Source organism: Amblyomma americanum, chromosome 4 (assembly GCF_052857255.1).
Source record: "Amblyomma americanum isolate KBUSLIRL-KWMA chromosome 4, ASM5285725v1, whole genome shotgun sequence".
NCBI lineage: Eukaryota > Metazoa > Arthropoda > Arachnida > Ixodida > Ixodidae > Amblyomma > Amblyomma americanum.
The window spans coordinates 89794654-89866742 of record NC_135500.1 but is presented as its reverse complement, the minus strand read 5'-3'; the positions used below and the strand labels follow the sequence as shown (position 1 = coordinate 89866742).

The following is a 72089-nucleotide window of genomic DNA, read 5'->3' as shown; positions in this document are numbered from 1 at the left end:
AGCAGGCATACTTGAAAAACTAAATTTTGAACCACTGCCTCACTTTAATGCATGATACACCTTCAGCCATTTTCTCATCCCCGAAAAGAAGGCTGAGGTCTTTCTTTGATTGTTTGGGAGCCTCAGGATCCTTGCCCAGCCAAGGATAGCCACTGAGGCTACCTGACCTACTTTAAGGCTTCTACAGTTAGCCTTTTCCAAATTTCTTCCCCTATGTTATCACTAGGCAGTACAATATTTTAGGCCATCTACGCCATAGATAATAATATCTCGATTGTAAACATTCTGCACGAAACTTATATTCTATACCGTGAGCCTGGCGCATGATGGCCTTAGCTGCCTATGTGCCATAAAACTCAACACAACGTTCAGACTGGCTTTTTAAAATCCTGCGTTTAGGTCATAACTATAGGGAATCACATGGAACCGCCTGTATACCATGAGTATTCCGCAAAAACATATTCTTTAAGAATAACTGAAAACACTGAAATGGCTCCATTCTGCCATCTTCTGCTTTCTGCCATCTGCTAATGGCAGTTGCTTAGGGCTTAGCGAGGCCGGACCGTAACAGGTGCTGGCACCACATCGCTGGAACTGCTTTATAAAAATTTATTTCTCGCCAACAAAAAAAAATATTTTTCGTTTTTTTAATATACGAAACTAAATGGTTTGACCATTTGGCTGTTTTCTTTTTGTCTAGCACTGTTGCTCACATAGCGTTTCCTAGTCCTCAGTATGGCCATTTTTGTAGAAATCTATATACTTTTGTATTAAATTACAGAACAACGCAAGGTTCGAGTTTAATGCAAACAGTGCTAGATCAAGGTTTCAAGCAAAACCCCAAAAAAGTTTGCTTATATTTAGACTTCAAGTTTAGTTTTAAAAATATGGAAATCTTCAAATTTTTCTCCTGTTAAGCACTTCCATTTTAAACCAAAATGGCATCATACACAGTTTATTTTTTGAGGCATGATAGGGCATTTCAATACCAGAGTACATGCGGAGATAAACTTTGCTGACAAGGACCGGTTCCTAACAATAATTTTTGCAAAATGCCCATATTAATGTTATTTCTTACACTTTGGAGCATGATATATGAAGAAAATTTTTTTTATACGAAAGAAGGTCTCTACACTTCTGTTGGGACTGGTCTTCCATGAATTTTCTCAGCGGAATCTAAAATGCCAAGAATTTGGTTCATCTCCTTTCGCATGGAATGACTCTGCTGTCCCCAAATTTAATTCTTGAAATTGACTGGGAAGTACTGTAAAAAAAATTGTTTCGTGAACCTAGGTGCCTGTGAATTGTGACGAAACATTCAAGAAACAGGCAATTTTCTTTGTTAAGGTGTTCTGCCTAGATACTTGCCTAACGGAGCATTCTTCTGCATCAAGTGCCTTTCTTTTTGACTGGTTCTCACATTTCCTTGTCAAGTGTGAGTGAAATTTGAAAATGGGCAAGGCGCCACCTCTTTTTGACACAGAGTGGCACATGGCCAGAAATGTAGTTTGAAGCAGTGGTCATTTTCTTTGCAATCACTAAGCGCCAGCAGACTGGTTGGAAATATGCAGAAACCACTCTTGCTTGACCGTTCAGCAGCCGACCAAGATGCAGGAGTACCTTTACTGCGAGACTGTTTATTGCCATGGGTGCGCTCCAGAAATGCCAGCTTGTAGCACTCTGTATGTAGCCACTATCTGCAAGTTACCACATCTGTTCTTCCAAGGCCGAGATAAAGGTAACCCCCCTGTCATCATTGGTATCCAAACAGTCTCCTTATACATCGCTCCCACTATAGTGGCAGCCACAACATTAGAAGATGCATGCAAAGTTAGTGGGCTTCCTCATAACAGGAATATTGAAAGGACTCTGAAAATGGACACTGAAGCTTGTTTGGCTGGCTGCTGTTTACTTCAGAAAGTTTTGCATAATACCTTTTCTGTGTGCTCAACTTACTGCTCTGCCATTCCTGCATTTTTTTTTCTTCTCATAGCAGGGATGAGGGGCGTTCCTCAGGAAGGCCATGCATATCATGCAAAACCAGGTGGTGTTTTTTGGATACTGCATGGTTATGCAGGCATGCCTCGTTAATATGGTACTTTGATCCCGCATCAAAACTGTCCATAAAAGTTGGGAAGAAAAATAAAACAAAGACGCATTTATTCAGATATATACACAGGGATTACATTATGCTTTTCCAAGTTGTAATCTTAGAAACTTGAACATTTCCCCGGTTGCAAAAATTGCACTGCGGTGCGAAGTGCCTCATAGACCGTGAAAGACATGATGCCAGGATTCGCACTGGGTGTCCGATTCTGTGTTTGCTGTTGTATCCACAGTGGCCCTGTAGACAACTTGCTTGTTCACCAGTTATTCACCACTTCCTGGGTCTACTGCATCAGCTGCAGGCATTCCTGCAGACTCAAGAGGAGGATGTCATTGATGCGCACTTTCATTTTCCTGTCACCTCCCTGTGAGGAATGTGATTTCTTGTCTGCTCTGTGACAACGATGGTGAGCCAATGTATATGTGGGCTTTGTTGGATATGCAGAATCTTTCCAGGTGTCTGTGTGCGTTTTCACCTTTTGTACTGGAGCTATAGGTTCTCCGGTTCACCTATCTGTTTGCATATGGTTCTGTACTCATGATAGCCCCATTAGCAGGTTCCCTAACTAAATTCCAATTCTTATGCAGGATGTATGCACAATGACAGACACTGCACTGCTGAGTTGAGCCGTTCCCGAATCTGGCAGTATCGATGCTAGAGTCTGCGCGTCAAAGCTGAGGTCAAGCATTGGACCTGTTCAACTCCCAAAGTTTAATTTCGATTTCATTACTCACTGGTCGGACCAAATTAAATTGTTCTTGCTGCTTATACTCGTAAATTTCGAGCTTTGAACTGCTGTTAAGCTCAGTTCTGCGCTTAACCGCAGTCATATCTCAAGTCCAAAAGACCAAATACCGCTTAATTTTCATCGCAACTTTTTCTTGTGCGCTTTTTTTTCCCGAGTGGTCATCACACTGCAAGTGAACAGCTTTGTTTCCATTATTTTTTTTTAGTGGCTTTGGTCTCTTGCAGGTGCAGGTTGGTGCAACAAAGGTTGAGGAAGCTTCCATTCTTTTCTTTAAAATGCTGAAATGCTTATGGAGGTGGTCATCTGAACATTTTTTTATTTTCACATCCTGCAGCCTCAGGTGAAACTGTGGCATGAGGAGGTGAAAAAATACGTACCCCAGTGTGCCCTTCTAAACACCTGTCCAGTGATAGCAGGATCTAATACACTGTATATTGTGCAGTGGAATTTTTTCCTTACACATTTCTTTGTACACTTTTTTTCCAGAAGTTGTTGCCCTCGTCATCCAAGAAAGTGATGCGGCTAGTGCTTTGCACAAGAAAGCCACTGACATATTGGTTCGCTGCCTGATTTTGTTCAAGCTATGCAACAGCTGAGGTGCTCTGCAGACTATATCAATGAAGCCTTCACCAACATTGGCCAAAACGTAGTTAAGGTACTGTGCTTCTGCTAAGTGTGGATTCTTTGAGGCCCCGATGCCAACATGGTGTGAAAATGACATTCAAAAGATGTCTTCACAAGTTTACGGTGGACTGAATTGTATGGAAGCAGTCCTTTAATATAGGCACTGTCTCCTCATCTCCTCATTGCTCTTCAGAGCAACCAAACTACCATATATATATAGCCAAGAGAAAATCGAACAGCGATTCAATGTCAAAGTGGTTGCTTTCTGTGCCAAACGAGCCGCAATCATTATGCCAGGTAACTAGGCCAACCATTTTTTGCACGAATAGAATGTGGAAAAAAACAATATAACATCACATTTGTTCAGTGCACAGGATTCCTTGTACATTGGATCCCGCTGTATTAGGTACGGTTTCTTTAACGACAGACTGGGGCACATTTAAATTATTGTTTTCACGAGCACAGCAAAAATGTAAAAGTCAGAGAATGGTGGTTTCCCCAACCTTAATTGCAGAGTATGCAGGTGTCAGCATATCTTTGACATATTGTAACAGGAAGAAACATTTCTGATAACCCGAGAAATTGTCTGAGCAGAAATAATGCATAGTCTGAAAAGAGAAAAATGCACGTCTACTACTGCCGACATTTTACTGCAGAAACCTGCAGTCATGATGATGATTCTTATGCATTCACAGTTCCAGCACTCTTTACTGCATAAGTCTGTGTAAGAGTGCGAACAGTAAATGGCAAGCAGCAGCAGCAGTGCATCATCCTTTCCTCTGTATTCATTGTCTGTGTACTTTACCAAAAATAAAAATTACGATTACTTACGCTGCGAGCCCAGGCCCGATCTCATCAAACAAACCATTTCCTACAATGTGCTTCGCACCAAGGCACTGCGAGATTTATGTTTGAAACATAAGTTAAGGAGCTGCACAACAGAGTCCACACAACTTTCTGCGCAGTGCGGATGTCAGACGAGTGATGTATTCCTTCCAGTCCTCATAAATTGGTAGTCAAACCACACCCTCGGTCACATGCAGCGTCACACTGATATGGATGTTAGTTTTCTGTACACTAACATAAGAGGTGTTCTATCTGAATACATGGCTCTTTCTTCACTAATCGATTCAAGCAGTTTGTCTATCATCACGCTTACTGAGACCTGGTTAAATGACATGATTTCTGACAATGACATTTTCCTCTGCGACTCCGAATTTAACATATTTCATTGTGACCACGTCCGCCGTAGGGGTGGTGGTGTACTTCTTGCCATTAAAGAAAGAGGTTACTGGTGTGCTTATTGAGGTTGTATCTTACCTGGAGTCAGTGTGGGTTCGTATGAAATGTGGTCCTACGGATGTTATTATTGGTGTTTACAGCCCTCCTGACATGAGCACTTTTTTTTCAATTGAATTCTGTGGAATGTTAAGCGAAGTTACTGTTAGATTTCCTAATTCAGGCTTACTATTACTAGGTGATCTTAACTTTGCAGCAATTAGTTGGTCTTCATTAACAGCTACAGCTAATGATCCTGAAGCTCAGGCTTGCGTGCTTTTTTTTTCTCCAACAACATATTTCTGAACCCACGCATTGTTCTGCCAATGTTCGTGATCTTATCCTAACCAGTAAACGTTTGCTCCAATATTACCCTCTTAGAAGGCCTTTCTGATCATACTATAATCACGGGGATGCTTAATTTCAAACACCACAAGAAAGCAACTCGGAAAAAACAAATCAGCTGCTACAACTGAGCAAACTTTGCCGAAATTAATGCTGAGTTGATTGTTTTTGCTGAGCACTTTCTCCTAAATTTTTTCAACACGTTCAGTGCAGGCCAACTGGAACCTGTTCAGTAAAAAACATGCTGCTCTTATTGACAGATTCATGCACTAATAATGCGCTTTGGTTTAATCGGCACCTACATCGCCTAAACAGTGACAAAAAACTCTTTTACAGACAGGCTGACTGCTGGAAACGCTGCAAAGGCTGGAAATGCTACAAAGCATGCGATAAGGATTAGCAGTTGATGTCTAAAAAATGGTGTCATTACATGGCATCAATTTTTTGTGGAAGAAGCATTCGAGTGCTTTTTATTATTTACACATACTGCTGTCTTCTGTTAAAGGCATAACAGCGGTGGGCTACACAGCATTTGATTACAACAATGCCAAAAACATGGTTAGGCAGTTCTTTTTGAAATTATTTAGCAATGCATGCAGAGAACCGTCCAAGTTGTTCCGTAATTTAACGTTCCGTGGACCTTGATATGCCGGCCTTGATATGACGTAGATGTGCAAGCTTGAGCCATTTTTGCAAGCCACCCAAGACAAACACATTAGGTAAAAAATTGTGAAGCATAGTAGTGATGTCATTGTTAAACAGTGTGAGAAGACGGGACACATGAAAGGAAGACAAGCTACACAACCACTGAAGCAAATGGATCATTACCAACTTGCCCAAACAGAAGCTTTAATTTAGTGGTGATATGTTCACTTTGTTTCAAGAACTGGTGAGCGGTTTCAGCAGCATTGCACCGTACCAGTATTTTTAGTTTTCATTTACCCACTGCAGTACGTTTTTTTCACATTCACACTGCCCTGATACAACAACTACCAGCCCTTCTGACATGTATGATCCTGAAAAACTGAACGAAATTTGGGTGCGCAGAAAAACCCATATACATGCGCCATAACCCATAACATTTCCAAGGTAATCATGAGGGAACATGCACGCTCCATTCACTGGCGTAATGCCAAGCAACTGGTGCACAAGGCAGCAGTGCACCAATGAAGTTTTTTTACACAGCCACATTCTGCAAACCTTTAAGGCTGACAAAACAGAAGATAGCAGTGCAGCACAAGGTCATGACTGTGACTCAAGATTTCTGGATGATAGGATTTAACAAAAGTGGCCATGGAAAACTCTGTATCAAACATGCACATAACTAACATACAACAGAGAACCGTACACTGGTATGGTTTATTAGGGTTCAACGTACCTAAGCAACTCAGGCTATGAGGGACGCCGTAGTGAAGGGAACTTCGACCACCTGGGGTTCTTTAACGTGCACTGACTTCGCACAGTACATGGGCCTCTAGAATTTCGCCTTCATAGAAATTCCGCAGCTGCGGCCGGGATCGAACCCGCGTCTTTTGGGTCAGCTGCCGAGCGCCATTACTGAGCCACCGCGGCGGGTCGTACATTGGTGAGTTGTTTGTATTCCATGGCGACAGCAGCACCACAAGACAATGGCACAGGAACAGCACAGCCCCTTAGTTCTTGTGTCAATATCTTTTGGTGCTTCTATCACAGACTGAATATTCTATATTCAGTACTTATCATGATAACTTGGTATCTTGCAAATACTTTAAAAAGTAAATATTTACAATGAACTTAAACACTATTACCCATTCTTTAACTACTCATAACATGCTTCAAGTTTGTTTGCGCATACTGATTACTCATACAAGACATGTTAACCAGTTGTAGCATTTGTCATTATGAGCAGGCAGTGGTGGTGAAAAACACTTACAGTAAAAAAAAAATACAGAGAGAGAAGAGGCTACCAAATACGGATGCTTTGCTAAACCATGTTGATGACCTCTGTTAACACTAGTTATGTCAAACTGAACTGGTTGCCGCTCATTTAAGGTGCTGAATCGAGCATTGCTGGTCAGAAACGTGCTTATGGAGTGTCTTTATACTGTTATGAAGGCATCAACTGTACAGCAATTGTAAACGTCACTGTCATTTTGGCTCAGGAGGGCTAATATTTTAGTGTGAAAGTACTACTACATGAGGTCTAACTGGCTCACAGAATTAGTGTGAACCTTGACCTTGAGGATGACCTTGGCTAACAAATAATAAAATATTGCCGTGACTGGGATTCAAACCCACGGCAGCACAAGCAGATCAATTTCGCTGGCCTGTGCACGAGAACACTATGCTGCTGCCGCAGACGACCACGGCTCGCGTTGTTGCCATGAGACATGGCACATACCCACGACAGGAGATTAGCCAGGGTTCAGTGGGGAGACCCCATAGAATAAAGTAAACTGGCGTCAAGCTAATGATTGTGCCTTGGGTGAAATTTCAGAGTAATTTAAAAGAGAAGGAAGAAACAGAATACCGGGAGAGAATATCTGAGAATTAAATAATTAAACATACGAAAATACCCAAACGCTCTTTTGAATGCGGAAATTTTTGAAACAATCAGCAAAGGAATCTGCCGGTAGTTACATAATTGTGGAGGTATTCGCAAACTTGATGCAATGCAAAACCCCTTGCGCTCACGCCGAAAGAGTTGAGAAGGGGAACCGACAAAGTGAGACCCAACTTTGTAATGGGAATTTCTAGGTGCGCTCTCCTCTGGTGTGCAAACCTCCAGCAAGAGAGTAGGAAATGCTGCAATGTCTCGACTTCACCACAAGCCGCACAAAGGTTTCTGGGACTGAACCCGCATCTACATAAGTAAAGATTTAAACGGGGAACCCTGCACCGCATGAGTGTCATCGCTACCTCCCACTGCCGGGTTTTACACGCATGAGCCTTCCATGGGTACATGAGATGTTGGCAGCCAACGGTAGAGAGTAAGGGATCGTTGCACGTGGCGGTTATAAACTGAAAGCACTGAAATCGAGTCATACCAAAAAGAACAAGATTAGGGACGCTACAGGCAACAGGTGCATTTAGAGCTTATTTTGTCAAAAAGTCTGCTGCTTCATTTTGTAAAATACCACAGTGGCCTGGTATCCAAACGAAGCGCACTTCTTTCACCCATCCAGGAATAAAAAAAACTTTAGTGGGCGTCTCAAAAAAACATTTCATGTGGACTCCAGCACCAACAGAACAGACAGAGAATCGGAGAGGAATATCACCTGAGAAACAGTTGGGGGAATTCAAAGTGAGCAGCCCAAGAGCCATAAACTCTGCTATAAATATGGTTGTGTAATCCGGGACTCTAAACGAAAAGCTCCACAAGAGAGGCTCACGAAAATATGTGTAGCCATATCAGGAGCCAACTCAAATGCCCGCAAAAAAGTCCTGACAGTTAAAAGGTGAAAACAGGAGTTAAGGTCGGGAATACGAGCCTCCAGGTACAGAACTGCGGTGGAAACTGATTGAGGGAGACCTAGGCAGAGGCGCAGTGCGCGCCTTTCTAACAGCAGCAACGGATGAAACTTATATTTAGGGGAGCCAGAAAAATTATGCAGCCAAATTCCAAAATGGGTCTGACATAGGCAAGGCTTTGTAGTGAAGTACAAGCATGTCCCGGTGCATGCCAAATTTCCTATTACTCATCCATAGTAGCCTACCTAGTGCACACTCACCTTTCTGAACGTTAGTCTTGATGTGGGGCCGCCAATCCATACTGGCATCATAAATGACGCCTAGATACCTCAACGTTTCTACCTGAGGTATGCTGTCCGAGCAACAGTGTAGCGATATATATATATAGAGGCATGTTGGTTTTAAAAACCATCACGCTGCTTTTATGCACATTTAATACAAAATTTAACGTATCCAGCCAAATCGCGAGCGCACTGAGGTAATCCTGGAGAGAACGATATAGGGCATGAATGTCTGCTGCCGAAGCAAAGAAGGCTATGTCGTCTGCATAAACATATACTGTAACATCAGGGTGTACTGGAATGTCACACATCAGCAGACTGAATAGAAGTGGCAGAAGTACAGAACCTTGTGGCATGCCTCTGGTTTGGGCATAGGTGTCTGAGGTGAAGGAACCGTCAGAGCAAAAGAACTGCCATCCTGTTAAAAATTCGTGGATCCATGCATGAATGTAGTACGGCGGGTGTAATAATGCCAATTTAGAGAAAAGGGTCGAATATTCAACACTGTTGTACGCTTTAGCAATGTCGAGCGTCGCTAATGCTGATACTTCTTTCTTGCGCATAGCAAGGCGGACTCTGCTCTCTAAATCGGCATGGGCAGACCAAACGGAGCATCCGCGGCGAAAGCCAATCTGGGCAGAGCTCAATGCGGTCACTACTGGAACATGCGTGGATAGGCGGCTGTGCACAATTCTGTCTATGAGCTTTACCAAATTGGATTTTAGAGCTATCGGCCAAATGTTATCAATATGGCAGCCTTTTTTTTGTACCTTTTAAGAGCAATACTATTTTCGCCACCTTCCAGGAGTGCGGCAACCATGAAGTTTCCATTGATGTATTGACCAGATGGGGGGGGTCCCGAGTGAAGTCTTGCGCTAAGATTTTGAACATACCGACCGTAACACCATCCCAACCCGGAGCTGAGGATTGCATTAAATAAACTGCAGTTGTTAACTCTGATTTGCCAACCGCAACATAGTCTGAGCCGGGGTAGGGGGCGAACAAAGGGACTCTATGCTGCTCCTTTAAACGTGAAGCACGCCCTTGAGCAATTCGCTCTAACTCATCTTTCGCCTCATGTGGAGAGAGCACCACTGAGCTGCTTAAATGCATGGCTGAGGAGTTCACATTCTGTTCCATAAAACGATACAAAGCTTTCATATTTTTTGGATTTGACAAATAGGTGTTCACATTTTGATTGTAGTCATCCTTTGCCTTTGCTATGGTTCGTTAAAACGAGGCCGAGAAAAATTTGTAGTTGATCCAATTTGCCTGGCTCTGATTATGCGAAAGGGTCCTCCACACTGCTTTCCTGCAACGGAAAGCTGTCTCACACACGTCATTCCACCATGGGGATGGTGATTTCTTGCAAATAGCAGAACGCACAGTGAACTGGGATCTCTCCGTAGCCTTCAAAATTGAAGAAAAATCTCGCTGAGCCCTGTCGGTCACACAATAACAAGGATCAGATGTAAGGGAGGCGCACAAAGATTATTTGTAGCCTGCAACTAATTTTCGGGCAGAACCATTATCTTGGAGGGGCTCACCAATATGGTGAAAGTAATTGGCAGGTGGTCACTAGATGTGCCACAGTCAATTGTGGACCATGCCCCTATACCTACTCCTCTTGCTGCCAAGGACAAATCGAGAACTGAGCGTAAGTGTCTGAGGATGAAGGTTATGGCCCGAGAATTGCAGCAGCGCACATTTTCTGATATCCATGCCCATATCCACGACATCCATATATATATATCCATATATATATCCATATCCATATATATATATATATATATATATATATATATATATATATATATATATATATATATATATATATATATATATATATATATATATATATATATATATCCATATATATATATATATATATATATATATATATATATATATATATATATATATCCATATATATATATATATATATATATCCATATATCCATATATATATATATATATCCATATCCATATATATATATCCACGACGCTGCCACAATGTCTCGTCGCTCATCATCTGTATTTCTACAGGTTTTGCTGCTGCCACTCCTGGGACAGCTGTTGTCGCTGCCCGCAGTACAGCTAGCTGATACCCGTGACGAAGAACCGTGCGTGCGCAAATTCCGTGGCCTGGATGAACCACCAATCTGCTGCGACTTATCTTCGAGTCTGCTGCTCCGACCGCCGCCGTTTCTGGACACGTTCACTTTGCTCGTCGGGCAACGTGGGACGATGCTACCTACTCCGCCCCTTGAAAAGCGCGCACGCTTGGACGACGCTCTGGGCCACGACACTGCCACAATGTCTCGTCGCTCATCATCTGTATTTCTACAGGTTTTGCTGCTGCCACTCCTGGGACAGCTGTTGTCGCTGCCCGCAGTACAGCTAGCTGATACCCGTGACGAAGAACCGTGCGTGCGCAAATTCCGTGGCCTGGATGAACCACCAATCTGCTGCGACTTATCTTCGAGTCTGCTGCTCCGACCGCCGCCGTTTCTGGACACGTTCACTTTGCTCGTCGGGCAACGTGGGACGATGCTACCTACTCCGCCCCTTGAAAAGCGCGCACGCTTGGACGACGCTCTGGGCCACGACGCTGCCACAATGTCTCGTCGCTCATCATCTGTATTTCTACAGGTTAGTTATCTCCAAACTCGGTGTTACCGATGCAATGATGTTTGCCTTTTGGCAGTGTCGTGGCCGCCCAGCCCTTTCAAGCGTGCTTGCTCTGCTATTGTTTGTGTTCTGCGCTTGTTGCTTCTCAGTGGGGACGTAGAAGTAAACCCAGGGCCCATGACAAAGGCGCAGGAAGAGAAATTAGACACCGTGGCAGAAACCGTATTACGACTTGAAGCGAGCAACGCCACTCTTATTGAAGCGGTAACAAAAGTGCTAAACATTCATGCGACACTGAAAACAGACCTTGAAAATCTAACCAAACGTGTTCAAGAACTTGAAACAAAACTTGAATTGGCTTCATCTGTTAGTACTTCTGCAAATCACGAAAGTGGGTTATCTAACATCGTCAATAAAATTGATGACTTAGAAAACCGGTCGCGCCGTTCAAATGTTCTGTTTTATGGTATCGCCGATAGTGACTCGTCTGAAAGTTGGGAGACGTCAGAGCAACTTGTCAACGACTTCGGCCTCGATAAGCTTGGAGTCACTGTTACTTCCGTTGCTAGGGCGCATCGTGTGGGCCGTTTCTCGACCGAGAAGGCACGGCCAATTATAGCGAAGTTTATCAACGATAAAGAAATTGAAGCCATTCTAAGTAACGGCCGCAAGCTAAAGGAAACAAATTTTAGCATCGGACGTGATTATTCGCTTGCTGTCCGTAACAAACGTCGACAGCTGCTGCAGTTCTCGAAAACGATTAAAAAAGATGGTGACCGCGTGCGTTTGGCTTTCGATAAATTGCATATCAATAAGGACACGTATCTGTGGGATGTCGCCAGTGGCCGAGCGGTGCCAGTTAGTCTTTCCACGACCGACTGACCGGTTCCAACGGCCACCTCATCTTTTCCAGCGTCTTCATGCTCGTTGAACACTCGTCTTAATTCAGAGAATAGCAGTAGTTTCCTTTTCACTAATATCCGAAGTGTACTTTCAAAATCTGTTGCCCTTTCTTTCCTCGTCGATTCAACGTGCGCTTCACTTCTGATATTAACTGAAACTTGGTTGGACAATACTATTCCGGATGCTAACATTCTTCTGAGTGAATCCGAATTTTGCTTTTTTCGTTGTGATAGAAAAAATAGAAAAGGGGGTGGCGTCCTTATTGCTACAAAGAAACAAATATCTGCTGTCCCGATCACTGTCACTACTTTTCTTGAATGTGTTTGGATACGATGCAAAATTGGTATTGCTGATGTTGTTATTGCTGCCTTCTACCGACCGCCAGATATGACTGCCACATTTTCAGGTGAATTTCATAGAATATTGAGTGACTTATACGTGCGTTTTCCTAACTCCATTTTCCTTGTATTTGGTGATTTTAACTTCCCAAACATTGATTGGCCTAATCTTACGGTTAACCCCAGTGACCAGGAAGCCCACATGTTCCTTCATACTTGCTTAGATTTTTCGCTTGTTCAACTTATCACTGATCCTACCCGCCGCTCCGCCACAACGGCAAATATTCTTGATCTCGTCCTAACTAATAACCCTGAGGTTTGTTTCGATATCTTGCATTTACAAGGCCTATCCGATCATGAAATCATCACCGGGTACATCACTCGTCCATTTGGTAGAAAGAAAACATCCACTAAGCGAATTCATTGCTACAACCGCGCTAATTTCGATGGGATTAACTCTGCACTGCAATCATTTTCAGAGGACTTCCTAGCTCACTGTTCATCTCGCTCTGTCGAAACAAATTGGAAATCACTTAAAGACACATTAACTAATCTTGTTGACAAGTTTGTGCCGGTCATCACCATCAGATATCATAAAAATGCACCATGGTTCACAAATCGCCTTCGTCGTCTTAATAATAAGAAAAAACGCTTGTACCGCCAAGCAGTCAAAACAGGTCTTCCATCATCATGGACAAAGTACAGGCATTGCGATCATGAATATCAGTCACTGCTTAATACAACTCGTCATCATTTCTTCAGTCACGACCTGTCCACCATGTTAACCAAAAACTGTCATAGATTTTGGCGCGTCATCAATCCGAGTTCCCACCCCGAAATCGTACTAACTAATCCTGACGGTGATCCTGTAACTGAAACTGAGTGTGCACAGCTTCTTAACGACGCATTCGTCTCAGTGTTCACCCATGAAGATACCACTTCCTCGCCCATGTTACAGTCATCTTCCGTCACTTCCATGCCAGAAATTATCATTAACGAATCAGGAATTCTAGCCCTTTTGAATAACCTCAAAGTTACTACTAGCTCTGATCACCTTGGATTTAATAACAAAATACTAAAGAATGCCTCTCTAAACCTCTATCAAGTATTGACATCACTTTTTTCACAATCATTATCATCTGGTACAATTCCTGACGACTGGCGTACAGCGAAAGTAATACCCATTTTCAAATCCGGAGACCGCACCATTCCACTTAACTATCGCCCTATCTCATTAACCAGCAACATCTGTAAACTCCTGGAACACATAATTCATACTCAAGTAATTAATTATCTAGAGGAGCACGATATCATTTTCAAATACCAGCACGGTTTTCGCAGGGGTTATTCATGCGACACACAACTCACTGGATTTACTAACGACATATTTTCCGCAGTAGACGCTGGCTTACAGGTTGACGCAGTATTTTTAGACTATTCTAAAGCTTTTGATCGCGTTCCCCATCACAGGCTCCTAACCAAATTGACAAACTTAAATCTCCATCCCAGCGTTATTTCATGGATAAAACAATTCCTCGATAACAGAAAACAATTCACCTCTGTCAACGGCTTTAACTCGTCTTCTGTCCCCGTAACATCTGGAGTCCCCCAGGGAAGTGTACTTGGCCCTCTGCTCTTTTTAATTTTTATTAACGATCTACCCAAGTGTGTATCGTCTCAAATTAGGTTATTCGCGGATGATTGTGTAATATATCGTAATATTACTAATGAAACCGACCGCCAATCACTTCAAACTGATCTTGACGCTGTAACGGCTTGGTGTTCTTCCTGGCTAATGTCTCTAAATGCATCTAAAACAAAGTTAATGTCGTTTACTAACCGTTCCACTCGAATTGCTACAACATACTTCCTCAATAACGATAAAGTTGAACTTACAACAACTTACAAGTACCTAGGAGTTCACTTTCAGTCTGACCTAACTTGGCATTACCATATTAACACAATCTTAGCATCAGCAAATCGCGCACTCGGCCTTCTTAGGCGTAATCTCAAACACGCGCCTTCACACTTAAAAAAACTTGCTTACATCACGCTAATCCGACCGAAAGTTGAGTATGCGTCTGCCATATGGGACCCTCATCAAGCTTACATCATAAACAACCTTGAATCCCTGCAAAACCGTGCTGTTCGCTTCATCTTTTCAGATTATTCACGCTTCACCAGTGTCACAGCATTAAAACAACGTGCCGAGTTGGAACCGCTATCATGTCGACGCCATTTCGCTCGCCTAACCTTGCTTCACAAACTGTATCACCATCCCACCCTCCACGACGACTTCTTTTTGCCACACCCTGCAGTCTTTCCTCGCCGCGACCACGTTAACAAAATAAAACGCGTCACATGCCGTTCATTGCTCTACTCGAAATCATTCATTCCTCGCACTATAATAGATTGGAATAACTTGCCATCACACATAGCTACTGAGGTTAACCCACAATCGTTTCAGCATTCGTTAAAACAAACCATGGACTAACAGATTTGGTATTTTTGTTGTATTATGTGCATTTACTGAGTATTTTCTTCTGCGTTGTTTGTTGTTGTTATTTGTGTACATTACTAGTTTTTAATTAATTATTACGTGTATTTTGTTTCTAATGCCTGTGCCATATTTTTATGCTTGTATCGCCCCCCCCCCCCCCCTATGTAATACCCTCGCACGAGGGCCCTTAGGGGTATTGTAAATAAATAAATAAATAAATAAATAACACATGTCCATGTGAATCAGTATAGGAACCCCAGACGACGTGATGTGAGTTGAAGTCCCCAGCAATGATTACCCTGCTAGAGCTATCAAGTAAGCTGTCTAGGTGGTCTGTTCTGCATATTCTATTTGGAAAATAGACGTTTGCGACTGTGACAGTAGAGCAGTGCGGCAAAGTGAGATTTATAGCTAGAAGCTCACAATCGGAATCCATTACTTTTTAGTTATTAATGCCCGGTGACACAATTTTGACGAAATCAGGGTCACGAACCCTCCCCCCTCCCCTGCCATTAATGCGGTCCACAGGGAAAATACAAAACCTGTTTAAAGAAAATGACTTAAGAGGGAAGAGCCAAGTTCCTTGCAAGAGCAGAATATCTGGGCTATAAAAATATAGAAGAATTTTTAAATCGGGAAGAGAAGATGCAACAGAGTGGCAAATCCATTGGAGAACCTTTACACCTGCCATGATGCCTATTGAAAATAGAGGCTGAAACAGCCTTTTGTAACATATCTGACCTGGAAAACACTCTAGAAGGCCCTTTTTTTCTCTTGAGATGGGGAATGGAGGACTTAGAAGGAGCGGTTGAAGCACGACGCTTCTGTGTAGGACACGCCATTTCTACATCATTAGTGCAAACAGTGTTGCAAGAAAGACTTACAGGGGCGCTGTCGAGAAGCGGCACGTGAGACGGTACCTTGGGTGATGACGTGGCAATAAAACTTTGAGCACAGTGTTGCTGTGATGTTGATGCTGGTGGAATTACAAGCTGAGGTTGAGGAATAGCCTGATTTGCAACAATATCAGACAAGGCCTGCGTGAAGCTGCTAAACATGCGCTCAACCACAACTGAGAGGGCTTTTTCAACGGTTGACACTATTGAGGCAGACAATGTGGCCTCGAGGTCAGGAGTAGAGGAATCCACAATGCTGGCATACGAATGTTTTTTGCGGTTAAGGAGTGCATAAGCGTCTGCCCGTGAGCAGCGATTCTGCTCAATTAATTCCAGTAAACTTTGCTCCTGTGACCGACTTTCACAAATGGCATCATCGCCGCTGTGACTGTTACTGCATAGACAACAGCTTGGTTGTTCAGCGGTGCAGCTGTCGGAAGAGCGACCTTCGCCACACACCCGGCATCTGGTCACCTACTTACAGGCTCTACCACTATGTCCAACTCTCCAACAGTTGGTACATTGCAGGAGTCGAGGATGCAGCGGGTCCACGCGGCAGACAATAGGCCAAATTTTCAACTCCGAGGGGCATGTGCGACCATCAAAAGTTGTTATGACTGACTCCGCTGCAACACAGACTACAGCCGTCTCGCGAGAGCAGCGCAATACAGAAATAATTTCCGCCCCGGCTTCCTGGAACTCCTCCAAAATTTCTTGAATTGAAGATGACGGGTCCACTCCACGTACAATGCCCTTAGTGCACGCAAGCTGCTCAGGAATGAAGGCTTTAACTGGCGGAGAAGTGAAGGTATTACACCGGAGCAGATCCGACACACACTCAATGTTTACCGACTTACAAACCGTGGCAGAAAACCCATGAACAGGGAACGGCCTCACCAAAAGAAAAGAAATGCCCGGCACCACCAGGAAATGAAGCAGGCAGGCGGTGACGAAGCAGCAGCAGCCACCAAGCAGCGGTTTTTCAGCCTTTTAGGCCTTTGCGCCGGCACTTGGCGTTTAACACAGCAACGTTCCCCAAACTGCGTTAAGCTGCAACACACGCTCCCGCTGTGCATTGCATGTCGTCGTCTTCCATTAACTAAAACTACTCTAGAACTAATCTTGTCACCATAAGTGCCGACGACCTAGCAAAGCAATACCATGAGACAAACAGGCTAAACACATGCTTTCGCACATATACTCGGTTTAACTACGTTGAAACCCTACCATTTTTCCCCCCTGGTGCGGTACCCATTTACTATACAGGGGCACAGTGGCTGAGCTCAAGCACTGCGCTCAGTATTTCTAAGAAAATTAACTGTGTGAACTCACTTAATTGAAGAGGTCAGGCCTGAAGCGATCAATTTCGTGTCGCGTCACACGGAGGTACTATCGGCAGGCAAAATTTACGAGATGGGAGTGTACGGGAAGAAGATGTTTTTGGGGAAAAGAAATGGCGCAGTATCTGTCTCGCATCTTGGCGGACAACTGAACTGTGCCGTAAGGGAAGGGATAAAGGAGGGACTAAAGAGAATAAGGGAAGAAAGAGGTGCCGTAGTGGGGGGCTCCGGAATAATTTCGACCACCTGGGGATGTTCAACGTGCACTCACATCACGAAGAGCAAAACCGCAAAACAGGACGGGACCAAGGCAGGCGACAACACAGGGCGGTACTTTCGCCGCACTGAATGTTTTAGTCATGGTTGCCATTGAACTGTTTCTACATGCTTCATCTTCTTTTTATGATTTATGATTGCTTTCCAGATTACACGCGCGACTGATCCTTATAAGCTCTGCTGTGTTTCAATAAACGTTCAGTTGTCAGTACCGCCCTGTGTTGTCGCCTGCCTCGGTCCCGTCCTGTTTTGCGGTTTTGCTCTTCATGATGTCATACCAACTGGCCTACACCACAGTCCTTCTAACTCACATCGCACAGCACACGGGCGCCTTTGCGTTTCGCCTCCATCGGTAACGCGGCCGCCGCGATCGGGTTCGAACCCGGGAGCTCCGGCACAGTAGCCGAGCGCCACGTAAGCCAATCGCTCGAAGTGTCTGAACGAGGCGACTTGCATTCGCCACACGCTGGTAGCATTTTTAAAACACTAGTTCGCGAGGAAGCTCTACAATAACATTTCTTCCAAGAGAACACGCACCCCAATAACTTTTGCTGCTGGTGGTACATGCATTTACGCGGTATGAACTCAACTCTGCCCGACAGGATTACGCAGCAGAGAAAGCCTCCGAAAAGAAAAGTGACTATAAGGTACCTCAACTGCTGTTTTCCGAAAAATTAGTACAGTACTAACGAAGGCCGTGTAGGCAGCTGCGCAGCACGGAGAGCTCGCCTGAACTGGCTCCAACGTGTCATACTTCAACACCGCAGCCTAACTTTTTGCTTGCGCTTAAAAATGCACTTAGTGTGACAACAAACACTTAGTGTTACAACAAACAGCACCAATCCAGCCACAGATACAAACGACCCGCGGCACGCAGAAGGATGATGCTGATGTCGATGGGCAGGCCATCCCAGCAGATGGCGCTGCAGCGCCGCCTACGAAATGAACTTTTTCTGCAACTGTTACGAAATCCGCTGGAAGCATGACTCAGAATTAGTAAGAAAGGACACCACATTAGCACCATAAAAATAATTAAAGCTGACAGCAAAAATAACGAAAGTACAGATTTTAGACAAAACTGCCGATCGTAAAATCAAAACCCAAACTCGGCAAAGAATGCACTCAGCAGACGACTTTACCATTTTTTTTTGTCATCGAAGCGCGTTGACCTACAACTGCACCAACTTGAATCTCAATTTTGAAGCGTGAAAATGTTATTTCTCGAATCAAATGCTCTCTCATAACCGAAACAAGATTGGTTTCGTTTCCTTAACGTGCACTGCCATCAGACAGTGCACGGGCCCCTAGCATTAACGCCTCCATCGAAATGCGACAGCCGCCGCGGGATCGAACCTGTGCCTTTCGGGTCAGAAGCCGAGCACAATAACCACAGCAGCGCTGAGCGAAGGTGCTGGCATTCATGGAGGTGCATGGAAGATATTAATTGTGCAGTCTCAACCCTTTCTCGAGGCGTCATATTGCGTTTCACAAGGACGGGTAAATAATGCAGGATGAGATAAGCTGCGTTTACAAGAATGCAGCAGTGCCGCACCGTATATTTCACGGACGCGACACGCCACTATTCACATCCAGTATGTACTATCCGGGACGAGAGTTCTTGGAAAAACGTTTATTGTAGCTCCACCTCCCTCACGGAGCAAGACTATACAGGAGGTGAAACTCCCGTCAGCGCGAGCGAGCGCAGGCGCAGGCGACCAGATAGTCACAATTTTATGCGCCGACGGGGGCGCATGCAGTGGCGGTGCCTTGCGGCGCCTCGTAGAAGCAGCAGGAAAAAAAAATGCAGCGCCCAGACACGCGGCTCCGGCGCGCTCTCCGGTGGCGCGAGCTCAGAGCAGACAAGCAGACGAAACGGGTGTTTGCTTCAGCGGGCACGCCGTGACGTTGTATTTCAGTAGTTTCTTTCCAGGCCGCCAGGCGCCGCCAGCAGGATAGTGGCGCCGCGGGATGTGACCTTTTCTGGTTGCCGCAGACGGCGGAGTTTCCACTCCTTATAGTCTTCCTCCGTGACCTCGCTATTCAGTCGCCAGATACTGTATGACGTATACTATAGGCTTAAATGCTCATTCCTCTCAAAAGCAGCTACAATGAACAGTGAACTACCAATGGCGCAACACAGCCTCCGAGATTACCGAAAGCTAACGCGAAATGGGTGATTCCGGAAGCCATTGTTGAAGAGTGTAACGGACGGACGGATGAACGGACACAGCATGAGCCGTTAAAGGCTTTCTCCTTAATAACAAGCTTATAAAACATCTCCCTCTGTCCTCGTTCACCCCTCGCTCGCAGTCGATATTTGCCCTCTCCTTCCTCCGTCTGCTCTCTTTCACATGCCCTTTCTCTTCTCCCTCATTTCCCGTCCTGTCCCGCCAAAAGTGCATTGTTTCACGGCGCGCCACGTAAACGCCATTCGACAGCCAGAGCTCGTCCCGAGTCCGTGTCTTGTTCTCTTAAGCTGTGTGCCTCGCGTTGCGACCTGTCAAGTTTGCGTAAGTCACGCCTGCCTTGTGGGCATCACATCTACAAATGTCGGCTCCTACTGCACTGGAGTGCGTGGAAGACGTCCAAGCCTCCACCCCTGATGTGAAGGTGCTTCGCTGCAACCTCTCAGATGACGCAGCAGCGGAGAAATGGGTGCAACAGTACAGCGCCGATACTAACACATCGTGGATCGTCGACAAGGTGACAACAAAATGCACCAAGTGATGTTAGCATAGCATGCCACACACGACAAAATGTAGCGTTCATTACACGAGAAGGAGGGGGGGGGGGGGGGGGGGGGGGGCTCGATCTCGGCCATCTCGGATTTATTAAAAAATACCATGCCAGTTAGCGGCAGGCAACTCTTGCGCGATAGGCACGAAACAAGATAATGGGGAAAAATTTCTAAAGAAAAAACTCCGATGGCCTTTACGTTGCTTGCCATGGTGTCTACAATGATATCTAGCTCAATGTTCTTCTGATTTTCCCGCCAGAACTCCGGTGGGAACTGGTACCATTCTCCTTATAGGCTATGTATGAGCTATCCCGTCTAGGAGATTAATAAAAGCAGAAGAAAAAAACACATCTCGCCGGTGATCCAAACCTACGACCTCCCGATTCCGTGTCCGGTGCTCTACCAACTGAGCCACGGCGAAGGCTGTTCAATCTTTGTTTTTGGGGGCATTTATATGTAGTGTAACCGAACCTTGGATGGTGAATGGAAAGTAGGAGCGTCACCTTTGAAACGGGGCAGTGGTAGCCCCCCCATGCTGTTTTTTTCCTTTATTTTTGTTTAACTCTGCTGTAAGTTGTAAATAAAATTCGCTCATTTTCTTTAAAATACGTCTTTCTACACTTTAAAACTTATGTCACCTCTCTGTTTTTGTGCCACCAATCCTCCAATCACTCTGCTAAATTCCACCGCAGATTTATTTACATGACTATAGTTATCTCTAAACGCTAAGGCCTCAGGAAGAGTGACTGCCTGCATCAACATGGGGATGGATACCATCACATTTTAGATTGAGGTGTTCTATTGTTTCTACAGATTTACCACACGCAGCACACGTGTCGTCTAGCTTCTTCGTTAAATTTATTTTTGTAGCGGTGCGTTCTGGGACACCCTGACCTTGCTTCAAAGAGGAGGGCACTGCCTCTTGAGTTATCATAAAAGGCTTCCTTCCTGATTTGCCTTTTCCAGCATCGATATAGTTCTACACTACGCTTCTTTTCCACTGAATCTATCCAATTTTTACCTTCGACGTTTTTAACCTGTCAATTAGTGCTCTTTCTTTCTCCTTCCTCATCTCTGGCAATCTTACTGGCCAGCTTTCTAGTTCGTTTCCGACACTGTGTGTCAACGCTCTTTCTGTACAGGTATTTAAATACCTTAGCTGCCCACCTGTTATCGTCCAATTTGCTCAGGCGTTCTTTGTATAGTACTTTACTCTGAGCTTCCCGTGCTTCAAACGTTGCCTAGCCCATATCCCCCTGTACTGCCTCGTTTGTGGTTTTCCTGTGGGCACCTAGTGCTGATCTTCCAATAGTTCTCTGATTTAGTTCTAATCGCGACTGAACTTCAGCCCTTAAGCATAAAACTGCATTCCCGAAAGTAAGCCCCGGCACCATTATTCCTTTCCAAATACCTCTGAGGACTTCATACCTGTTGTACCCCCACAATGCCCTATATTTCATTATTCCGGCATCTCTTCGCCCTTTTGCTATGAGAGACTGTTCGTGCTTTTCCATGTACATATGTCCTTTGTTTGCCCATACTCCAAGATATTTGTATTCGGCCACTCAGAATATTTCATGGCCTTGTATTGTAAGCTCCTGATCAGTTGTACCGTTAAAAACCATCACACCTGATTTAGTTGCGCTAAAACTGTAACCTAGACTGTCTCCTTCGTCTCCACAGCAATTCACCACAGTTTGCAAATCTTCCTGGCTATCTGCTAACAGTACAATACCATCTGCATACATTAAACCTGGTAGTCGCTGCTCAACAACCTTTCCGCCTAATGTGTATGACAGATCATAACCTAGATTGCTTCCTTGTAGCCTTTTTTCCAAACTGATCAAATAAAGCATGAACAGCAGCGGTGATAGAGGACAACCTTGCCTTAATCCTTTGTGTACCTGGACACTTATTGTACTCTTTATTCCTTCTCATGTTATTTCAACATTTTCTCGATATATTTCCTGCAGAAAATTAATTACCTCATGACTGACACCTTCACCTTTTATTATGTTCCACAGGAGTTCCCTGTTCACGTTGTCGTATGAACCGCTTATCTCCAGGAAGGCTAAATACAGAGGTCTGTTTTCCGCCTTAGGTATTTCTATGCACTGGGTAAGCACGAACAGGCAGTCATCTAAGCGCCTACCACTTCTGAACCCGTTCTGAAGTTCTCTGAGTATTTTCTTACTTTCTACCCATGACTGCATATTTATTTTCACCGCCTACATCGCCAGCCTGTATGTAACTGATGTTATCGTAATTGGTCGGAAGGATTTTATGTTCGTCTTATTGCCATTCCCTTTATAAATCAAATTAATTTTAGTTTGTTTTCAGCTGTGCGGAATTTGCTTATTTGTTATGACTGCCTCCAATACATTAGCAGCGTTTCCTTGCCTCTTGGGCCAAGTTCATTAATTAGCTTGATTGGAATTTCGTCGATCCCTGCGGACGTACATTTTGGAATATTTGTTTCCGCCTTTTTCCAGTTAAGATAGGTCGATTCCTCGCTGTTTTCTATTGTGCTGTCCTGTGTTGCTCCCTCATTTGAGGTGATTACTCTATCGTCTTTCTTAAATGAATCAGCTATAACTGATGACATGTAGTTCACAGCATCATCTCCCTCTAAACATTTTCCCTCGGCATCGTGAATCTGTTCCTGCTTTCTGTGATTCGCTTTGCCCAGCCAGCCTATATGGTTCCAGAATTTTTTTGGCCCCCCTTTAGTTGCATCGCGAACTTCAGCCAGCCAGCGATCAGAGGACTGCTTTATTTTAGCCTGGACGAGGACCTGCACTTGCTGTTTCTTTTGTCGATAAGATTCCCATTTTCGGCCTATTTCCTCTTCAGATAACTGCGCCTTCTTTGCTTCTCTGTGTTCCCGTGATGCCAACCGTCGTTGTTCGATGGCCTCCCTAATTTCCTTATTCCACCAACTTCGTGGCTTCCTCTTTCCTCTCCAGCGGTTTACTCCTTTAACTTGTTTTATTTTTATACTAATGAGTAGTTTTAACTTATTATAATCCCACTTTTCCATGGGATGTGTCCTTTTTGCTTCCCCTATGCAGGCCGCTATTTGCACTATTTGTTTGTCATTTATTTTGCGTACTCTTTTTGACTCCCCTTCATTTCTCTTTTGAGCAGGGTTCCAAACTGTAGACTAATACGCTTATGATCACTACCGAGGCTGTACTTCCCCTCTTCGTCTATTTCCATCATTGCGAGCTAGCTATACATCCCCTGCGAGATTAAGCAGTAGTCAATGGTTGTTTGCCTGTTATGGGATTCCCAGTTGATTTGTCCTTCACACTTAGTTTCTCTATTTACAATAACTAGGTTGTGTCGCTCACAGAAGTCTAGCATCAACTTCCCGTTACAATCTGTGTATCCATTCAGATTCTCGATGTGGCCATTCATGTCCCCCAACAGAATAATATCGGCGCCTTCTCCAAACTGCTTTATATCGTCATTGAGACACTTAACTAGATCCGTGTTCTCTTGCCTGCATTTATCCCCTGTCCCTAAATAAACTACTCCTAGCCATGTCCTTTTACCGGCAATTGTACGCGATACCCAGACATGTTCTTTGCAAGTTGACTTTATTCTTTGCCAATTTTTTCCTTGCTGCATAAGCATACCTATACTCTTCCTCTCCGTAGTTGTTCTGTTCCTCCCTTCCCAGGCGTAGCCGTCAATAAGCGTTGGATCTTCTAGATCCCTGAGATGTGTCTCGCATAGCGTGTACACACCTACTTCTTCGTCCTTCAACTGCTGTTCTATCTCTAACCACTTCGCTCTCTTTCTACCGCCTTGCATGTTTATGTACCTGAGGGGGGGGGGGGGGGGGCAGGAAGTAAGCTTTATCAAGTGTGCCATTGCCCGAACATCGAAGTGTTGACCCTACGTGACTGTGCACGCTGCATTTATTTTGGCTCGGTTATCATGAGCAAAGATGGCTTCTTTTTATTACTGTTTTTTTATGTCCGTGATGGTGTGTCAAAAGGAACTCGCGGGAACAATAGATGATAGTGCTGCTTTTAGCCAGTATTACACAAGCTCGAAAAAGAGATAGAGTTTATTTTCCCGGTGCAACTAATACACACAAGTCACTTTGTTAGGAAACTGTAGTAACACTATTAACAGGAGCACTATGACATCAATTCAGGAAAAGAAGTAAGGAGGAGAGCCAGCTCGCTGTCGTGATGCGAGAGCAAATGCGTCGTTGCACTAATGGCGTGCATAGGTCCCACCGACCCTCACAACGCTTTGAAGGCGCTCAGGGAAGGAGTCAAGCAGGCTGCTTGCAAGGTCAGGAAGAGGCTGGAGCCTGCTCCATTCCTCTCGAACTGCCGCCCAAAGGATATGTGGCGATGACTTGTGCAGCTGCCTTTTAGCAAGTCGCTTTTTCATTAAACTTGATTATATTTTCAATTATATTCAAATCTCCCTTCGGAGGCCATGGCGGCTCCTGGATGCAGAGCTGCTCAAGCTGTCACCAAGCGCAGTGCGGCTGAGGCTGCTCGCAAAACTGCCACACAAGAAAAAAAAATATTATATTCTTCACCAGTTGCCTTTGGGAGCAAGGCTGCATTAGGTAAGAAAAAAGAAAAAGGGCGAGACAGAAAAATAAATTTTGCTGGGCCGTGACAGTCCGTTAAACCCCTCTAATACTGTAGAGTGGGAACGGTCCGGCACTCTTGTTATCAGCCTACTAATCCCCCGCAGCGCCACGCGTTGTCATTCCGGCGCTCCGGTGTTCCCTCATATGTGCTAATCTTTTTACTCGCGACTGTACATACAATATGCCAAATTTGTAATTATTGTGATTTGAGCTGTGAAATCCCTAAGGCAGTTCTGTTTTTTTGCAGGATGGTCTTCCATAAGGTATGGTGCTGTCAGCACCACCACAGGAACAAGACTTCTTCTCAGAGAAGCACTGGCTGCCCTGCAAAACTGCATATCAAAATAAAAAAACTGAATCGGAATACAAAGAAGAATGACCAGTTCCTCTGCAGGGCAGTCCCTCTGCCTGCTCTAATTCGGTTGACATCAAGCCACAATCATAGTACCGAGTCAGCTGATTCACTCAGAATGCTTCGCACCAGCCCCGAAACAAAGGCCACAATTATTTTCTACTTTGAAGCGGGAATGACACCCTCTCAGGCTATAAACCACCATGAGAGTCTCCTCGCTGTGCAGCCAGATGGGCCACAACTTCTAGCAAGTGGTTTTGTGAATCCTACTAAAAGGGCCGTGTACTACATGCACGACCATTTGCGGACCGACAAGTATGGACCATGCGGGAGTCCACTGGTCAAGCTGCAGGAAAAGATGACACAATATGCAGCCCAAGGTATGCAATATCATTCCTAAAATTTCACTGTAATATGTTTGAAACCTATGCAGCATGCCAAGTTGGTGTCCTTGCTGCTGCTCGTACAGAGAAGTAAGCGCGCCACATGCAGTGACAGGAACTTTCTATACAGGATGAAGCATGAACTTAATAGTGCAGCTGCTCTGCAGCCCAGTAGGTCTCTGCTGCGGGGTTTAGCAGCAACTCTCGGCTGGCATGCTGCGCTCGCTTCACTGCCGAAGGCATTGTGGAAACTAACTGTACCTTAATATGCACTGTGATTAGAATATTTATAGTGTACTGGTGGCAGGATTATACTTCTTATATTAGGCAGTGGCTAGCTCCAAAGCACCATGTGCTGCGGCTCCAGTGAAAAGCACATTACATCTAGGAATGCCTAGCGAGTGGTGTGCTACCAGTACACTGATGGACGACGCTTTGTTGCAAGAAGCCCACTGCTACAGTGAGTGCAATGTATTCTTGTTTTTAGGTTACAGATAAGCTCATTTCTTGCCATTTTTTAGACATCGAATTACCAACATATCAAACTTTTCGTGAGCCCCGTCAAGTTTGATATATCCGGGTTTGACTGTTGTAGTTGTAGTCAAGTAGCAGTAGCAGTTTGGTTTATGGGGTTTAACATTATAAACCAATTTAGGCTATGAGGGGTGCAGTAGTAGAGGACTTCGGATAATTTCAATCACCTGGGGTTCACTTTACGTGCAATGACATCGTATAGTACATGGGTCTTAAGCATTTTTCCTTCAATGAAATGCAACCGCTGCAGCCGGGATTGAACCTACGCCTTTCAGGTGAGCAGCCAAGCACCGTAACCACCGAGTTACTGTGGCGGCTAGTAGTAGTAGTAGTAGTAGTAGTAGTAGTAGTAGTAGTAGTAGTAGTAGTAGTAGTAGTAGTAGTAGTAGTAGTAGTAGTAGCAGTAGTAGTAGTAGTAGTAGTAGTATAAATCTGCAAGCTAACCCAAGACAAAGAAGGAGGGAGAAATACGAGGAGGCGAAGACGAGAAAAATCAGGGCTCTCACCAAATGTTTTAACTAATCTGTAGATTAGTTTGGCCATAATTTTTCACATACTACATGTGTTCCATCAGTCATGAGCAATATGGTAGCAGCCATGGCTCCTAGGCAAAACTGTGAACCAACATCATTTCTGACACAACCAAGAGAGATGCCTTTCCAAGCGAAAGTTGAAAACATTGTTTCACACTTTTTGACTTTCTCCTGCCATCAATACTGAATAGCTCGCAAATGTGACTCCCATTTGTGACGCACATCTGCCTAAACTTTCAGTCATACCTAGCATATGACAGAGTGTTAAAATATAGTTACTACAGAAAGGAGGCAGCAAATATGCTCACTGCAAAATGCCACAATGTTCATTAGTGGTAATAGAACAAGCGCCATGTCAATTCTTCCTCTGGAAATCTCGGTATCTGTGTTACTTCATTTGTGTCTCCTGAATGACCATTCTGCATGTTCTGTTGCACAGGCACAGATGTCTACACCAGCAGTAAGGCAGATGACTGCTGGGCAGCACTCGTGGTCACACCCATTATGCGGCGTGCCCAGAGCCTGGAGTCAGCTCAAGAACTCATCTTTGTTGACTCGACGGCTTCCTGCGACACTACAAGGAGCACAGTCACAGTGTTGTTGACAGCCACAAAAGCTGGTGCAGTGCCAATAGCTGTGCTAATACACAGCTCACATAGCAGGGAGGGCTACAGTTTGGCTTTCCAGCTGCTGAAGCATTGCTACCCAACATGCTTTGGAAACAGAGAGGTAAGGGTTTCTGAACTAATGCAGGAGCTGGAAAATAGCGACAGTATTTAACGGGTGACAGTTGTAGATTATGTTGCTTATTTTTCAAGGAAAATCAAATGACGTCATTAGCATCTGACATACTGTTGTTGGAAGTGAGGTGCTTGTGCACTGTTGTTGAAAGTGGCATGCTTGCTTCAAGATGTTTAGAAACCATACTCTTAAATGAAAACGACTTCCTTTGTTTTCAACAAATTTCGTTTCTTAACGTTAGTTTTCCCTGTCAAGCTGGTATCGGGGAAAGAAGGTCTCACCATGGTAAAGCACGTACACGCACTGCCCGCCTTACTTTTGCAAAGGTAAACTTCACATATGGGTGATACTGCTTGACATGTGGTTAAGCCTTTACTACCCATGAGTACAAAAGCATGGTAATGTTTTAAAGGTTACTTCATAGCTTTCATTCACTGCATTAACAGATAAAAATAACTGTCTAAGCGCCCTCAGCAAACACAGTACACATGCACTTTCCCTTAATGCAGCAAAGAATGCTTATCTTTTTGGCATATGTCAACTGCTGTTGCAGGCACCTGCTGCATTCATGTCAGATTCTTCTCGGCCTGAGAAGGACGCCCTGCGTGACGTCTGGCCCTCGGCACAACAGCTGTTGTGCCATTTTCATATCCTGCAGGCAGAGTGGAGGTGGATCACCTCTTCACACCATAAGGTGGACAAAGATGACCGACGCCGCTTCATAGCAGCCTTCCAAAAGGTATTGCCAACTTACTGCTCGCTGAGTACTACACAAAAAATAAACCAAATGCTGTGTGAAAAAATTAAATGATGGAAGCACTACATCTAAGCTATCATACTGCTTGCGTGGTACACATTACACAGAAAAAACTAGACAAGATCAAGGTCATGTTTTGGCATGGTGCTCAAACAATATGAACGTTTACCAAATTGTCCAGGTTTTCATTTTTCCAACACCACATCTGAGCCTATAAGATTAATATTTATTTGGTAGGAAATTGATGTAATATTTAATGATTGTTAAATACTAAATGCAGAGTGATGTAGACACTGGGTTCTGTCCAGTCTGAGCCAGAATGCACTGCTTGCACTAACGGAAGAGAATTATTATACCTCAGCTCACCAGCCTAATGCATTAATCAGTGAAAGCTGATTGACGTTAGCAGCTGAGAGGTCTGGAGTGGCAGGCACAATTTGACTTTTCACAAGCGCCTGCCCACTTGGGCGTCTTACAGGCCTGTTCTGGTGCCTATATGCTCACATGAACACTCTGCCTTCTTCTGCTTCCAATGTTCAGTTCGATCCCATTCCCGGCACACTTCACGGACTCCAGGATCTGTTTGCACAAAGCAAGCATTCTAGTTCCCAGTGTTGCCTTATTCGCAGTCTAAGCACTCCATTCAATTTCGGGACAAAAAAGGCATATAACTGGCTCCCAGGGTCAGCGGACACCTTAAAGGACTATAGATACCCGATTTTTGCTTGCGTGTTTTCCTCTTTCAAACAATGCATTAGACATTTTTATGTATACAGCACCCCGCTGTATTCGGCTGCGACCAATATATATAATATGTCAACACAGGTTAACAACATCTTAGTTAAAATCAAAAAGTGATGGACTTGGGCACGGCATGTAATGTGAGGTCAAAATAGCCGATGGTCGTTAAGCGTAATGGACTGGATTCCAAGAGAAGGCAAGCGTACCCGGCGGCGGCATAAAGCCAGGTGGGTGAATGATACTAAGTCTGCAGGGATAAGGGGCCATGGGAGAGGCGTTTGTCCTGAAGGTGGGCATAGTCAGATTGATGATTATGATGAAATCTACAAAACAAGTGTTTTTTTTTCCCACTAAAAGCAACATGGAGTTAGGTCAGGCTTATTGTGTGAAACACAACTCATAGAATTCATCTCAGCATTCTTTTTTCGGTAGACTGCATTTCTCTGGCTTCAAGAAAGGCTTCCAATTTAGAAGCTCAACACTTAATAGCTATTGCAAAAACTCTGAATAGCAAACATTCCTACTACCCTCTTCACACGGATTGAAGCATATCTAGTGGGAAGGAAGCACTGTGCAGCTTACAACTGCACAAGTTCAGCAAGTGTGTGTGTGGCCTTGGGTGTCCATTTCAGGCCTCCGATGTATTTACAAACGATCTTGCTAGAAATGTTTGAAGTGCTACCAAACTGTAGCTGATGTGTGCTGCACTTACCATGAGATTTCCTCTTCAGGATGGTTACGGCAGAATGGGTAGAATAAGGACAAAGAAAGGAATGCACTGACAGGCGTGGACAAAGGTGCTGCTTCAGCACCTTCGCCCACATCTGTCTATTAAGGCGAAAGCCTTTAATGGCTCACCGTTGTCCGTCCGTCCGCAAAATCTGTCACACTATAGCTGTCAATAAAATGACGTCAACTGGATAAGAAAAAAATCCTTTTGCACAGCGGAATTCGCACCAGCATCCTTCCGCTCCGCAGCCAAGCGTGCTAACGACTACGCTACTTCCTGCCAATGCATATGTAGTTCTCCTTGTCTACTGTAAGGCGCGGGCTGGGCAACTTTATTTTTCTTTCTTTTTCTTTGCCCACAATAATATATGTCTACTGTAAGGCAAGCCTGTTATACGTAGTGGCATGGGCAGGGACAATTTATTTTTATTCTTTTTATAGTCCAACAATTATTTTTGTCTAGCATAAGGCAGCCCGTTATACCTAGTGGAATGGGCAGGGTCATTTTATTTTTCATTCTTTTTTTAGTCCCACTGTAATTTTTGTCCACCGTAAGGATGCTGGAGAGTGTTTGCGGAAAGGCATCTAATCAGACGGATGCCTCCCAAACATCCTCCAGTGTCTCCAGCATTTAAGATTCACAAACAATTGTGTACTTAACATTTTAGCCACACATCAGTGACACAAGCAGCAACACCGTGCTAAAGCCCTCACCGCACATTAGGTCAACAAAGTACCCCCTGAATTTTTGCTCTTTTCTTTGTCCTCGCTCTACGAAATGTGTTGTAGCCACCATAAAGTATGCAACAAGCTCAATTACCCACCCTTTTAATGGGTGTTCGCTCAGAAACAGGTTTAGTTATGCTACAGGTTAATATTAAGACAGTACTTCTTTCACTTTCCTTTTACTGCACTGGCTCACTTTTTTTTCTACTACCTTATTTGCCCATAAAATGCATGGCTTGTGTTAACAGCTTTGGACATGATATCACCTGTTCATTATAATGCATTCTGTTTTTTTGTTGTGCAGTTTTCCCTAAAACAACAATGTGCCAGTGTGGGCACTCCAAGCAGTGTGTGTGTGTGTGTGTGTGCGTGCATGCGCGCGTGTGTGTGCACGTGCGTGTGTAAACCTTTACAAAACAACGAAAGCAGCTGGAAATACTCAATCAGAAACGAAATCATAATGACTGATCTGGAACTGAATTACGAGCTCCTAATAAAAATGGCTTCAGGAAGAAGTGCAGAATTTGAGTTTAGCTCTTCCTTTTTTTAAAAAACCTTTTTCTGTGACAAAGTACCTCCTCATGCATGAGTGAGGCAAAAAAAACGATTGTGCATCACTACGTTCATTAAGCATGGTTAATACACTCCTATTGTTCTCATTTATGTCACAGGTCCTGTATTCAAAGACCAAGGAATAACTTGAAGAAGCAAAAGCAGCTCTTCGCTCACTGCCTCACCAAGACTACGTGCAAAGAGTCGACTCGCTTTTGAAGACCGAGGAGGAATGGGTGGCTATGTACCGGGCAGGCATTGTTACAAGAGGACAGAACACAAACAACTACAGCGAGGCATCGATTAGAATTCTGAAGGACATTGTCCTGTGCAGAACAAAAGCATACAACGCAGTAGCCTTGGTGGAATATATCACAACAGCATGGGAGAACTATTTTGAGACAAGAATTCTTCGCCATGCGCACAACAGAGAATCGGCGCATCGAAACAGCATAGACCGTCTCTTAGACAAGATCCCAGACATGGCTACCGAATCTATCGTGCAAAACCATGACGAAGGTTACAGCGTCCTAAACTCAGCTGGGACTGGGATGTATGAAGTACATGCCGACATTGGGGTCTGTAGCTGCTGGGCAGGGAGTCAAGGGGCCTTCTGCAAACACCAGGCACTTGTATAGAGGTCCTTTGGAGGGTCCTTTCCTAACAGCCCACAGCTAACACCTGCTGACTGTGTCCAGCTGGGTCAGCTGGCACTGGGTGAGAGATGCCCACCACTGGAGTTTTTTATGCCCATGACGGGAGGTCTACAAAGTGATGCACCTGCAGGCACTTCTGTGTCTTCTTCTGCCAGTCTGCAAGACCCAGAACACCACCAAGGCCCCAGCTGCTGTGATCAACCAATGAATACGTCGGATGAGACAAGTCCTGAGCCACGTTTAAAGCCAGAGGTACAGCAGAACCTTTCATTCTATTTACTTCCATCAAAAGTGAAAAAAAAATCTTGTAGGCAAAACAGCACAACCATGATGCAAGATACCTTATTGCATGCCGAAAATAGTTAGCCTTCAGCAAGGTCTAATAATTACACTCCTAGCCACTTAGTGTTCCAGCTGCCATAACTGGTGACGTATTAAAATCAGACTTCATTAACCTTTTGCAGGATCTCGAAGAAAAATACAGGACCCTGGAGCAACACCTGCGACGTCTACACAGACTCGCTGAGGGAAACTCGTCATACGCCGCTTTACTTGATACCGTGAATGCACAGCTCGGTAGCGTGAATACAAGCAGTGGCGCATATGGAGTTATGCTAACCGTAAAGGCCGCAACAAAACCAGACAGGCGCCGAGGCCAGAAGATAAAGGTGCAACCCACAAGCCTGGTAAGGCGCCGACCAGGTCTGGCAAGAGGCTCAGGACGTGTTCCCGCTGGACGGCCACCACAATCAGGGGCAGTAAGGAGCCTAAAACGGAAGCACGCACTGAGCTGCAATGTCCGTGACAATGTGCCTAGTGCCAAGTGCCACTAGGATGGACACACATCACCAGTAATCCTTAGCCTGTCAAGAAGCTAAGTGAACCAAGATGGCTTCAATAACTCTTTGTGGGTGTGGCAGAATCAACAATTTCCTACCTTGACCAGCACCAAATGGGGACATCAGAATTTGAAGAGTGTGCTCAAAAGAGCATGTTTTTCCCTGACTGAACATTTTACAAGCGCTGTACTCGTAACGAAAGAAGAAGAAAAAGGGCATTATTCTAGCCGCACTGCCATTGCTCAGAGCGCGAGAGCCTCCTAACCTGGACAGACCAGAGACTGTCGCCGCCGTGGTTTTGCCGCAGCCTGAGCGCTGACCTAAGACCCCGTTACATTAGATGGAGGTTTGGTTTAGCATCCTCATACCGCCCTGGACCTTTGCAGCCGCACACAACCGACCCCCACTATGCCTAATGACGCCAACCACCAAGCCGTGCAGGTGGACTCCTCAGTCCTGTGCTCCAGCTCCCTCCGGCAGCGGGCCCCACCCTCTTCAGCGGTACTGATGATCATGATGCTGAAGACTGGCTCACATACGAGCAGGTGAGCACATCTAACAAGTGGGACGATACTACCAAGTTGAGCGCCGTCATCTTTTATTTGACCGGCGTTGCCAGCCTGTGGTTTTCAAACCATGAAGCAGACTTCTCTACGTGGGCTGCTTTCAAGGCGAACCTCACCGAAGTGTTAGGACGTCCTGCTGTGCGCAAGCTGTGCGCTGAACACCGCTTGCTCGAGCGCTCTCAGCCCTCGAGTGAGACGTTCACAAGCTACACTGAAGATGTGGTAAACCTGTGTCTGCGCATCAACGCCCAAATGTCTGAGGTTGATGCCTTTCAGATGCTGCTGTCGCGAGATCTTTGCACCATTGCCGAAGTTGTCAGTCTCCGCCAGAGCTACGACAAGCTGCGCAAGCAGAGGCTAATTACTCGCCAGCACACAGCGCTTGTCGAGTCGCTTGCCGGCCTGTCAGCTGCACCCGACCACTCGCAACTATTGGCACACATCAAAGATTTCGTGCATGACGAAGTTGCATGTCAACTATCGCTTCTTCCATCCCACTCCATGCAATCTCCGTACCTGGTACCCGACCTTCGCACTGTCATCAGTGAAAAAGTGGCTAAGGCCCTTCCACTGGTCCCTCCGCCTGCGCCAGCTCAGCCGCCCGCACCTGTCACTGCACCCCTGACTTACGCTGCTGCCGTCGTCGCACGGCCGGGGCCACCTAACTACTGCCCAACCTATGCTCCACCTCAAGCATCTATGCCTCAAGCCCCCTCACGCTCTTACGCCTTTTTTTCCGACCGCTTCGACAATTCTGCAGTCCTTGGCGTACCATTTACAACCGGCCTATTTGTTGCTCTTACAGATTGCCCGGTCATGTGGCCCAGCTTTGTCGTCGTGTACCAATCTCCCAGGTTCCCGGTTACTGGCCTCCTCCCAGTGAATATTCACCATCAGCCGAGCCGCCACAGAGTTGCCCTCGTTCACCTGATCACACTACCGTCTCTACCCAGCGCTCACCTTCTCCTCGTCGCCGTTCCCTTTCTCCCATGCATTGGTGCCTGGATCTTTTGCAAGAGGAAAGCTAGATACTGCAGTTCCTGAGGCAAGAACTGCGCCACCAGCGAAATGTCCAAGGCCTCAATTATCTCCCGCAAATCTGATCGCCGTTTCTGTAGAGGGTGTTTCTGTTCTGGTGCTTGTCGACACCGACGCTGCTGCTTCTGCCATGGCGGCCATCTTTTACTGCTCCTTGCAAAAAGTGACGACCCCACTTTCTGGATTTTCGCTAGGCACCGCAAGAGTGCAGGCTTTTGCACCGTTAGCGACGTGCGCGGCTCGCGTCATTATTCAGGAGATCCTCTACGTGATTGAATTCATCATTCTGTCTACCTGTGCTCATTAAATCATCTTGGGTTGGGTCTTCCTGATGCGCCATAATGCAGCCATCGATGGTGCTCGAGCTGAACTCAAGTTCTTCGCACTCAGCGGTTCTTCGCCGCCCAATGCCCCTACTGCTGCTCCTGCCAAAGCCGTCGTTGCTGAAGACACTGAATTGCCTGCCTGCTCTTCAGTTCTAGTGCCCATCACTTCTGACATTGTTTGCGATGGCAACATACTTTTTTACACCATCGCCCCTCTTTTTGTGCCGCAAGTACGTGCCCATACCTTACGTCATCCTCACCCTGACATCTGGCCTTAGCGCGTTGTTCGTGACGAATCCATTTACATATGCTTCCACTGTGCGTTGCAGTGAGTGTTTCGGAACTGTTTAAATCATTGATTTCATTCTCTATCACGAGGAGACTGATGATTCGCCGTCCCTCGACGTAGATGCCATCAGCCCGCTGGTTCCTGCCCTCGACACTTCGCATCCAGACGTTTTCCTTCCCGCCATCAACGCCTCTCTTCCTGCACCTCAACGCACTCAACTTCTCGCGCTGCTTCGTCACTTTCGTTCCTCCTCTGATTCACACCAGACCGCTTTAACCCGCACGTCGACTGTCGCCCACCACATCGCCACCGCTGACCGCGCCCCTCTGTGTCAGTGCCCATATCGTGTCTCCGCCAGTGAGTGGCATGTTATTCAAGAACAAGGTGACACCATGCTTCAGAGCGGCGTGATTCAAGCCTCAAACAGTCCCTGGGCCTCACCCGTGGTACTCGTGAAGAAGAAAGACGGCTCTACTCGCTTCTGCATTGATTACCGCCACCTGAATAAGATCACGCGAAAGGATGTTTACCCTCATCCCCGCACTGTTGATGCTCTGGATTGCATCCAAGGAGTAGAACATTTCGCTTCTCTCGATTTACGCTATGGGTACTGGTAGGTCCCCTGGTATCTGACGATCACCCTAAAACCGCACTTGTGACCCCTGATGGCCTGTATGAATTTAACGTCATGCCTTTTGGCCTCTGTAATGCTTCAACTACTTTCGAGTGCATGATGAACACCATTCTGCACTGTCTGAAATGGAAGCCGTGCCCTCTGTTATCTCGAAGACATCGTGATCTTTTCGCCCGACATTGCAACTCATCTGTCCCGACTGAAGCACATCTTAACCTGCCTCAAGAACGCCAGCCGTCAGCTGAAATTAAAAAAAGTGTCGATTTGCTGCTTGTGAATTGAAAATTTTAGGCCACGTTGTGTCAGAAGCAGGCGTCCGCCCTGACACAAGCAAACTTCGTGCTGTGACTGCGTTTCCAACACCTACTTGCATTAAGGAACTGTGCAGCTTCCTAGGCCTCTGTTCCTATTTTCGACGTTTTATTCACAACTATACGGCCATTGTTGCCCCTTTAACTCAGCTTCTCAGCAGCAACATAGGTTTTTCGAGTTGGTTGCCTGTCTGCGACGACGCGCAGTCTCCTCAAGACACCACCCACCTTGCGTCACTTCGACCTGCAAGACCCAACCGAAGTACATACGGACGCCAGTGGCATTGGCCTCGGGGCTGTGCTCGCCCAACGCAAGTCTGGATTCGAGGAATATGTGGTTGCTGACCCCTGCCGCACCCTCACAAAAGCCGAATCCAACTACTCCGTGGTTGAAAAAAGAGTGCTTAGCCATTGTCTGGGCTCTTGGCAAGTTTCGACTCTGTCATAATGGCCGTCCTTTTGATGTCACCAACCATCATGCCCTATGTTGGCTTTCTTCGCTAAAAGATCCCTGCGGTCGCCTTGCGCGATGGGATCTCCGTCTACAAGAATATAACATACGTGTCGTATATCTTGCCTTGTCCCGCTCCCCGCTACTGGCCGAGCTTGCCAGCCTCTCTACCTTCGATTCCGCTGCACATTCGCTCACCACCTCCGGCATGCCTTCTGAGGAGCGTAAATATCAATGGATTGCCTCTCTTTTTGACTTTCTCTCTTCCCCATCTACGGCTCCAGCGTACCGTGCGAGGAAAATTTGTAAATTGTAGGGTTTAACATCCCAAAACAACCTGCCGGCTACAAGGGTCACCTTAGTGGAGGGCTCCGGATTAATTTAAAGCATATAAAGAAGACTGAAGACATACACTTAACGTAGTGTGACCATGCTGCCTCGAGAACTTCTGCATAGGCTGTTACAAGCAAAAGGCCAAGGGCTATCCTGAACTATTTCCAGTACTGTGTCTCATGGTGTCTGAACCTTCAAACCATTTAGGTAAAGAGAGCTAATTGATGAACAGCTCAGAGCGAAACTAACACCGTTCTTGCTTCAGGTTGTTGGTCAATATGGCCTCGTGCACTATGACATCAGCTAGGCATCCTGGTTGGCTTAAAAGTAGAATGACTGCCCAGGCAGGCTGTGGTCCCTGGTTCTACCCCAGACTAAGACGAATTTTCCTTCAGCTGCAAAGTTTCTGAAAAAGCTGTCTAGCTTTGCTCTGCAACCGTATAAATGTGATCAAGTAGAAACTCAAGAGTAATTACTGCCTAATTGAAATGCACTTCACCTTGAGTGTTTCCCTTAAACACTTTGAGCTACATTGTGAATGTGCATTCCAAGAGCATCTTCCATTCCCCAACATTCTCCTTGCCCCAAAACAGTTATCAATCTGAAACTCAAAACAAAACAAGAGGCTCCATGCTGACACTGTCAACAGGAATTTCCTATTCAGTCTTTGAGAATATACGCATCCTATTGTAACGATACTTTTGATACAGCATTGTGTACACAGACTTAAGACACAAATCAAGCGCACTCTCACTTTACAGTTCCATTCAGTGCCTCTCACGATGAACGTTCATGTTTACTGTTCGGTTGCAAGAGGGTTTTTGCTGCAGTGCTGCCTGCATTACCTACCCCCTTCCAATTTCCTATTTTTCTTTTGCCAAGGCTGTGGAGTCTGATTGCACCTGTTTCATTTAACAGGTATATTTAGCAGGCTATTTGCTGCAGTTCACAGAGTGTTCGAATTTACTTTCTTTGCAATGGAATAAAATGTAGCAGGAAGCTTTTAGATAACTGGATTCTTATGCTGCAAACCTGTTGGACCTAACATGTGCTTTCTGGCAGTTTCTCGGGGTCATCTTTCTGCATTTCCGGAGTACAGTGAAACTTGGGATTAGAGATAATGTTAGATAATGCTTTGTGCAACATGCATGAAAGCAGCTTCACATTTTTTCACAGTGGCTGCAGTCCTAGCAGGATGACCTACAGCATGAACTAACACATGTTGACGTTTGAATTTAGGCTCCCTCTTGGGCTTTCTAGACAGTATATGCTTCCTGCATGAAGTCGAGGGTTGGACGGAAACCTGTTTGGTCGGGGCTGTACATCGAGAAGGCAGAACACCGGCCAAAACAAAATGAACTCCTAAATGACGTTTCGGCTCTCACACGGGAGCCTTGTTCACAAAAAGGTGCAGACGTGAAATGCTGGCTATTTAAGCTTGAAAATGTGCCCTAGGCAGTGGGCTTATGCACTAGGAAGTGCCCCGTCAGTGCGATTAAGAGTGTGTTCGGTTGTTTGAATGGCTAAGGAGTCTAGTGCATTTGACGAGGCTTTCTTGTCTGCAACAGCATGCAAGTGTTGTCTCAACCTTTTAACAAAGTTTCCACTTTCACCTACATACACATAGTTACAGTCTCTGCACGGTATAGTGTACACTACGCCCGGAAATTTTTCTTTCGGCAGGCAGTCTTTTTACATTGACGAGCAACTTTTTCGCCGCCACGTGTGACACCTCAGCGTCATAAGATCGCAAGATGCGTGCCAAGGCTTCATTGAACCCGGGCACATATGGCACAGGTCCACGTTTTTTGGCGGCTGAGCCACTGTCAGATCGTGGGGGTTGGAACAGTTTGCGTTCCACAGCGTTGACGAAAGGCAACAGGTAGCCACATTCGGAGAAGTCCTTGCGAACACCTTGACGGTCGGCCTTCACGTCCTCTGGCTCTGTGCAGATGCGGTTTGCTTGAAGAAATAGCGAGGCAACTACTGATCTCTTGTGAGAGGCTGGGTGAAAGGAGTGAAAGTGAAGATAGCAGCCAGTATGAGTGCTCTCCCTGTACACTTTGGATGAGAGCATGGATTGGCTTCGTTTCACTAAGACATCCAGAAACGGAAACTGTCCATTCTCTTCTTTTTCGACTGTGAACTGGACGGCTCTTTCGGTGCTGTTAAGATGCGCTGTGAAATCAAATAAAACATCCTTCTTAATAATAGCAAAGCAGTCATTAACGTACCACACAAAAATCTTTGGCTGTGGGCTGAATGAATTTAGTGCGTGGCTTTCAGGCCATTCCATTGTTAGGTTTGCAGCGGTAACAGAAACTGAAGCACCCATGGCTGTGCCGTGAACCTGTTTGTACAACACCTGGTCGAAAGTAAAATATGTGTTACTCAGGCAGAAACGCAGGAGTCGCCCGAGATCTGGCACATCGATTGGCGACCTGCCAGGCGAAGTAGCATCAGATTCTAGGGCCGCCGCGCAAACCTCGACTGCTAAGTCAGTTGGAACACTCATGAAGAGTGGCTTGACATCAAAAGAGACCATCATATCACAGTTGTCAAGACGCACGTTTCGAACTTTTTATATAAAGTCAGCAGAATGAGGCACACTGGTCTGGGTTCTTCCGATGAGCGGAGCCAGTATGTGGTGCAGGAAGCCAGAGAGCTTGTAGAGTGGTAAACTGGTAAAATGTGCGACAGGCCTCACTGGAACATCGGTTTTGTGTATCTTAGGAAGGCCATAGAACGCTGGTGCTGAGCCATTGTGACATAGTAGCGCTAAGCAGAAGGACTTATGTTGGGGTGGCACCACAAAAGGTGTGATAGAAGCTTTTGCAACTGAGAGAGAGAGAGAGACTCTTTAATGAAGAAACAGAGAATTTAGCCGGCGTTTCAATATCGCTGGCATGCTACTCTGCGTAGGGAGGGGAATTTGGGAGATAAAGACTGAAGGAGAGCAGCGTGGAAGAGGTGGAAAAAATTACATGCCCCATCTAACTCATTAGAGGAAGTGACAGGGGTCAACGCGGGCGCAGTGCAATGCCCACGTCTCACCCTGGAGGCTCCTCCATCCTGACCAAGGATGCCCCGGCACCAGGTAAGTATAGGAAGAGGTGGAAAAAAAACGAACATAAAATGCAGCCATGAAATGGGTACTAAGGATGCAGTGGCGAGTATTGATGTAACCTATGGAATGATGGAGTGCATAGTCCGACGAATGGGCTGACGAAGTTCACTGCAAGAAGAATGCATGAAGGTAACCTGCAAGTGAATTTAGAGCTTATCGAGATCTCCAATGTCTTTTAAATATGTAAAAAGAAAGTTAATTGCAAGTCTCTGTTGCCTGAAGCAGGCTAAGGGGCCTAAAACTTTGTCCATTGTTAGGGGCACTGGGCAGAGCTTCTGCATGCAATGTTCATAGTACGCACGCTCGTTAGCATACGCAGGGCACTCAAGCAGGATATGTTCCACAGTTTCTATCGAAGCACAGTTGTCACAATGCGGACTGTTCATTTGTCCAAAACGGTATCGCAGGCCATTTGTATATGCAGCATTCAGACGAAGTCGGTGATAAAGTGTTTCGAGTTGTCGAGGAATTCTGGGTGAGAGTCTTGATCTAAGATGTGGGTCGATTGAGTGAAGAAATTGGTACTGATGTGTCGGCAAACTCCAAAGCCGATACGTTTCTTCGTACGCAAAACTTTTAGCCATTTGGGACGCATCAGATTTCGTGAGAAAACTTCGAATGTATCTCTGATGTTGATGGCCCTTACGGGCCGCTTCATCTGCTTTTTCATTAGCCATAATGCCACAGTGAGCAGGTACCCACTGAAATGTTATACAGTGGCCTGTGGCAATAGCTAAATGATGGATATACCCAATGTCCAGGGAAACTGGCTGGTGATTCGTTTTCTTCAGCAGGTTGGCCAGGATCTGCAGAGATGCTTTTGAATCGGTGAAGATAACCCAACGGCCGGCGGTTCGGCGCAGGATGTAAGAAACAGCTTCCTTAATGCCGTGAAGCTCAGCTGTTGTAGAGGAGGTCCTCCGCTGCAGCCGGTAAGAAAGTGCATGGCCTGTAAGATACAGGCATGCAACTGTGCCTGTATCTTTGCCATTTGATCCCTCTTGACACACACGTAAGTGCTCTGGTCATACAGCAGGGCCAGCATTTGGTCTTGTAGGTGACCTTGTCGAGAAGAACAGTGGCATTTCCTTTGTCAGCTGGTAGAATGACCAAATCGGCATTAGCCTGGAGCTGCTTGATGGCGTTGCACTGAACTGAAGAGAGTGTCGAGGAGGCCTGAAGCGGCCGCAGCCTCAAAAGAGCGCCGAGTGTGCGAGTACGTGCTTCTTCGCGGCGGGAAGGTTCCACCTTGCTGATTGCGTTCTCCACTGCGTATAGAATATTTTCTTTGGTCTGGGGCCGGTGCCACTTGAAGTTTAGGCCCAGGCTGAGTACAGACAGAGCAGGATCAGGCTTATGAGAGTACAGGCTGTGGACTGTTGACAAAGTGACGTTGCTGTGTGCAGGCCTATCCTGATGTGTGAGCCTGTAGAGTTTGTCTTCGTGGGACTGTTCTGCTCAGGCTGCAGATAATTTGGCCTGAAAATTGGCGTGTAGCTGCACACTTAGGAATACTGCCGAGTACTGGCACTCTAGCCGGCACCGTGCAAAGAAAGCTTTGTTTTCTAGTTTCCTAATAGTTTGTTTGCAATCCAAAATTCTTGCCTGTAGTAGAAATCGTTCAGCCTTGGCGACAATGCTGTAGCCGAAACTTGTTGAAACGGGCCTGTTGAGGCGGAGGGACTGAGGAATGAGGCCAAGGGTCTTGCATATGTCATGTTGAAGTTCAAGTGACCATTTGAATGATGCCACTCGAGTGGTCACGGAAGTAAATCGACAGATTTCGGTAATTGCTCTTTGGCCATACGACCGGTGTAAGTTGATGAACTCGAGGGTTGGACGGAAACCCATCTGGTTGGGGGTGTACATGAAGAAGAAGGCAGAACACCGACGAAAATAAAATGAACTCCTAATGACGTTTCGGCTCCCACACGGGAACCTTGTTCACAAACAGGTACAGATGTGAAAGGCTGGCTATTTAAGCTTGAAAATGTGCCCTAGGCAGCGGGCGTATGCACCAGGAAGTGCTCCGTCAGTGCGATTAAGAGTATGTTCGGTTGTCTGAATGATTAAGGATTCTAGATATAGACGGCTCTGCAGATTATTTTCTGTTTTCAAAATGCACGCGTTGCTCCAATCTATATCATGCTGCCTGCTTTCAGAATGTTCGGCGAGTGCATTTGACGAAGCTTCCTTGTTTGCAACATCATACTGGTGTTGTTTCAACCTTTCAACGAAATTTCCACTTTCACCCACATACACTTGGTCACAGTCTGTGCATGCATACTGTACACTACACCCTAAATTTTTTATTTTTTTTTCATGAGGACAACATCTGTATACCTGGCTTGAAAAGTCGTGATATATATTCTATTTTTGTATTTATTCATCATTCTCAGCAATCACTGTCTGCAACTCTCTGCTAACAATCATCACATCATCTAGTACAGAAGCATCATTCAATAAAAGGTTGAAAGAGTGTGTACTTTTTAATTACCATCATTTGCCATGCCAATGAACCCTGTATTTATTGTATATGGCTTTTATTGCTCGAGTGCTTTTGTATAGTATTGTGTTCTCTTTTTGCCGTGTTCCTTAATGAGTTTGCAAAATTGAGCATACTTAATCAAATTTTTTCTTGTGATTGTTAATTTCCACCGCACCTGTTTTCCGATATGCAGTTACTATCTTCCATATGTTTATCATGCGTCATATATACAATTAATAACAGGAGGTCCCCACGACAGTTTCTACTTGGGGCCTCCTCTTCTACTAATTTATTTACCTCATGCCTGAACTAGTTTTTGAATAAACATAATGTATGTCAAACAAAACTTTGCAGTGGTTATTCGTCATCTGCATGCCGTCTTGCTCACATACTGTTAGATTCACACTGGCTGCTAAGCTAGACCGCATGCTGGAGATCATATTTTGTGTTAACGGGATTGGTATATTATTGCAAGATGTTAATCAGGCCAAGGTATTTGGTCCTGATGATATTCCTCCAGTTTAATTCACAAATTGTGTATGATTCACCTACTTTGCTAAAAGCTTTGCAAACTGTTCACATCACCTTTACAAGACAGTGCTGTAATGACTTTGATAGGTACAGAGTTAAATATTACTTTAAGAACAAGCAAGAAATTTATGCTTAAGAGTGCTTTTTATCTCGGGCCTTGGAATAAGCAACTGAATTACATTGGGAACAAGGCAGCCATCAGTTCTTGGTTTATTACAGTAGAGATTCGGTCATTTGCAAAGTGATTTCAGAATACAGCTGATATTCATGTGTGATCAATACTTGAATATGGATGTGTCTGTTGGGGCTTGGAGACATGGCCACTTATAAGTAAATTGAAAAAATTCACAACAGTGCTGCTTGATTTCCACCAGGAAATCAACCAACTTAATTACATATTGAAGCATTTCAAGGTGACAGAGCTTTCCTTAAAGGGTGATGTTTTCTATTCTTGTTTTTTACCTATCTTAGAGTGGAACAGCTTGCTGTAATGTCCTATGGGGTGGTGCAAGTAACTGTTAAATAAAAAATAAATATTGATGTTCAGAGAAGTAGCCACCTTTTTCTTTTTTATTCTGAGGACACTATATAAGCAACCACCAAAGGGCGGCTCACTTTAAACAACACCAAAAGAGTCATTATGCATTGGAGAAAAGGAGCAAGCACATAAACCAAGCAGCATTATCACCTATGTTTACGACCTACCAGATCACAGATTGCGGAAAACATGTGGATGCCACATCGAGCTCAGATTAGACACAGAGCAGTGGATGCAATAATAATAATGACAACTGTTTGCACTCTGAACAGTTTAGGTATGGGAGGTTGCGCTTAGTGGGATTTTTCCATTCCTGTGTCCAATGTGAAGATAAGACAGCAAGGGTATGCCGACAGCAAGTATATGCCATCATGAAACTGTTTGCAACAGTGTCTAAAGGCAATGATCTTACAGCCCAGTGCACTGTTCTAGGTTACCTGACACAATTGTCACTTCAGCTCCTTTATTTCAGTTTCGCCTAAACAATCATGCGACGACGTCACCCGTAACCGCGCGCAGCTTTCATGAGAGGTATGAGATAGATATGAACGTTTGACGGTTTGTGAAAGGCCAGGAATTTCACACACTGGCGGTGACACTCACCTATTCACACAAATGCATAGGCCAGGCTAGCGTTACTACAATACAACTTGTGCAGACGCGGGGAACTTGTGCAGACGCAGGCTAGCGTTACTACTATATAACACTGCCGGTGACACTCACCTATTCGCACAAATGCAGGCCAGGCTAGCGTTATTACAATACAACTTGTGCAGACGCGGGGAACTTGTGCAGACGCAGGCTAGCGTTACTACAATACAACTTGTGCAGACGCAGGCTAGTGTTACTACAATATAACTTGGGCAGACGCGGGGGAACGGCTAGCAAACGGAACGGCCAGCAAACGGAAATACGCGGCAGCGGTTTTGGCAACATTGCACTTGTCGGGAACGGGCGTGGGCAACACTGAACTTGGCTGCAGCGTCTGTTTTGGCAACATTGCACTTGTCGGGAACGGGCACGGGCAACATTGGTCTTGTCTGCAGCGGCTAGCAAACGTAAATACGCCACCGGGCGAGACGGGTCTGGACGCTCGCGCGATGCTGAGAACAAATAAGTGTAGCGTACGGTCAGGTGCGGGCGCGTCCAGCAGACGCCGCGGCTGAGCCGCGGCGGCGCCGAAGCCCGAGGACGGGGCATACCAACGGCTCTCGAGAAGTGGGCCGGGTTAACGAAACGTAGGTGTACATACAAAAGGGATGCTGACGCACGTTCAGAGACAGCAACGACAGGCTGGCGCCGCTTTCCACATTTTGGGGGGACGCCTGTCAACAGTCGGCACGAAGACGAGTAGTTTGTTACTTGCGGCTGTAGCGGCTCGGTTGAGATCGATAACTGCCGTAATCCTGTGAGCCGCCAGGTCACGTGTTCTCAGGAAGCGGACGACACGTAGGAGTGTCTTTGATGTATTTTCGCGTTTTTATTTTTACTTGGTAAGGGAGAGAGATTGAGTAATACTGCAGAAGTATGGGGCGTGGCACGTAAACCTAGTGGGCCAATCATTTCGAGGGCCCGTTCACCGAATGCCATTTTTTAAAAGCAATTTTGATGTTCTTATCGTGCTGAGTATTTTAGGGAGAGGGGTTTGAACCTTGCGGAACCTGCAACACATGTAATGCAGTTTGTATACAAATCATGTGTTAGTGTGTTGTGATTGTGTGGTGCCAAATGTGGGACAGGCTCCTAGGTTTCAAAACCGGGCTCCGGAGCCTGGAAAATTGTTCTGAGCTAGATTTCGATCCCTTGCATCTTCGGCGATGCCAAGGAGGGAAGATTTTCCCTCAGCCAGTTCCACGTAATCACTCGCCGTTTATTCTGTTGTAAATATGTGAATTCCTGTATAAAGATTCAGTTTGCCTTCCTTGAGTCAAGTGTTGCCTGATCTCGTCTGTATTGCCGCCTCGGACGGTGGGGCACCTGTTGTGGAGCCCGAAGAACGAACCTGAACTCAGACAAAAACTAAAAAAAAACACGGCCCGTGGACTATGGCGAACAGATGGAGTTCGGGACGGTAACGGAAAGCCGGTTACCAGGTTTAAACCGAAGACAAGGGGGTGGCTGATGAAATGAACGACCATTCAGGTGAAGAAAACAAAAAGGAGGATAGAGGTGACGGGGCAGATGAGATAAAGAGCAGAAAAACAAACTCAAATAAAAACAATGCAAAGACAGTAAAGAGGATGAAGAAACGCGAGATGAAAAACAACGGAGTAATAAAAAAGCGTATCATAGGAATAACACTGGAAGAAGAAGTACGGAAAGCTGAGCAATTTGGTTACTACTATCCATGGTAAAACAGCGCGCAAGAACATGAGGACGGAACAAACACGAGCGCTGTGTCGAAGGCCGCCACCTATCCGTCGAGCTGATGGGTTTTAGCCGCTTCCTGCGATGAAAGCTGCTTTGAAACCCCGTTTACTTGTTGCTAGCTTTTAGGGCCTCATTGTTTCAATTAGCCTATACTGGTAAAGCATTCTCAAACTGTTTGGCTAGCCTAATTCTCGAACGTTAGTATAAAGAACAATCTAGCAAGCCCTGACAAACCATTCCTGTATTGATAACAGAGTTCATTACCCCCTACATATGTTCGATTTCGTTCACATTGGCCAGAATAATGTCACTGCAGTGCACGCAGCGCTTTAGTAGTAGCTTGCTATATTCGTATAAATATGTTTTGGTGCTGTACGCGTGGTGTTTCGCTATAAAAATGTGGAATTGCGCAAAGTTATTCACCTGATTTCTAACTTTTGCCACCGCTAGCGCGATCGCATGTTTGTTCTGCGATAATTGTCAAGCAGAGTAACGCGCACTGCACCTTCGGCATCTCCTTCGGACTCCACCAGCACCATTTTTTTCCACGCGGGAGAAACGTGGGAGGAGCGAGCACCCGCCCTAACTGGTTTGCCGCTGTTCGGCGCCTATTTCGATCAGAACACCGCTCCGCTCCGTTGCTGCCGCGGTTTTCGGCTCCGTCGTCGCCGCGCCGTAGAGGAGGCCGTCTGTGAGAATGTGGCCTGACGCTCCGCTCGAGCCGCACGTTTCTGGGTCCGTCGTCTCGCCGCGCGAGGGTGGCGTCCGGAATCACCCTGTTCTGCGCTATATCCGAGCAAAAGCGGAGGGGCCCAGTCCGGGTCCGTCTCCTCCCACAGTTTTGATGGTCTGCCTACAAAATGCAAGAGAAACTTGTTTAAAATGAGTTTCCGCTATGCTTATACGTCATGCACCTAAATAAACACTGTGCATATGCGACGGACTTACCTTTTACGAAGTGGACGCCGCAAGCATGAATGCCCGGCCTTTCGGTTTTGAGATCGGCGCGTGTTATCCGAGCCATCCACACCTCCCGTCGATTCGCGCATGAAGCTTTCGTAATGTCACCTTGATGCTGGATGATCTTTGGGAGACGAAAAAAAGTTTGTGTTTGTTGATATCGCCCAACAAGTGAGGTTGGAGCATCCAACAGCAGCGCAGATAACCATCGCGACACCGTCGAAAGTACACCGTGCGCGCGAATTGCATGAACTGCACCACGGCCGCTGTGACAGCACCAACATGGCGGAACAGCATCACAGGTTCCTATCTATGACGTCACTGCAAGCAATGTATAAGGGCAGAACGTGTTGACGTCAGTGCTCGAAGCATACGTTCGACCATACACAGTCGGGCTAAAATAGAGAGCGCGCAAACGTTAATCCGTGTTTTCAGATTTCTACCATGGCAAAGGGGCTGACTACGCGGTCTTTGCGTAAAGCGCAAGAGGTAAAATATAAAGGCATGACAGTTAAAACTGACGCGGGCTGAACTGGAACCGAGCGCGCATTCTCCTTCCGCGTGAACAGCGGTCGCAGCAGCGGAGCGGCGGGGCAGTGGTGACCCCACGGGGTACGGCGGGAGGCGGAAACAGACTCCAATGCGAAAGCCGTAAGAAGAAAAGCGCGCGCTCCACTCGAGAGCGGCCGTGAGCCGGAGAGAGCTTCTTCGGGATCAGGCGAGCGTCGCGAGCCGTTGTATAACCTACGCTCTCGTAACCTTCTGCGGTCGGACACGGATATCTGTTGTGCCTTGCCGCTGGACTTCTGGTTCCATGCAACGAAGTGAGCTCAGCAAGCGCGAGCTCTCGGCACCTTCGCCAGCAAATGCTCAGGGCTGGCTTCACCCCAAGAATGCGGTGCGCACGGGAAAACGCGGCCGCCATTGCCGGCGCACACAAGCATTCGCCACCAATACCTCCGAAGTTGCGCCCCGGCACCAGCCGGTAGGTCGGAAGCCCTTCTTTCGTACCCTTCTAAATCTAAGGAATGCCTCTGTGATGTTCTGTAGCTGCCTGGCCTGTTCTGTGTGGTAAATGCAATTGTAATAAAGAGCATATGAGTGTTCACGCTTTGTCATCCCTCCCTTTGTTCCCTCGAGCACGAACCACTTTGCGGTTAGCGAGCGAAGTGGGAGTGCTGATACGGAAGGCTGCCCCCCCCTCCCCCCCTTATTTCCACAACGCAAATCATCAGAATAGCCAAGATTTATTGCTCCACAGCACAGAGAGTATATGCGTTTTTGAAGTTCTAAAAATTGACATGGATATTAATTACGGTGGACTGCAACCCTCTCAGTAATTAAGAAGCCCAACGGTAACAGCTAAAATGCTTGCTATTCAATCTAAGTTAACAAGCCCACGTGTTAGCACCTATTAGCTGTATTCTGAAGCGCTACACCACTGGCAATGCTACGGCGAAAAACACAACCTTGTAACTCTAAAAGAGAAATTTAAAAATTGAGGAAATGTTATTTGAAAGACCCGGCTTTTTATTAAATGTCTTAGTGAATTTTTAATCATGATGCGACCTTCTAACTACCAGGTTTCTAATGTTTTAATCACTTTTCAAACGCCGCTCCACATGTGACGCAGCAACCGTTTCGGCCAATCCGGAGTTTCCCGACACATCAGCTAGGATGTACGCCAGCATTTACCCTGATCGGCACCCTTAACGCTATCGCGTTAAACTGTTTGGTGCAGTTTACATTGAGGACATCCACATGATACAGAAGGCACACGAAGGCTTTCCACCGAGAGTGACACCGGTTTCTTATATGGGGCGCTTTTCCTAACCCTGCCTCTTACTTGCAGCGGCCACTAAAAATGCCATGTAATATTTTATGGGTAGTCAATAGCAATGTAGTCGAGGGTTCGACGGCATACCGTCTGGTCAGGAATCATGGCTTGATGAGGTTCACAGGTCACTGACCAAGGTCAACATAATAATGACGTTTCGAGAGCGCTACGGCTCCCTTGTTCACAATGAGCAACCAGCTGGACGTCCCGGGCTTTTTTTAGGGGTTACTATCGTTCTGAGGAATTTCGCGTAGATAGGGTGCAATGTGCCGCCATTCTTATTTATCGTGTTGGGCTTAGTCTGGGTGATTAATGACTCGAGATTTCGGCGGGCTGATACATTATTTTTCGTTGTCACTACATCTGCTTCATTCCAGTTAATTTCATGACCAGTCTTTTGCGCATCCTCCGCGATTGCGTTCGTTGTCACTTTTCCTTTTCCTGAACCGTACTGATTTTTTTTTCAGGCGTCTCTTGAAATCTTTCGTTTCGCCTATGTAAACTGACGAACAGTCGGCGCAGGCAATCTTGTAAACCATGCCGGGAAAATTGGCACGAGGGAGCTGGTCTTTCACGTTTACAAGCTCATTTCTTATCTTGCATGTTGGGGCATGTGCAACATGAACGCCGTGCTTGCGGAGCATCCGCGCCAGCGCCTCGCTGATCCCTGATACATACGGGATAGCGGCTAGTTTCGGTTTCGGTGCGTTACAAATTTCGTCTTCCCGGGCAGTAGGCTTATTTGATAGAGCCAATCTTTGCGTGTTCCGAATGAAGGAAAGCAGGCAGCCGTTTCCTTTCAAATCTTATTCCACGGTCTTCATTTCGTGGTTTAGGGCGGCGTCTTCATTGCATACTTCCCTGACACGGTCGATCCGAGATGCAACCACTGACCGCTTATGAGTGACAGGGTGTGCTGAATTGAAAGTTAGGTACCTTCCGGAATACGTCGGTTTCCGGTAGACGCAAAAACTAAGACCTGTCGGAGTACGGGTTACCAAGGTGTCGAGGAACGGAAGGCAGCCGTCGGTCTCTTCCTCAACAGTAAAGTTGATTAAGGGCTCAATGGCATTAAGGTGATCAAGGAAAGTGCGGGTGTGCTTCCTGTCTATGACGCAGAAGCAGTCGTCCACATACCTAAGAAATAGTTTTGGTCGCGGTTGGAAAGTGCCCGAAGCTTTGCTTTCGATGGCTTCCATAGCGATGCTAGCCGCTGTGACCGAGATGGCTGCCCCCATTGCTTTGCCAAAGGTCTGTTGGTAAAAGTTGCCTGTGTACGTAAAATTTGTGTTGGCGAGACAGAACTGCAAAAGTTGGCAAAGTTCCGCGGCTTCGAACGGTGTCCGCTCCTGCCACGAGGTGTCATTCTCGAGACGTTGCTTACATGTCAGAGCTGCGAGATCAACAGGCACGCTTGTAAAAAAGCGAGCAGACGTCGAAAGAAACGATCTCATCTGTGTTTTCTAGGGAGACCTCTTTGACCTTGTTGATGAAGTCGGATGAATTCTTGATGTCTGTGCCTCCTCTTGCCCACCAGCGGAGAGAGAACGCCATGAAGGTACTGTGACAATGAGTATAAAGGACTTTCTAAAATGCACTATTGGGCGCAGGGGAATCACTGGTTTATGCACCTTTGGTAGTCCGTATATGGCGGGCGCTGAGCCGTTTGTACATAGCAACTGATAATAACGCCGTTTCATAGACGGAGGGATGCCCTTGAAGATTTCTGCTAGCATGTTTTCAAGAGACGTCTGCACTTTGGGAGTAGGGTCTTTCGGGATCCGCCAGTAAGTGGTCTCGTCCTGAAGCATGGCCTCCATTTTTTGCTTGTAAGAAGACCGGTCAAGAATAACAGTGACCTTCCCTTTATCTGCCGGCAGGATGGCTATATCCTTGTAGCCTGGAGGCTGCGGATTGCTGAGCGTTCATCTTGACCAAGAGGGCGGTTTGATGACGTCTTCTTCATGCGTGACAACACACCTATCGCCTTCGTTCGAACTTCGTCCTGAATGTCTCGTTGCAGAAGTCGTACTCCCCCTTCTACGGCATATGCAACCTTTCGTGGGTCCGGTGCCTTCCCTTGGTTGAAATTGAAACCTAGGCTGAGCACCTTCGCTTCGGATGGTTTAAATTTGTAGGACGACAGGTTCCGTGTTTCGAAGATTGGTGCCGCCCTGGTCGCTATCTTCTTTCCAGCAAGTAAAGTCTGCAGCTTTTTATCCTGCGATTTCAGAAGTCTCTCCTCTCCTCTGTATGTTTCATAGTTCGAAACGAACTGAACTCTGGCGAGAACATTCGGAGCGATAAATTCCAATTGTCGGTTTGCAAAGAACAGTTCAGTTTCTAAGCGCTTCTTTGTCAGCTCGCAGTATTCAATCCTTGCTTGAAGGAGATGACGCTCAACTTTTGCAAAACCACATGCAAACCAAAACGTGTGTTTACCGTTTTTTTTAGACGTAAGGATCTTGGAATAACGTGGTTAGACTTTCAATCGAGGTTGAAACGCAGGTGCGTGTGGTAAGCAGGTCAACAAGGTCAAAGAGGTCGCCCTAGAAGACACAGATGAGATCATTTCTTTCGACGTCTGCTCGCTTTTTACAAGCGTGCCTGTTGATCTCGCAGTTGAGATATGTAAGCAACGTCTCGAGAATGACACCTCGTGGCAGAATCGGTCACCTTTCGAAGCAGCGGAACTTTGCCAACTTTTGCTGATCTGTCTCGCCAACACATATTTTACGTACACCGGCAACCTCTACCAACACACCTTTGGCACATCAATGGGGCAGCCATCTCGGTCACAGCGGCTAACATCGCTATGGAAGCCATCGAAAGCAAAGCTTTGGCCACCTTCCAACCGCGACCAAAAGAATTTCTGAGGTATGTGGACGACTGCTTCTGCGTCATAGACCGGGAGTACACCTGCACTTTCCTTGATCACCTTAATGCCATTGAGCAATCAATCAGCTTTACTGTTGAGGAAGAGACCGACGGCTGCCTTCCGTTCCTGACACCTTTGTAACCCGTACTCCGACAGGTCTTAGTTTTCGCGTCTACCGGAAACCGACGCATTCAGGAAGGTACCTAAATTTCAATTCAGCACAACCTGTCAGTCATAAGCTGGCAGTGGTTGCATCTCTAATCAACCGTGTCAGGGAAGTATGCAATGAAGACGCCGCCCTGAACCACGAAATGAATACCGTGGAAAAAGATTTGAAAAGAAACGGCTACCCGCATTCCTTCATTCGGAACACGCAAAGATTGGCTCTATCAAATAAGCCTACTGCCCGGGAAGACAAAATTTGTAACGCACCGAAACCGAAACTAGCCGCTATCCCGTATGTATCAGGGATCAGCGAGGCGCTGGCGCGGATGCTCCGCAAGCACGGCGTCCATGTTGCACATGCCCCAACAAGCAAGATAAGAAATGAGCTTGTAAACGTGAAAGACCAGCTCCCTCGTGCCAATTTTCCCGGCATGGTTTACAGGATTGCCTGCGCCGACTGTTCGTCAGTTTACATAGGCGAAACGAAAGATTTCAAGAGACGCCTGAAAAAAAAATCAGTACGGTGCAGGAAAAGGAAAAGTGACAACGAACGCAATCGCGGAGGATGCGCAAAAGACTGGTCATGAAATTAACTGGGATGAAGCAGATGTAGTGACAACAAAAAATAATGTATCAGCCCGCCGAAATCTCGAGTCATTAATCACCCAGACTAAGCCCAACACAATAAATAAGAATGGCGGCACATTGCACCCTATCTACGCGAAATTCCTCAGAACGATAGTAACCCCTAAAAAAAGCCCGGGACGTCCAGCTGGTTGCTCATTGTGAACAAGGGAGCCGTAGCGCTCTCGAAACGTCATTATTTTGTTGACCTTGGTCAGTGACCAGTGAATCTCGTCATAGTCAATAGCAACATAGGCCGGTTACAGAAATGCAGAATTCAACTTGCCTGCAAAGCAAAAACATTTCTCTATGGTGGCGCGGCTCCTCCTGCGGGCAGAAGTTGGGTGCAGCGCTGGATATCTGTGTTGTAAGCCTTATGCCCTACATGCGCTGATACTTCCGTACGATAATTCCCCTCTTCCCACAGCGCGGGGACAAAGGTCTGACTCTTTTCCTTCCCTGACTAGCTTTGCCTGCACAGCTACAGAAAGCTTGGCACGGCTGTGTTCCATCCCTCGCGAAGCTGAGGCTTGGGCTGATAATTCAATTGCGACGACAGCACAAGGCTCCTGAGGAGCGTTGTTTATGCTCGATGGTTCTAATCCTGAAAAATGCCAATTCATGTCCTTCACTCGTAGGCAAACCACTATTAACAGCATGTACGATATTGCCCGAACTTCCTCTTGCAAGTACTTTGGCGCTCGCGTGACATCGTCCTTATCATCGGCTGCTCTTATTAATTCAATAGACTTGCAGGCTTTGCGCACTCGCGGTTATTGGTGACGAAACGCAAAATCAGCAGCATGTGAAATCAGACAACTGGCTTATCAGACATGTTCGCCCGAAGCTCGAATATGCTTTACCCATCTGGAACCCTTCACAATCATACCTTACCGATGAATTAGGAGATCTTCAAAGCCGAGCTGCGCGGTTTATCATGCCAGAATAATCGCGTGATATTAGAATCATTGTACTAAAACGAACCCTTTCCCTCCCAACTCTTGAAAAACGTCTAATCGATCAGCCTCTGCCTTCGTCATTCCTTTTTATACTACACTATTAACAGACACTGCCTGCTACAGCCAAGGACAACAAAGTCCCCTCGCCTAAACCAGTCATCCAGTAGCTCTCATGAAAGGCCGCACGTCAGTTAGGAATGATTCATTCCTTCCAAATCCAAAAGCCTGATTTAAGGTCCTGCCTAATAATATTGCTTCGCGCACAGATCGAGCAATTTTCAGCACTAAACTTGCGAGTCACTTGTATTTTGATGTTTTAGCCATACAAAAAAATCTCATTTTGTGCTATTGTCTCTTCTATAGAGAAAATTTTTGCTGTTTGTTATTGTTCAACTGGTATCCATGTGTTGTTGAAGACTGCTCTTGACCACAACTTAAGTGTTGTTTACAAGCCCTTAAGGCTTCAATAAATGAACTGAAATAACCAGGCATGTTCTTTGCAAGGTGATTTAATTCTCTGCTGATTTGTTCTTTGGTGTATCAGCACACCTACTCCTCCTCCCTTATTCACCGTCGTAGTTCTGGTGCACCGTTCTCAGATGCAGCCATCAATAAACTAGATCTTGCAGGTACCTCAGGTGTGTCTCGCACAGAGCGTATACACCTATTTCATCATCCTAAAACTGCAGGTCTATTTCAAACCATTTCACTTTCTTTCTACTGCCTTACTTAACTAATCCTTCACCGATACCCAAGGCCATGGAAGCTTCGGCGGCGGCACAAACTAGAACTTTCGCGATCACCGGCAGCACAGCGCACTCAGGGAGCCGCTTCTGCGGGAGATCGAGCCGCCGTGGCCTTAATTGCATTTTTTTCTTCTGCTAATTCGATTATGTGTGTCTTATTTTCCATAGTGTTAATTTGCCACTGTTTCCTTCATGGTTTGTACATTGTTCTTATACGCAGACGGTTGCGTCACTGTAAAATATACCATGTTGAAAAAAAAAAGCTGTGATGGCGCAGTGCTGCAATGAAGTGTGCAGCGAAGCTCATCTGGTCGTGCAGGTCTCGACTCGAAACTGAGGTGGGTCGTTTTGTCTTAAAGAATATATGTTTCACTAGCTTTTGCCTGATGATGTAGGCACTGTCGAAGGCGTCAGACGTCACGTATACTCCGTTTCGTACATCAGGTGCAACGCTGTGAATGGTACGGAACTAGTCCGTGCGAGAAATAAAAAAATTGCCGGTGGTTAGCTCTTGTTAAACCTGGAGTGACGCTATAGTGCCTAGAATATCTTACTAGTGTGTCGAGCGGAACGCTCTCCTAATGGGAGAGGGTGGCAGCGCGAGCGATGCCTTCCAACTTTGGCCGCGAGGGGCGCTGCTCGTCGTAAAGGTGCCGTCGCTGCCGGACATGCCGCAGTCGCTGCAGTTGCATCGGTCGTGCGCGGTGTGGATTATAGCATTTTGGTCGCATCTACGCTTTCTTCTGTTGTTTTCTCCGTGCTGTTCCACGTGAGGGAAAACCACAGCGACTAATGATGGTAAAGTCGAAGCATCAAGGCCGGGAAAAAAACATATTTCGTGCCGCTCTGTCGGAGTAGCTACCCGTCGAATCCGGGCAAGGTTTCCATGTTCCGTGTGTCCTCGGACCCAACACGGTTTGCACGGAGCGGCGGATCAAGAGAGAGGACCGCAAGTTGACTCCAGCGTGTGTTGTCTGCGAGGAACATTTTGAAGACCGCCACATCGAGAGACGGCGAACGGTGTCGTCAACGAGCTCGCCAGGGATAGACCACGCCTCATGCCCGATGTCATGCCAGCAGTATTCGACAACTATCCGAAATACCTTCTGCCTAAGAAGACATCGAAAAGAAAAGTGAGGAGCCTGTGTGACCAACCTGCCGCTAAAGGGCACACACGCAGTGCCGGTGCAGGCGTCAGCCATGGACCGTCAAGCACGCTCGACGATGTTTCCGACGAGCCGGCAGCAATAGAGGAGCCGACTGGGAGCTCATGCCCGCAGCAGCAGATGGGCTGTATTGCTGTTGAAGATCAGCATACGTTTGACTCAATTTGTATCCCTGCAACCTGGAGCAAAATATCTGAAACACCTGCTGCCTCTGTAGACTACGCACGTTATGGAGCAGAGAAAAACAAGTTTGCCACTTTTTATATAGAAAGAATGCTAACATTTGGAAGCTTTATGCCAGAACGCAGCCTTGTAGTCGCTACAGTGCATTTTCTCGGAAAAGAACAAAGCAAGCGCGTGCTTACAACAAGCTCTGTTTTTTACCTGTTTTTACTGTATTCCAGATTTGTAAATAAGAATCAATATGGTACAATCACCATTTTCTTTTGTTCTGTTACAAAGGGAAGCGCAAGCTCATACACACCTGCATAAGTTGTATGAAGCAAGCTGTGATTAGCAAATTAAACACATCAATAGTGAGACCTATTCCAACTGCTTGTGTTGATCGTCGCATGCGATCTTTGAAGACGGAACCCGTGGTGGGAAAGAGCGAGAGTGCCCTGCTTTTCTTTTGCCTATATGCGACGACATTCCGGGTTTGATGTTCTGCTCGCCATTGCCAATGGGGGCCACGACTCGGTCTTTCCACCTGGGCAGAGGTAGCCGAGCGCTCACTCAGCATGAAGGTGTATACAATATCCTTCACCCGCGATCGCGATGCGTGGATCGCAATCGACTGGCCTCTAGTCGAATAAAATCTCGATCGGAAGTTTCCATGTAGCAACAATGAGTCCGAACCATACTCGATCGTTCAATCACAACAACGTAATGCGGCCAACGCATCAACTTTCGTTGCTTATTTCAAGTTGGATACCTCACTGAACATTAGGCAGTCAATATGACATCTGCTTAAGTCCTTCCGCGGTTCACCACAAAGAATAAACGAATAAAAATTGAGCAGACTGGACCTGGTGGTACGTGTCAAACGCTTCGGCGAGCGCTGTTTCAGTCCAGGATTTTTTTTATTTTTTTTTATTTCAAATATTTATTCCAACATTACACCATACAGATATAATGTCGAGGATGGCAGGCAAAAAGCCTCCTGGAGGCTTGACCGGTCCTGCATCCTGGTGTACACTTGGCAGAGCAGCGGTGGCAGTCAGCTCATCAGAACACAAGAAGTGAATAAAGAAAGCCCAAAACAAAACATAGAAACATTCACAAATATGTATGAAGGAGAGACAGAAGTATTAAAGAAATAACAAAGACAAAAATATATTACAGTTTATGCAGTATAGGAGCGCATGAAGGCTTTAAAGTTTGACGGATTCATGCTTAGAATGTCGATAGCCATTTCAATTAGGGAATTCAACAACCTTGGTAAATTATTCTCAAGCATCTGTTTGCTATAATTAGTTCTGTATATCGAAACATTCCATATTTCTGTGCGGCGTGTAGTGTAGGCAGGTACATTCTGATGCAGGTTCGCGATTTTCACTAACGTAAAATTATGTTTCCTGCTGCTATAGTAAAAATCCCGCAGAAGTCTGTATGTGTAAATGTCGTGAATCTTTCTTATATTATACTTCTCGAAGAGTGGTTCAGTGTGTTCCGTAAAGGATACATTGGCAATAATACGTAGAGCCCTTTTCTGCATGATTAATATATTATTATGATTTGATTGTGTCGTTCTACCCCATACTAAATGACCATAATTAATGTGCGAGGCAAACAAGGCATTATACGAAAGTATTTTAACAAAAGTAGGAAAAATGTGTCGATTGCGACTTAGCATACCAACCGTACTGCTTAGCTTCTTGAGGACTGAATCTGCATGCTCGTCCCATTGTAGGCTGCTGGAGAAGGTTACACCAAGAATTTTAATTGAGTTAACAACCTCAATTTGCATAGACTCGAACATTATATTATGGTACTGTGGGATTTCTTTTCCTTGAGTTCGGAAAATTACTGCTTTTGTTTTACTGCAATTAACCTGTAGGCAATTTTTTTTCGACCAAATCGAAAGTCTCCCGAGAAGTTCATTTGCCATTCTTATTAAGTCTGTGTAATTGCAGGACGATAAAAAAATACTCGTGTCATCTGCGTACATTATAAGTTTTGATTTTTGATAAATCGATACTATATCATTAACATAAATGTTAAAAAGTAGCGGCCCGAGAATACTTTCCTGTGGTACACCTGAGATTATGCCCTTGGTTTGCGATTTGAATTCGCTTAATGAGACACATTGGTGCCTGTTTTTGAGGTAGGAAGATAATAAAGCGAGTGGTGTGCCCCGTACGCCGTACCATTCTAGTTTATTGAGGAGAATATTGTGGTTGATATGGTCAAACGCCTGAGTGTAATCAACAAATATACCGAGAGTTAAAAGCTTGTTTTCAAAGTTTCTTAATATGTGCTCTTTCTGATCTAAAAGCGCTAGTTCTGTGGACTTCTTTTTCTGAAATCCATACTGTGCTTCGGTTATAAGCTGGTGTTTACTGCAAAATGAAGACAGCCTATTGAGGATAATTTTCTCAAAACCTTTAGAAAAAATGGGGAGAATCGATATTGGACGGTAATTTTTTATATTCTGTTTGTCGCCTTTTTTAAAAATAGGAATTACTCTTGCGGTTTTCATTCTGTCGGGAAAAACCCCGCAAGAGATACACATGTTATAAATGTACACCAGTATAGGGGCGAGTTCATGTATGGGATATTTAACAGGCCGTATCTGTAGGTCGTCTATGTCGCAGCTGCGTGAATTTTTAAGGTTGAGATAAATGGAGCACACATCACTGTCAGTTGGCGCGAAAAAAATGGAATTATTGTTTTTAGGTGCAGTGAGGTCATTGCTAGGACGAGCATTCTGATCAGTATCTTTTGTTACAAAGTACTGATTAAATGCATCAGCAAGCTCCCGGTCTCTCACTAAGCGTCCTTAAACGAAATCTCTTGTTTCCGTCCTGTAAGAGCATTTACCTTGTTCCACAGTTTATTCGTCTGTCCGGCACAGGATACAAACTCATGAATATAATACGCGTCTCTTGCTATTCTTAACTATTTAGTTAACTTATTTCTGAAGGTCTTAAACAATTTGAGATGTGAGGGTTCTCGAGTTTTTAGAAATTTCGCATACAACCTGTCTCGTTTTCTAATTTTCCTTAAAAGCTCATTGGTTACCCAAGGCTTCCGAATCTTTTTATTTATTTTTTGCTCTTTAGAGACAAAGTGTTTCTTGTATACTGTCACAAAGTGACTTATGAAGGTATCATAAGCCTCCTGTGCTGTATGTTGTAAAAACACGGTATCCCAGCAAGTACCTTGTATGTCGATGCGGAAAGCCTCTAGAGAGTTTTCAGTGATGCTTTGCAAGTTTATACATGCTTTCTTCGTATTCGGTGCTCTTTCGGGTGCTTTAACGGACATACATATTGGCATATGATCACCTATACAGCAGCTTAGTACGGCACTGGACACACATGGCAGATCGTAGTTCGTGATAAAGAGGTCAAGTAAAGTAGCTGACGTGGAACTTATCCTTGTTTCAGATTTTATAACATTCGCGTATCCATAGGATGCAAGTAGTCTTTCAAAGTCTATTGATTTGCGAGTAGCACCTTTGATATCAATGTTGAAATCACCGCCAATTATAACTCTCTGCCTATTCTGACTTGCAAAGACAAAAAATTTTTCAAGAAAATTGAAGAATGCACTATGGTCTCCATCAGGGGACCGATAACATGTAGCAAAAAGTAAACAATTGGTTTCAACACAGCATTTCGTAGTCATCGGTCACGGAACAGAAATCAGATAACAAATCAGTTTTCATAGAGTCATCTATCAACATTGCAACACCTCCGCCACGTCTTGATGTCCTGTTCAAATAAAATGAGTTTTTATTGGGCAATCTAAATACCTCAGAATCTTCATTATACCATGTCTCACTAAACATAACATCACAGTGTATGTTTATGCCAGCAAAGTAGGCCTCCAACTCTGGAATTTTCTTATTGAGTGACTGTACATTCATATGAACACAGCTCAGTCGTTTTGAACCCAAGTTATGAAGAGTGAACCATTGTTCTTTTGGTATAGATTGCAAGCTGTCCATAAGGAGAGAAAGTTTCAAAAAGCTACAAAGTGGAAAGGACGTCTACGAATTTAGAGCGTCTAGGTCACTTTCACATTTGATCACTGTGGCTGTTTCACCTGGAGCCCTGCGCACGAGAACCTTGCCGCCTGTGTGCCACACAAATTTGTAGTCTGCTCCTTTCGCCCATTCTTTAGCGAATGTAAGCAGCTTCTTAGACCGAGACGTCATATTTTCACAGATGTACCGCTTCTCGTCAGGTCCATTCAAAGCTTTCCTTTTAACCATGAAAGCATTCTTAAGTTCTTGGCGAGCACAGCGCATTATAATCCCTGGCGTGTTTCCGGGTTTTGCTGGCAGTCTGTGGAGTGCTACCACGTCCTCTATAGTTAGAACATTTAGGTTTAGTTCTTTCGCCAGGTCATTCACTTTCTCAAAAAGATCTTCGCCCTTCGTTTCAGCTACACCGTGGATCTCGATGTTGAGGCTTCTGCTACGCCACTCAAGTGCATCTATGTCTGTCTCAAGCTGCACTAGCTGCTTAGTGGCTCCGGATTTCTCAATGCTCTCGACTTTGCGCCTAATATCTTTGAGTTCTTTTTCTTGGCGGTCCTGACGTTGCTGTATGGCATCAAAGCGGTCTGAGAGTAGCTGGATAGACTCTTCTATGCCGTTTACCTTGGTCGGTAATTCAAGCAGCGTGTTTAATTTCCGGTCCATCTCTACAAGTTTAGCCACCACTTCACTATCGGATGTCCTCGTATGTGGACTCCTGGTGTTTCCTGTTTTACAAACTTCACACTTCCAAGACTTCTTAGCAAGCCTTTTGGACTTAAACTGCTGCTCAGTGACGCCAGAGCACGTTCCTACATGAAATAAAAATTCACTCTCCGCAGGTCAATGCAAAACCATCATCACTCACTGCACACCGACAGATGTTACACCGCTCCATCATAAGCAAACGACAATGGTAGATAAGAATACTGCCTCTGCCTAGGGCGCTCTCAAACGTGCGTATCGCGTTTACATTGTCAGCAACCCATCACACCGGCAGCAAACGGCGGAGCGCCTATAAACAGTGCAAGCGGCACTGAACAACAATTACTAACCTGGGACAGTACAGAAAGAAGTATTCAGCAGGCTGCGTGTGATCCGCTCCGCCGCTGCTGCCAAAGTGAGAGGAACCGCCCTCGCCGTTTCCGTAGCGTAGCTTGCAGATAACAGCAGCGCTTGCGCAGAATCGTTGCAGCGATGTGGCCAGCAGCGATGTGGCGCGTGTTTCAAAACGTTGGCTCCGCCAGGCCGTCGAAGAGTGCCGGGTACAGAACTTCTGCAGCACCTCGGGAGGCTCACAGTTCCGCTGCGTATTCCGGGAGAGCGCGATAACCTGGGACAGTACAGAAAGAAGTATTCAGCAGGCTGCGTGGGATCCGCTCCGCCGCTGCTGCCTGGTAATGCCAGGCCGGTTAGACTGTCTGCAGCCAGTAGTGTTTTTATGCAAAAAGTGCTCTCAAAGCGTTCAGAGAAGGCTTCCGTAGCGAAAAGCGCAGCGCACCTACGCAGCCTCGGCAGCGAACGCGGCGTGGTGGATGGATGGATGGATGGATGGATGGATGGATGGATGGATGGATGGATGGATGGATGGATGGATGGATGGATGGATGGATGGATGGATGGATGGATGGATGGATGGATGGATGGATGGATGGATGGATGGATGGATGGATGGATGGATGGATGGATGGATGGATGGATGGATGGATGGATGGATGGATGGATGGATGGATGGATGGATGGATGGATGGATGGATGGATGGATGGATGGATGGATGGATGGATGGATGGATGGATGGATGGATGGATGGATGGATGGATGGATGGATGGATGGATGGATGGATGGATGGATGGATGGATGGATGGATGGATGGATGGATGGATGGATGGATGGATGGATGGATGGATGGATGGATGGATGGATGGATGGATGGATGGATGGATGGATGGATGGATGGATGGATGGATGGATGGATGGATGGATGGATGGATGGATGGATGGATGGATGGATGGATGGATGGATGGATGGATGGATGGATGGATGGATGGATGGATGGATGGATGGATGGATGGATGGATGGATGGATGGATGGATGGATGGATGGATGGATGGATGGATGGATGGATGGATGGATGGATGGATGGATGGATGGATGGATGGATGGATGGATGGATGGATGGATGGATGGATGGATGGATGGATGGATGGATGGATGGATGGATGGATGGATGGATGGATGGATGGATGGATGGATGGATGGATGGATGGATGGATGGATGGATGGATGGATGGATGGATGGATGGATGGATGGATGGATGGATGGATGGATGGATGGATACGGCTGAACCCTTTACATCGGGCGGTGGCTCAAGCCACCTAGCCATGTCTTGTGAAATTTTACTCCTGTCTTGCTTTTAGCCACCAATCAGATAACCTTCGCTTGGTTACTTCTAACCTCTTAAAATCCACTTTCCCTTTACTATCCCTAAACCCCAATGCCTTGGGTAAGTCAGCCCCGCTGCCTTCCACTGTAGGGTGAAGCCCTTTACAGAAAAGTATCAAGTGTTCAGCCGTTTCCTCCTCCTCTCCGCACGCAATGCACAAAGTGTCTATCTCCTGGTACCTGACTCTATACTTCTTAGTCCGCAAAACTCCAGTCCTGGCCTCAAACAACAAAGAACTTCCCCTACAATTATCATAGATATTTTCTTTGACAATTTCCTGTTTAAAGGTCCGGTATGTTTCTAGTGCCGATTTCGTCAGCATCCCTGTTTTCCACAAAGCTCTCTCTGTTCCTTTAACCTTTTTCTTAACCGATAATTGCTGATTTGCCCCATTACTGCTGTCCAGATATTTGCTTGTCAATTTTCTAGTTCGCTTTCTCCATTTCGTGTCAACATTCTTTATATACAGGTATCTGAAAACTTTCCTAGCCCACCGCTTTTCCTCCATCCTTCTCAATCGTTCCTCAAATGCTATCTTACTGCTAGCCTCTCTGCTCTCGAAAGACGCCCATCCCATATCACCCTGTACCCCCTGATTTGGTGTATTGCCATGTGCTCCCAAAGCTAACCTCCCTACTCCCCGTTGCCTAATTTCCAGCCTTACTTGAACATCTGGCCTCATACACAGGACCGCATTCCCGAAGGTCAGGCTAGGGACCATCACCCCTTTCCAGATCCCTCTTACCACCTCATACCTATTGTAATTCCACAGTGCCCTATTTTTCATGACAGCTGCATTCCTACTAGCTTTATTCATTACATATTTTTCACGCTCTGTCAGATACTCAACACTGTTATTTATCCACACCCCAAGATACTTGTACTCATTCACTACCTTTAGCACGAACTCGTGTATTCTATGCTCGCCGACCTCTTCATTAAATGTCATGACTGCAGATTTTTCCTTACTATACTTGAAGCCTAATCTATCTCCCTCTGTACTGCATATGTCTAACAACTTCTGCAGGTCTTCCTTGTTGTCAGCCATTATCACTATATCGTCCGCATATATTAGTCCCGGTAATGTCTGTTTAATCAATTCCCCTTGCTTGAAAAAAGATAGGTTGAAACCTAGTCCGCTCCCCTCTAGCTTGGCCTCCAAACCTTGCAGGTACAACATGAACAACAAAGGGGACAGAGGACATCCTTGTCTAAGCCCCCGCTGTATCTCTACAGGCCCTGATACATTTTTTTCCCATTTTATGAGCACTCTGTTACCTCTATATATATCTTTTAAAAGATTAATTACTCCATTTTCCACATCCAATGTGCCCAATATGTCCCACAAATGCTCCTGAGTATCGTTGTCATAGGCTCCCCTAATATCCAGAAATGCTAGCAATAAGGGCCTATGTTCCTTTTCCGCAATTTCTATACACTGTGTCAATGAAAATAGATTGTCCTCCAACCTCCTTTGTTTCCGGAACCCATTCTGTAGTTCCCCTAGCACCCCCTCGTTCTCCACCCAAGCCTGCAGTCTATCCTTTATAATTTGCATCACCACCCTGTAAACCACAGACGTCACTGTTATGGGGCGATAGTTACTTACGTCTGCTTTGTCCCCCTTTTCCTTATATATCATGTTCATTCTACTTAATCGCCATTCATCGGGGACTTTCTCATCCACTATCATTTTGTTCACTACCTGTATTAATGTTTGCTTGGATTTTGGTCCTAACTTCTTTATCAACATAATCGATAAATTATGTACCACGTGCTTTGCTGAAAATTTTTCCGTCATCCTTGTTCCTATGTGTTTTATTGCTTCATCCCCTTCTAGTCGAATACCCTCATCTGTAACAATAAACCTTTGTTCTAGCCTAGTTTTATTACTCATTGCATTACTGGCACCTTAGCGAATGGCAGCGCCGCCAAACGGTGGCCGCAGGAAGGCATCACCGCAGCGGCCACGCGACGCGCTCCCTCAGCACACTACCAAGTATATTCTAGGAACTATAGTGACGCGATAGCTGCAGCTGGCTGAGTGGAACTTGGTCACGTGACCAACCACGTGACAAGCCACATGATCACCCACGGCGCTGCGCCGCTGGCAGCTGCTCCGCACTACGTGACCAACCACGTAGCGGCGCATCCACAGAGTGCCGCGCCGTCACGCTGAAGGCTCGAAATGCTACTGTATCACTACAATAAATGGAGGCGTGTTACTCCGCGCTCGTTCTGTCGCCGAGTGGTCTAAGGCACAAGAAAGCGACAGCTTCTCGTCAGCATTAAGAGTGCTTTTAATCAAGCTGATGGCAAATGTGTCATGTATTAAGCCTGCATGCAAAGCCTTTAATATGTTTCTTTCACCAAAGGGAGCGCACTACTTTTTGGTCGTGGACTCAGGCAGCGCAAACAAGAGCGCTAGCTTTCACAGCGTTGCACCTGATGTATGAAACGAAGTATAGATTTCGGGACCGATCCATCTGCCTTGGACGACAGCTTTGTGTTTCCCAGCTCATGCGCATGTTTTCACGCTAAAAGCGAATGAAAAGGTTTTTTGTTGGCCGCGGCATCGGCCATCGCATTCAGAAGCACCGAGCTGAGGCCAGAGGAAATAAAAGAGATAGGCAGAGGACAGGGATAACTGCAGTGCTGCGGACGCCCAGTGTTTCGTGAATGCACGACCCATACACGCATGTCTTCGTCGCGAAAATGCACAGTGTAGCAGTGTAAGTAGCACAAGGTTATTGCGGTCCTCTGCTGACGTAGAGGCGACTGGATGCGCCATTGTGAGCGGCGTCTCCCTTTTCTGGGAAGAGGGGTGCGAGGCTTTCTTTCTGCCCGCGGCCCGCCTTCTCTCCCCCGCTGTGCTGAGCCTTGCCGCGTAGTTGCCATTCTAGCCAGGGTAGCATGGCTGCCTCTATTCCCGTCCGCGTCGTCTCCGTGCAGGCAAGTGTATTTGCAGTGAGCAGTAGCAAAGCTGGCATCCTCGAGTAGGAATCTGCACAACCAGGGAAAAATCTTGTTGGGGAGTGGCTGAAAGGAATGCTTCCTAGAAGCCTCTGGGAACGGGTGATGAAGCGGCCGTTCGTCGCCTCTCGCAGGGCCATTTGGGAGTCCCTGAACCCGGTAGTGCGGGGGGTGGGAGAGAAGGCAGAGGGATTCAGCGACCGTGACCGGTTTTCGTCGCGCGGCTCGCTTCAGGGGACGAGAATCAGCGGCCTAAAGGTAGGCTCACACTGGCGCAGTGCTGCCAACCTCGAAAGCCACTTCTCCCCCAAATTTTCACTCAAACTTCCCTAGATTTCCTTAGATCTGAAAAATAATATTCAGGCATGGAAAAAAGGTGCGTAGTTGAATTGTGAAGTCTTTTATTTCGCAGAGACCCTCTTACCACACTTTGGCAGCAACTTTGAATACAATAACACATTGATTTCCCATGCAAACTCGCGTACCACGTGATCACGGGTAAGGAAAACATTCGTTAATATCACAACCTAATAAATCCTGGCCTAAACCCTGAAATGAATGAAAATCTCGCAGTGAACACTTACGCTCACCGGCTGCAGTCAGAGCGAGGGAAATCCACTTTGTGCCCAAATGTGGGCGTGAACAAACGAACGCTAAAACATAGGACACGTCATTCGGGTGGCATTTCGACTGAGTTTCACTCCTGTATATGCATTTCTTTTTTCATGAGGCCAATTAAGCGTTCGTTCACTGCAAAGTCATAACAGTTGGCCCCTCCTAGAACCCGCTTGGCGTGAAGCGTAGCTGCCAGGGTTTGCGTCACCAAGCTGTTTCTGGCCTTTGTTTTCACCAGGTTGATCTGAGAGAAAACTCTCTCCACTGTTGCACTGGAGTGCGGCAAACAGAGAAGCTTGTAGACGAAGTCGCTCAAGAGAGGGAACATTGGGCTCCCGTCTCCTTGCCTGGCGTCTCTCACTCGTTTCCAAAAGCGTTGAACGCTCGCATCTGCCGGCAGGTTCATTTCTGTATTGCGGAGCAGTCTCCATTCTGTGTCAATTTTGTTCATTTCTCTTTCTGGCACCAGAGAAGGGAATGAGGTGGCAAGTGGGGGTATTGAAGAAATCCGCCTTTCGATGATAACTTGCAGGTCGATTGCCTCCAGTCTCTTCATCTGGACGTTGTCCAATGTGAATCTGGTTAATATCTGGCTTGCCGTACCTCGTACCTCCTCCTGGCCCGACCACGCCACCTCGATCCCAACAACGCTTTCCCCTCGTGCACATGGCGCATAGCCAGATTCTCAAAATCAAGGTGGTGAAGAAACAGTGAATAAGGAACTGATTCACATCAAAAAACAAAAAGGCCCATGCGGAAAGTAAAATTTCCCTAGATTACAGCAAAAATCCCTTTTCCCCTAAACAACGTTTAAATTCCCTAGATTTAGGGGAAAATCTCTAGGGTTGGCAGCACTGCACTGGCGAGTCCTGGATGTCGCGCGACAGGTCGGAATCGATTTGCTACGCTCTCTCCCCGCTTTCCTCGTCCTTCGGGAACCGTACTGTCGCGCGACGTTTGCGACTGGCCATTGTGGAATCTGCCTGAACTCCCAGCTGGGACACAAGACGGCGCCACCATCGGGGATGCTTCGATGCTCTCGCATGCAAACAGTGCCTCATCGCAGCGGGCGCTGTTCGAACTCGCTCCGCTGCGACTCTGTCCCTAACATGTAACCGCGGCTTGTGTTTGCGGCAATCCTCTCATCCTGTATCGCTCCGCCATTCTGCGAGGCTGGCATGCACAAGGAGCTGTGCACTAGCACGCTTAATCTTAGTTTTAGTTGAGACGTTTGCGTGTCCTGAGGTGTGCAGTGAGTGCTTCAGAGTGTGCGCGAACTGAGGTGGTGCGTGCTGAACGACTTCGTGGATGCAACCAGCGGCGGATGCCATGGAGCTTCGGTCATCGCGGCGACGTCCGTCTGCTCAGTCTCGGACACGTGACGGCCCCCGCGACTGCAACAGCGCAGCAACTGGTGAGCTTGTCGACACTATGCTCGCGGCGGTGGCTGCCCCCCACAGCCGACTTCCGATTGCGTCGCAAAGCTTCTCCCAAACTTTTCCTTGCTTTCCGTTGTGCGCGTTCGGGCTTGGTGGGAAAGGGCGGGAACCTAACTTCAGTTGGACATGCGTCAGTCGATTACTTTTCGCGATGGCCTCATGCTGGTGTATCCGAGCAAATCGCAAATAATTTGAGCAAAATGACGAATTCTGACGAATTCTGAAAATGGCTCTAAGAATAGCGCGTTGCTACTGTCTTCAAAATGTATTTGCTACCGATGAACGCTCTGAGCCAGAACTGCTCAAAAACATTGATTTCACAATGACTGCCGCATGGTATCCCTTATTCCAGTGTCCTTGGACCCTTACAGTTCGCCGCACACTTCCGTGAGCCGTGCCACTTAAAAAGCGCTTCATCACATATGCTCTGACGTCCGCGCATCATCCCTGCTGCAACGCCTCCTGTACGCGCACAGCATACAACCGCGTGAAAGCGTTCCGAGAAACAAGGGAACACTACGATGCCCGTCACGCCTGCTTAACAAAATTTAATACTTGCGAGGTATTCGGGATCGGCGGCTTCAGTCGCATTCGCGGAATACTGACCGCGCTAAAAATGAGTCGTGTGCACGAGGCAAGTGTGAGGCATTTAAGTTTGTAAAAATATATGTTCATTGCCTTTGTTGTACAGTGTACGCAGCATCCCTCAACTTCAAGTCACGATTTTTTCTATTTTTTTTCAGTAAAAATTTGTAAGCACTGACTTCCAGTTTCGAACATGAAAGGGCGAGCGTCGACTGCCCGGCACCGGAAGAAGGCGAGAAGGAAGCATGCGAGAGCAAGGCTAAGCTCAGCTTCGTCTGCTAGGCTGTTCTGATTAGTGCAAAGCAGCCCCTGCCCATCATCGGCGGTTATGCATCGGAGGCCCAAGAATAGGCGAGCAATTGTTCTTATCCGCTGCATATAGTGCGCATGATTCCGAGAAAAGCATACATTTGGGAACAGCTTAGCACGCCCAAGGAACCAGTTGCGACAGTTAATTGCTAAAATCTGACTGAACAGGACCCTCTGTCTTGCCGCGTTAAATTCGTTAAAGCCAATTCGTTAAGACGCTACCCACAAATACAACCAGGGCCTCGTGCCTAGAAAGCTACGCGTTCGCACCAGCCCTGAGCCAGAAACAAGCAGCAGATAGAACACGGAACAAACGCTCTCGGAACTCGGCCATAAAACTTGTTTCACAGTGGTTGCTTTGCACGGAACAGCACAGCCAAGCAGACGATGTCAGCCACAGCGGCATGTTCGGCGCGCATGCTTGTTCCCTCTCCCGGTTTCCGCTCTGCTTCCCCTTGTCACCGGGCAGTTGGCGCTCGCTCGACCATTGGAAGGGTGCACATGTACAATCGGCCCAGAAAAAAAAGTGTCCTGGCACTTCGCGGTTTCGTTGTAGTGCCGTTCTCAGGTCACATTTCCAATTCTCTGGACTCCCAACAAGGCCTCTGCTTTGAAGTCTAGGAATACGGTTAGGTGTACACATCGGGGCGTGAAAATAAACTAAACCGGCTATTTTTCGAACACTTTTTTCTAGTGCAGATTAAAAACTTTTAAAGCAGTTTGTGCTTATGGTGCAATAACGTTGCCTGTTTCATCGTCAAGTTGTGTAAATGAGGCGTGTGCTGGCAGCACCTTCTGAAGACTACGGTAACGATGCTTTTATTTTTTATGTCACACTGTTCGTGCTCCTCGAATGTGCTCACCTAGATGGTCCTGTAAACGTACAAAATAGATACGAAATACGATAAGCATAAAAACAATAAGCACGAAAGATAATACGGCTACTGCAGCGTGCCAGCGAGCGAAACACGCAGTTGCGGGCCATTGCACCTGCGGTCTGCCGTGTCACCCGGCAAGAAACTCAGAAAGAAAAGCCAGTTTTAATGTAAGTATCTAAAATTAAGGTGCAGCAAGCCGGCATCGTCAGGTGTGTTTTTCTTACGAGACTGTTAGTAAAAGTGAATATGCACAAAATGATTTGATACACACACTACAGAAAAATGAACATGTGCGTGCCGTTACTCTAGGCGTCCATACCTGGAAAGGAACCAAGGACAGCAACTAGGTTTAACCTTAAACAGGCTATATAAAAGCAAGGTGCAAAGAGACGGCATCGTCTGATTTTAAATAATCCTACAGCATCCAGTGGTCTCAGTCCGTGTTTCAAGCAGTCCACTTATTTAGCAATACTCTCACGCATGATTTCCTTCCCCAGGATTCACGAATATGCACAGCCGGAAACGCACGTCCACGAATGTTGCGCAATCAGCCGCTAGTTCACGTAATTAACTTAACGCTATGACTCACGCTTGATGGATGCTGCCTATCCGTAATAAAGCGGCCACATGGCTCGGCAGTTTGATCCCCACAGTGCCCGACCATGTTTAGACAAGAAGCTTGCCTGCATTGATGTCCTCGCTGCCTGGTTCGCGCGAGAATGGAACGCGTCTCAAAATGACGGCTCTCCAGCTAGACTGCTATTCGTTTAATTACACATCTATTTCGAAGTATCAGAACGCATCCTCAGTTTGTCGTGACAGTTCGTTTAAGGGCTGGAAACATTTAATAGTGACGTTATTGGTGTCATTCCCTTTGTAACGGGAGATCAACGGTTAGACTTAGATCGGTCCGTAAAAAAGGGGTGAGAACTGCAATCTCAAGCCCGTTTAGCGATAGCACAAGGAACCCGGTGTGGTGTTTGGACGGCGTCGTCAGCGGCGAGAGCGCGATAAGTGGATGAAGACATCGAAATCCAGATCACTGGGCCAGAGACTGGGTGTTTCACAGGTGGGATTTTTGCCTGCGGCAGTGGCGTAGTGGTCTGAGGCACAGGCTAGCGGAATGCATCTGCTGGTATCGGCCTGGGATCAACTTGAGCTTCGGCTATGTAGTTTTTTTTTATTTAATTTATTTCGCGCTGTGCAACATGAGTTAACGCAAAATGACTGAACGGGTTCTTTATGCTATAGCGTAAAACAGTGAGTTTCAGCAGGCACTTTGGTCATTCGTGATCATGCGGCAATGTCTCGAGAACACTACTAGAGCTCCAAGTGTCGCTCAGCCTGCTCCTACTCTCCGCAGTAAGTAATGCCCCTGCCACACGGCCAGTTTCAATGGCCATCGAGTCGAGGGCCTTCGAAATTCTGAATCGCCATCGAACTCGAAGGAGTTGTGTCGCTGCTACACGGCAAATCTCACTGGCCATTGGAATGGTTCTCATGTCTTACGCCAAGTTTGAGTGGCGCTACAATCGCTACTTTGGATTTTGCAAAAACAACAAAAATATTTGATAAATGTATACTAAATGCTTATATACGCGCATGTCGTTTAAAAGCCTTTTTATTGCACGTACGCGACGCACAGATACAGACACTGTTGTAGCCATTCTAATACAAAGCGAGCCAAAACCAAGCCAGTCCAACTACGTCGGAGGGCTGCTTTGTCAGGCTTAACACCTGGGAAATCGCCTTGATATCTGAAAAACAAAAGTTTTTTGTCTCTTTAAATTTTAACTTTATGCGAGGGTAAGAATGAGCAAATCGAAGGCGAATACAAAAGTTTAGAACACGATTTTGCTCTGAGGGATTAGCGACAAAGCTGTTATAGCTGTGAAGCGGGCGGGCAGGGCGCCGCCATCTCAATGCTAAGTACGCAAGCAACGCAAAGACCGCAGCGCAAAATTAATGCGCTTAATGCGCTTACAACCAGTCTGATACAATTTTAAAATTATTGTACAGACTGCTTGCATTAAAATTTAGGCGAATAATGTTTTTTCATGCTTTTGTACCATGAATTTATCATGTACGAAAGTGCGCGTGGCTCCGCTCGAAGCAACGCTAGCAACCTTCGGCCGCGTTCGAAGGCCCTCGAAATCTAGATGGAGTTCTGCGCTGCTCCGTTGACTCGATAGACTATTCACTCGATGGCCATTGAAACTGCCCGTGTAGCAGCGCTCGATCACCTTTGAGTCGATAGGCTATCGGTTCGAGGGCCTTCGAAATGCCCGTGTGACAAGGGTATAAGGCTGCACGTTTTTCCTTTCGAAACCGACAGCGTTAGCGGGACTACCTGCAGTGGTGTGACTGGTAGCCCAAGTGTAAATACAAGCAAGATGTGCGGTCGTCCCGTTGCTCATAATTTCATGCTAGGGAAGCAGCTTTTCGCCGCGTGTAATCACCATGTAGCTCTGGTTTGAGACTCCAGAGTAGTCGTGGTACACGTTACAAAAATTAAGTAACCAATTGCAATTACTCCATCTGAAATGTAACTGATTACAGTGGTCAGGTAATCCCCAGAAAAACCGCAGCGGTAGCCAAGTGGTTGAGCGCCCACCTCGCATGCGGGAAGTGCGGGGTTCGATCCCCAGTGCCGCCGGGTACCCACCGGTGATACAATGGGTACAAGATTTCCCCTGCCTGGTGCTCGGATTCTTTATCGTGAAATGCTTGGGAAATGGGTCTTTGACCCAGCCTTGAGTAGTAGAAAAAAATCATGTGCCATGGCGCTCTTTGGCCTCAGATTTCCTTGCGCCATAAAAATCCATCATCATCATCATCCCCAGAAAAGTAACTGAGCAATTACAGAAAGACAATCGATTAATATTGTGTTGTTCTCCTTCCAACCTTAATTTGCTATTACATCAATTTATTCGGAATACAATAAACTACTGCGGCTTGCATGATATTGTGTTACTCGTTAATTCTCCATAGAAATGTATTTTCAAAGGCTGCACTCACCCCTCTCAATGCATGCGCTGGAGCGAAGGACGGCATTAGAACGTTTGAACAACTTACGCAACCGGTCGTAGTTGGCCAGTACCTCGATGCTAGTGTGAAAGTCGTCTAAGAAACGCTATGCTTCTTTGTTGCTCGGTGCATTATGTGGAAGGATCCGAGTTTGGTGCATAGTGAGAGGTTAGTTGCGGGGCTATCGGAAATGACGGAGGTTACTCAGAGCAGCCACTTGATATTTCTCGACACGGGGACTGCTGTAAAATGCGGCAGTGGTGACATGGAGTGTGATGTGGTACGGTCATGATTACACAAGATGCTCCTCCGCAGCTGGTAGGTTTTCGCTGTGTCACGGCGGAATTATCTCCGTGACCACCTGTGTTTGCCTTAAGATTTAGTTTCTCCAACCTCTACCGGCCGTTAACTCTGTTTTAAAAAAAGTAATTTATCACCAGTAATCAATTACAGACAAAGTAATTCAATTCCGCGAACCGTTGCCGTTTGAAAAAACAAGGTAATTGAGTAAAATTGCAATATTAGAAGGAAATGTAACTGATCACCAGCAATCAATTACCTGTAACGTTTTAGTTGCAAGGGTGGAAAGTTGGGCTAGCCGTTATCGATCCATTAGAAAAGGAGTGCGAAAACAAGACTACAGACGAAGA

At 46.1% G+C, this 72089-nt stretch overlaps 1 protein-coding gene and 1 pseudogene across 1 annotated transcript; one reads left to right on the top strand and one right to left on the bottom strand.

The window, feature by feature from the left end:
- The first annotated feature begins 27240 nt into the window (after nt 1-27240).
- On the top strand, nt 27241-59648 carry LOC144129656 (uncharacterized). The gene is made up of 5 exons (XM_077663767.1): nt 27241-27609; nt 28175-28360; nt 32485-32540; nt 33008-33166; nt 59573-59648. Exons 1-5 carry the CDS (start codon nt 27304-27306, stop codon nt 59646-59648), a joined length of 783 nt encoding a protein of 260 aa, XP_077519893.1. The 5' UTR covers nt 27241-27303.
- Nucleotides 39540-39674, bottom strand: LOC144130678 (U1 spliceosomal RNA; annotated as a pseudogene).
- Nucleotides 59649-72089: the final 12441 nt, after the last annotated feature.

Coding starts and splice junctions, on each gene's coding strand:
- LOC144129656 (XM_077663767.1), top strand. CDS start 27,304: ATGTTCTGTTGCACAGGCACAGATGTCTACACCAGCAGTAAGGCAGAT. Junction 27,610..28,174: donor CATGCTTTGGAAACAGAGAG/GTAAGGGTTTCT, acceptor CTGCTGTTGCAG/GCACCTGCTGCATTCATGTC. Junction 32,541..33,007: donor GGCCACCACAATCAGGGGCA/GTAAGGAGCCTA, acceptor GGACCTTTGCAG/CCGCACACAACCGACCCCCA.